The sequence below is a fragment of the Lynx canadensis genome, chromosome C1 (genome assembly GCF_007474595.2).
Source record: "Lynx canadensis isolate LIC74 chromosome C1, mLynCan4.pri.v2, whole genome shotgun sequence".
NCBI lineage: Eukaryota > Metazoa > Chordata > Mammalia > Carnivora > Felidae > Lynx > Lynx canadensis.
Genome location: NC_044310.1, coordinates 170,152,279 through 170,222,896, shown reverse-complemented (window position 1 = coordinate 170,222,896; position 70,618 = coordinate 170,152,279). Strand labels below are relative to the sequence as shown.

Below are 70,618 nucleotides of genomic sequence, written 5' to 3'. Positions count from 1 at the left end.
CCATGCCCAAATTCTAATCACCATTTCCCCTCATATACTTACCCTGATGTCTAAACCTCTGAAAAATACTTCCTTCCACCTTCTGAAATTATGGGATGTTCATCCAAGTATGACACATGTCATACTGGCTGTCTCACGCAAAAACTGCAGCTAGAATGGGCCACTCTGAGTTGCCTGCCCCCCTCACCACTGAGCTACAGACCTGTACCACCCACCCTCACTAGTGTAAGCATGGTGGGCTAGTCTCCCATGTAAGGAGGAGAACTTCATCCTTCCTCTGGATGATGCTTGGGTCAGGATGGGGCTGGAGCAGAAGGGGATTGTCCTCCAGGAGGGTTACTTGGACCCCAAATGTAGCAGTTAGTAAGATAGCTCTTTGAGTTTGCATTCAGTCTTTTTGGCTTCCAGGGCACCTCTGGACCACGAGGGTAGTTGAATCTGGACCTGGTTAAAGAACTATCTACCACATCTTTGCATAAACCATCATTTCTCCTTAACTCTAGGGCCCAGTGGCTGAATTCCTTAGAACAAACTTTCCTTTGGAAGTCTACAGTTTCCTTTTGTATTGTGGTCTTCACTGAGTCCCTTCTCTCAGTCCACCCCTATTCCAACAGGCATGTTTAGATGTGTCTGAACACCAAATGTGACAGAATTTGTGGTCTTTGACCAAAAGGCTGTTTTGCCTTTATATAAATCAGATGATGGAAATGGAACTGAGGGAAGGGTTTTCTTAGGAGTAACCAAGAACCTCACTTTTTTTTGTTGTTAAATCCAATATTTATGTATGTATGTATGTATGTATTTATTTATTTATTATTTAAATGTTTATTTTTGAGAGAGACAAAGTATGAGCAGGGAGGGGCAGAGAGAGTAGAAAGCCCAGAATCCGAAGCAGGCTCCAGAGCCCAATGCAGGGCTCGACCCCATGAACTGTGAGATCACAACCTGAGCGGAAGTCAGACACTCAACTGACTGAGCCACCCAGGTGCCCCAAGAAGCTCATTTTGAACTTCATCTCAGGTTGGGCTCTCTCCTTTACTCTTAATACCTTCAATCAAATTCAAAATGGAGCATCAAAAACTCTGTTTCTGGTCAAATTATTTGTATATGTGCTGCCGAAGTGAGCACTCTAGTCAAATTATTTATATTTTGATGGTCTGTGCCAAAAATATCTTCTCAGGGGAAATTTTGCCTTAAAAGTTATTTGTTACTTGAACAGATAAACAAAACAACAACACATAAGGCAATAAACCCAAGTGTTTATCAACAGAAGAACAAATAAACAAAATGTAGCGTATACATACAATGGAATATTATTCAGCCTTAAAAAGAAAGAAAGATTTGACACCTGCTACAGCATGGGTGGATCTTGAAGACATTATGCTAAGTGAAACAAGCCAGTCACCAAGGAATAGATATTGTAGGATTTCTCTGACGTGAGATTCCTAGAGTTGTGAAACTCATAGAAACAGAAAGTAAAATGGTGATTGCCAGGGGCTGGCAGGGAAAGGGGAATGGGGAGTAAGTGCCTAACGGGGACAGAGTTTCAGATAGGGAAGATGAAACTTTCTGGAAATGGATATGATGACTGCCATACAGCAAAATGAATGTAATCAAGGCCACAGAAATATACACAAAAATTGTTAAAATAGTAAATTTTTATTACATATATTTTACCATGATTTAAAAAAAAAGAGTAGTAAAAAATACTCTCCAGAAGTTACCATTTTTATTTTTCTGGTGTATTCCTCCAAATATTTTCCTATGCATATATGTATGTATGTATGTATATATGTATGTATACCTAGAATTGTGTTTGTATATTCAACATAAAGTATTCTATATGCAGCTTTCTTTTTTTTACTTATTCCATCTAGGACCCAATTCCAGATCAACATATAGATCTACTCTGTTCCTTTAGGTGGTGTAAAAATATACTCTTATCTTGAAATAATCTAAGTTGGCTTTTATGTTTTTTGTTTTTTTTAGAGGGAGAGGGTGCAAGTGAGCGAGGCTCAGAGAGAGAAAGAGAACCCCATGAGGGGCAGAGGGAGAGAGAGAGAAGCAGGGCTCACCTGAAGCAAAGCTCAAACTCACCCAATGCATGAACTCACAAACCATGAAATCATGACCTGAGCCGAAGTCAGATGCTTAACCGACTGAGCCACCCATGCACCCTAAATAACCTACGTTTTTTATTAGTGTCCTACTGCTGGACATTCAGATTATATTCTTCTTTTTTTTAAATCAAACAGGGATACTTGGCTGGATCTCAGGGTCATAAGTTCAAGCACCACATTGTGTGTGGAGCCTGATAAGATAAGATGATAAGATAAGATGATGAGACGAGATGAGATGAGATGAGATGAGATAAAAATGGGTGAATGCTATCTGTAAAAAAATAAATAAAAATAAAAATAAAAAACTGGGGCGCCTGGGTGGCGCAGTCGGTTAAGCGTCTGACTTCAGCCAGGTCACGATCTCGCGGTCTGTGAGTTCGAGCCCCGCGTCAGGCTCTCGGCTGATGGCTCAGAGCCTGGAGCCCGTTTCCGATTCTGTGTCTCCCTCTCTCTCTGTCCCTCCCCCGTTCATGCTCTGTCTCTCTCTGTCCCCAAAAAAATAAATAAATGTTGAAAAAAAATTAAAAAAAAAATTAAGAGCACCTGGGTGGCTCATTCAGTTAAGCTTTGACTCTTGATTTCGACTCAGGTCATGATCTCATGGCCTGTGAGATCTAGCCCCCAGTCTGGGCTCTGTGCTGACAGAGCCTGCTTTGGATTCTCTCTCTCCCTCTTTCTCTTTACCCCTCCCCTACTCTCTCTCTCTCTTTCAAAAATAAATAAACATTTTGAAAAAATTTAAAAAATTAAAAAATCAGGGGTGCCTGGGTGGCTCAGTTGGTTGAGTGTCCCTCCGACTTTGGCTCAGGTCATGATCTTGTGGTTCATGGGTTCAAGTCCCATGTCGGGCTCTGTGTTCACAGCTTGGATTCTGTGTCTCCTTCTCTCCCTGCTTGTGCTCAGGCTTTCTCTCTCTGTCTCAAAAATAAATAAACGTTAGAAAAAAGTTCTTTTAAATTAAAAAATCAAACAATACAAAAGTGAACATCTAAATATATGTCTTTGAGCACTTGGGTCAATATGTGTGCTTGACAAATTTCTGGAAAAATGGCCTGTAGCTGAAAAAATATCTGTTTTAGTAATATGCTAGATATTGTCAAATTTATCCCTAAGATGTTTGTACAAATTTACACTGTCACGTACAGTGTATAAACATCTATTCACCACTCTCCAGTAATGGATATTATCAAATTTTTAAAACTCTGTCAATTTAGTGAGTGAAAACTAACCTCTGAGTGAGGTTGAGCGTCTTTCCTTAGTTGATTTGTAAGAGCTTTTTATGCCTATTAACAAAATTAACTTTTTTGTCTATCAAATATTTGGCAAATTTTTTTAAAGTTTATCATTTGTCTTTATGCTTTTTAAGAGTTATACAAATCTTCTAGATCATCATGTAGACACAAAGGTATCCACTTTCTCAAGATGAAAAAAATTCTTCCTGTCATTTCTAGTACTTTTATGGCTTCTTTCTTTACTTTTAAATCATTGCTATATTATTTTGGTGCAATATTGAGGGCAAGAAACTTGGCTCTTTCATAAAAATAGTAGCTACTCATTAAACACTTCGTGAAGCATTGTGCTACTGCCTTCTCTTCGTCGCAATCTAAGCTGTATAGCACACAGGGAATGAGGCAGGCTCAGCAAATTCCGATGGCCTACTTGGTAACACAGCTGGCAAATGGTAGAGACAAGACTTGTGCCCTAGCAATGGTCTCAATACCGAGTCTGTTTGCAGAATGTATGACTCTAGAGGGGAGCTCTGCTTTCATACTGTGCCACTTTCTTCATTTTACATAAGATCTGAGCTCTAGAGACATTACACGAATAGAAGCAGCAATTTTAAAAGCCTGTCAGAACTCCTGAGTCCCAGCCCAGTGTAAGGCTTCTCTTCCAAAAAAACCCTTTATTCTCAGACTTTCATGGGTCAGCACAAAAGGATATGCAAGACGTTTCTCCATGATGCTGCCTGGCAATTTTACCTACAGGGACTGTGAGCCTTCCTAGGTGCTCGTTTGGCGCTGTGGGAGGCAGTGAAAGTCTGTAGGTGCAGTGGTGAGGAGCAGACCCAAGCACTCTCACAGGATTGAAATCCGGGCTCTTAACCCGGGATGGGGGGGTGGGGGCGGGGAACTTGGGGATATACTGCGGGACGTGTGTGACCTAGGCTTTGTTTTTAATGCGTGTGTATTCTTTCTCCTGGGGACATAGTTCATACCAGTCATAAGGTTTTCAGAGAAGGTGGGGAAAAAGGTGAAGAATTTTGGCACTGTACATATATAAAATATTACTTGAATGAAAGCTTGCATTGGACTGTATTTCTTCTTGAAAGATTTCTCGATAGAAATTCCTTGACTAACAAAGGCAAGAGTCTGTTATTTTACCATCAGCAGACGTGTAAACATTTAAAAAATTGTTTCCTTTTCCAGAGCTCCCTGCTCCCTTTTTCTGGAATCTTTCAAGTTTGAGGGGCAAAGTACTCCTGAAGGTCAGAGATGCTACCCAGATGGTTGTGATCCGAACACTTCAAGGGCCATGTGTTCCCTTAAACATAGAGTCCTGGCTGTGCTGTGGCCAGAAACACAGCCATCCATGTCTTCAATTAGTGCAGGGCCCTGGCTCCCATGAGGACACCGCGTCCCATTCAGCCTCAAGCGGAGACGTGATTTCCGCTAAGCGGGAGAGAGAGGAGGGATGAGATGGCAGAGCCTGACACCCGGCAAGTGAGATAACCTTTGGATTGATCTAGAATGAAGCCTTTTTTCCCTCCTAAGCTGCAAGTCTTTGAAATGCTCGCTGGTGTCTTTGGGGTGGGAAATTAGCATAACTTCCTTCTCTCACAGTCCGGTCTTCCAGCCTCCCAGTGGGGGCTCTCTTTGAAATACGAGGAGTGTGTGTGGAAAGGATTCAGGAGCAAGGCTTGCGGGCCAAGAAGAAAAGCAACCGGCCTATTTCCCATCCAAAGAGTAACCAAATACAGCTGTAACTTTAGACTGAGGTGCTTGGGAAAGTGATTTTTATTATTATTTATTATTTTGTAAGAAGCAAGTGTCCATTGCTAAGGAAAGGATACAAAACGTGGTTGAGAAAACCTAGCTTTGATGATGTAGTCTAATATATTATGTAAAATTTTAACAAGTTAGCTGATTTTTTTGTTAGGAAGAAAAACCTCACAAGTGCAAATTTTTTTAAGAGACAAAATGACTAAATATCGACTTAGAAATACAGATAGGGGATTCCCAAATACCCTGAGGGTACAAAATGCTTACAGCCTGTTCCTATTTCCTTCCGCATCAGTTACATCCAAGTCTGAGCAATTATTAAAGGAAGTTAACATTCTCTTGTGTTTTGTCTACCTGTGGGAGCTGTCACAAGATCTTAGCTGAAACAGGAAATATACAATAAATCCCCCTTTTATGACTGGAAGTGAACATATTTTATGGTGTCTGCAAGTCATGTAACTTTGTGGGGGAAACAAGTAAATTACATTGTAACTTATGGATCACTAACTAGTTTCTGCTGAATAATAACGTATTTTGTAGATTTGCCACCTCTTTGTAATTGTAGCTTGCGTCTGCATTGCAGGTAGCACGTAATCAACTGTGATACTGAAATAAAGAGAAAAGACATATTTGACATTGGGTTTGTGAAAGGTTATGTGTAATGAGATTTCCTATGAGCAAATAAGAGCAACAATGATATATTGGGTCTTATTAGATTGAATAGACAAAAGTTAGGTGACTTAAAAACTAGTAGATGTTTCAAGAATATGGTTTATTGCCTCAACATTTTTTCTTAAGGAGTCTTTAACTTATGAGTCTTTCTGTCATTTCAAGAGAAATTCGGAGAAGCTATTCTTTAATTACTGTTACTTAAAGTTAAGTTTTAAAAGAGAAAGGACACAAGACACAATCTTATTTTTTACATATTTTTATTTTTATTTTTTATTTTGAGAGAGAGACAGTGCAGGAGAGGGGCAGAGGGAGAGAGCGAATCTTAAGCAGGCTCTACACTCGCTCAGCGTGGAGCCCAGTGCAGGCTCAATCCCACGCCCCTGGGACTGTGACCTGAGCTGAAATCGAGAGTTGGACAGTCAACTGATTAGTCACCCAGGCACCCCTCAATCTTAATTTTTTAAATCCAGTTTATTTGGAAATCCTATACTGGCAATCACCATATCATGTGCATCTGAGCCTCTTCTTGCTCAAGTCAGTCTACCCACCTCAGATCCAAATGTGGTGGTGTCTCTTGATTCCTGCAGCACTTCTCCCATGGCTGACTTTGCATCTCCAGTCTACCACCTGGTCAGGAGCAGATGTAATCAAGATAAGACTCGTAAAGCTTATCCCTTGTTTGGACCCTATGGAAGGTTCCAGTTTCATGCCTTTAAAGTCTTGAGAGACCTGGGCTCTGCACATCTTCAGTGTCAGGTTTTGATATGTGATAGTTAGTGACCATGAGTCCCGCTGCAACCAAGGCCGTGTCTCTAGAAGGAAAGGCAACATTTCTTCAAACAAATGGAAGACTAATTCATCATAGAACTCATTCAATCCCAAAAGAGACTGAACTGCAAGTGGAATAACGGGATTTCAGTATCAAATACATGCAGAAAAATCTCAGAATCAACCTGCCAACAGTCCTTGCTCTGAGTGTTGTGATTGGCTACATTCATAGTGAGGCATTTTGTGAATCAGAGAATAGACTGCAAATACCAGAAACTGCTGGACTATTAGCTAAAGGATTCAGTCTTGAGTGAGACACGGTTCGCATGAATGCCAAAGGAAATGCTTCCTTGTGGCTGCATGCATTATGAGTAAATTAGGGAGGGCCTCATAAAATTGGGGGGGGGTGGGGGGAAGCACACAAACCAAATTCAAGAAAATGAAAGAATAAAAAAGAATCTCTTTCCGTGAGACTAATGCACCGGACCTTTTAACACATATACATTTCTGCTCTATGTGCTGTTCACTAGAATACACTGTAACTTAAATAATAATACAAGAATGGATTCAGTGATTGTTCCTTCCTATATTTTTTGTGCACAACATCTAGGCCTTTTGTCATGTACCAAGCTGAATCACAATCTTCCATCATTGACAAAGAACACTTCTTCTTCTTTAAGAAAATTTTTAATGTTTTATTTATTTTTGAGAGAGAGAGAGAGACCGCATGAACGGGGAAGGGGCAGAGAGACAGGGAGACACAGACTCGGAAGCAGCTCCAGGCTCTGAGCTGTCAGCACAGCTCACAGACCGTGAGATCATGACCTGAGCCAAAGTCAGACACTGAACGGGCAGAGCCACCCAGGCACCCTGACAAAGAGCATTTCTACATTTGTTTCTTTAAAGCAATCCTCCTAAAAGCCAGAATTCTGCAGAGGATATTATACCAGAAATATTTGACATAAGGTGATATTCCCTTAGTGGAGGTGACCACATTTCCTCCTTTGTTATTAAACTGGCGAGGCAGTCCTTGATGAATAAAACAAGAAAGAATTGGATGCCGAAACACATTTTCCGATTCACTGTACTACCCAGCATTAGTACTTGGTTTGACAGATTGGCTCCCTTTTTGCTTGCTATCTAAAGGTACAGTGTGGAATTAGGTTCATCTTCACTTCAAAAATCCAAAGATGTTTCCCAGATGAATTTAGAGTTCATTAAAGCAACCATTAAATGCCTTTTTGTCATATTTCATATGAGAGGTAGTTCAGTGTCCTCGAATTTGCGTGAAAAGTCAGATATACCTCAAAGGATCCTAGAAATCAAAAGGAACCAGTGCAGTTGTCCCTGGCCTGATGCCTGGGGTGATGGCTGTGACTCTGTTTCCATGTAGCCTGGCCATGTGTCACAGGAGATACAGCTCTGCCTGCAACAAAGTCCAAAGGGCATGAGACAACATGGGTAGAATTTGAACTTAAGTATAAACACATAAAGATACGCATGATAATATTTTTCTTCTAGAGTGAAGGTAGTATAGTCTCTAATTGGTCTATATATGTAGTTTTCTCATCTAATCCACTTGAATACATATTATAAAGTAATACATGTTTATTGAAGAAAACATGTATTTATTGCAGAGAATACACGTTTATTCAGGAAAAATAAAGACAAGCAATAAACACAATGTTATTAGATCACCTCAAATCCCACCTTTATGAACATTTTATCTAGGTATAAAGAGGTATCTATACAGATATCCAGATACATACATATATACATTCTAGAGTTATATGTATTCCTTTTTTAAATGTCTTTTAAAGTTCATTTATTTTTGAGAGATGCAGAGCATGAATAGGGGAGGGGCAGAGAGAGGGGGGGACACAGAATCTGAAGCAGGCTCCAGGCTCGGAGCTGTCAGCACAGACCCTGACACAGAGCTGGAACCCACCAACTGCCAGATAATGACCTGAGCCAAAGTCAGATGCTTAACCAAATAAGCCACCCAGGCACCCCCATTTTATAATATCCAGAATTTTCTTCAGTTTAGGGTTTCAAACAAATCCTAATATACAGGAGTTTAGTGCAGGGTACCTTCCCAGTACCAAGACAAAAAAGATTTTAAAGAGACATGTAAGAATAAACTAAAACAAATTCCTAGATATCGAAATATCCTTTAAAAATAATTGGGAGGTAAAGTATAAATTAATAAAAAACATAAAGATTAAGTGTTCTGACAATACTCACTGATATAAGGGAATTATTCTGATTGGAAAATGCATTTTGCTAAACACAAACTATTTCAAAAATAGCTTACAGCTTTTGCTAAGTCTGCAATATGCTAGAATTTACTGAACCTTAATTATTGTTACATTTTCAAGTAATAACCTCTGGTATTTAATAGCATCTTCACAAAATATCTGTGTGTAAATGGATCTTGCTATGTAAACTGTGTAACACCAATGTTGCACACTTCAGGATAGATTTGCTCCAGAAGTTACTGCAAAAATAGAATAATCTGCATTGGATTGATGTACTCTATCAACAAAAACATGTAAGAATGCATTATGGAAAGAAAGCACTTAATGACAGAGGTAGGCATGGTCTGGGCAGAAATAGACATCCTATGAGTCTACTGACCATGAGTGGTGCCTGCCATTTTGCATACACACTTGCCTGCATTCATTTTGTTGTCTTTCATGCTCATCTCTGCATTTCTTCTTTTACTTCCTCTTTTCTTAAAATTTTTTATTTATTTAATGTTTTTAATTACTTTGAGAGAGAGATAGAGCACAAGCAGGGGAGGGCAGAAAGAGAGGGAGACAGAATCGGAAGCAGGCTCCAGGCTCTGAGCCGTCAGCACAGAGCCCCATGTGGACCTTGACCTCATGAGCCGCGAGATCATGACCTGAGCCGAAGTCGGACGCTCAACCGACTGAGCCACCCAGGTGCCCCTATTTCCTCTTTTCTATATATTTCAATTTTTTCTTGTCTTTTTATCCTCTCCCGTAATTTATTTTAGGTTCATGGAGGTTTCCATAGCCTTGTTCAAATGGAGGAGAACAAGAGAATCTGGTTCTAATTGTAATTCCTCATATTGACTCACTTTATCTCCAGTGAAACATTGATATGTTTCTCTAATACTAAAGAGGTAAACATACAATGGAAGGGAACCTTAGTACCATTAGCCTGCAATGTTATCTTTTAGCCATATGTAGGTGGTAAAAGGAGAATACTGCCCTTGGAGTTGATGATATTAAATGGATTGGGTCAGGAGTCTGAAAGCCCTGGGTTCAAATCTAACTCTATTACTAATCAGCTCTTTGCTATTGGGCTGACCTAAAACTTACTGTGTTTTAGTGAGAATTAAATAAGAGAATGTATTTCAAGTACTTAGCATTGAGCTTAGCATACAGGAAAAAAAAACTTTTTAGATTGGCATGCAGAAAAAAAAATGTTTTAGGATGTGGAATAGACAATTGTTTGGGACTCCATTAATTAAGTTGACTCCACCAAGTGTTACTGGGGGTTACTTTGCCTCCATAAGATTAAAATACCTTTCCAGTTAGTGTGAAAAATCCAGTGCTTTCCCACCAATGACCATGAATACCTGAGAAGCATTTGGTCATGGCTGCCTATGGCCCCAGTCTCCTGCTTCTGCCAAATTATTTGTTAAGGGATTCCTCACTTTCCCATGAATTTGTCCATGTTCCATGCCACTTCGATTCTGATATGTCACTCAGAGATTTTCTTTAACTTCCATGTACACTCAAAAATTACTCATAAAAGATATATGTGTCTGCATAGAAAACCTGAGTTTCAGGGAGAGGGATTTACATTATAGACACATTAAGTTACAAATTAAATGTTGAATATTTCTGATTTTGAAAATGCCTTGGCCATTTATGAAAAGTGGGCTTTAGTTAAAATGATGGTGAATAATAATACCTAAACCACCAGGTTGTTATGAGGGTTAAATGAGATAAACCATAACAGAACACTTAAAACAATGCCTGGCAAGAAGTGGTGAGCTGCTTTTACTCTCCCTCTCACTATTACTGTTATCTGGCCTGCCATCATGTGACTTGGTCCTCCTCTGTCTTTGTCCCTTCTCTTTCTCCTGTCAACCACATTCTTGTTTGTTGTCTTGGCAGCTGCTGCCCTTGAGCTCTGGCATTCATCCAAGGTATTTATGAAAACATTTCCCAAACAGAGACAGTTCCCTTTCTAAGAATTCTGCTGCCAGCTGTTAAGATAAAACTTTTTTTTTTTGTCTTTGTTTCTTTACCCTACTAGTTACATATTTCAAGCTTATAAATTTATTTAAGAAGGCAAGTTCCAGGGGTGCCTGGGTGGCTCAGTCTGCTGAGCATCTGATTCTTGACTTCAGCTCAGGTCATGATCCTAGGGTCATTTTCAAGTCCCTAGTGGAGCCTGCTTAAGATTCTCTCCCTCTCATAGCACCTGGGTAGCTCAGTCTGTAGGGCGTCTGACTTCAGCTCAGGTCATGTTCTCGAGGTTGGTGGGTTCAAGCCCTGCGTTGGGCTCTGTGCTGAAAGCTCAGAGCCTGGAGCCTGCTTCAGATTCTGTGTCTCCCTCTGTCTCCCCCTCCTCCACTCGTGCTCTGTCTTGCTCTGTCTCTTAAAAATAAATGTTAAAAAAAAAAAGATTCTCTCCCTGTCTCTGTCTCCCTCTGCCCATCTCCCCTCACATGTTCTCTCTCTCTCTTTCTGTCAAAAAAAAAAAAAAAAAAAAAAGGCAAGTTCCAGATATATCCCAGATTCAGATCACATTCATCTTCCTGTCCTAAATGATCTATACCTACTAACTACACAGTTTACTTGTTGACCAAAGAGTGTGTTTCTTATCTTTGTTACAGGAACATATACTCCTTGATGGCAAGGCTGTGTCTAACACATTTTGGTTTGACACAGAGACTTGAATGCAGATGGATGTAATAAATAATAACTGACTGAGTGACTTTCTCCCTTTGCCCACCATCATGGTATGTGCGGTTGACAGCTTTCCTTGTCTTGTCTCCTGTATGACCTTCAGGATCAGGTGATTTCTGGCCAAGAAACAAAAGCAGAGTCATTTTCATTCCTCAATGAATTCACAGGAAAACTCATGATAAACCATGTACAGCTCCAAGAGGAGACATTGGAGAAAAACCAAGCCATGTCCATCAAGAGTCACACATCTGATGTCTCACATTGATGCTGTTATCAAGGTCACTAGTATTTTCCCCTATCAAGCTGAAAAACTGCCACTATTGGGACTATTGGGCACATTTTATTGGGAAAATAATTTTTTCCTTATACTTCTGCACTAAGAGATTGGTTCAGTAATAAATATGGAAGAATTTTCGTTTGAAAAAAATAGCTGATTAAATAAATAGACTGTACAATACATATATTTAGTGCCAAGGAAGCAAAGTATTTTTTTTTTTTTTTAAAGAATTTTAAAGAGCCAGCAATCTTGTTAAGGTAGTGTGGAAAGTTGTAATGCATTCGCTCCCTCACAGAGGGATGGGAGAGGTGATAATGGTTACACGAGAGACAACCTGTCTGCCCCAGCTGAGCCCACCGGGCAGAGGAGCATTCTGGGAACGCCTCACCACAGCTCGCTGCGTGGCTCCCAGCAACGCAAGTGCTGAAGACACCTGCTGTGGGAGCAGGTGGTGTGGAAGGTTTGCCAGTGGGGGGGGGGGGGGGGAGGGTGTGTGTGTGTGCGTGCGTGCACGAGTCCGCCTGTGTGGGTGTGCGTGTGGATGTGCTTATCTGTACCGGATATGCACTGCGCAGCCACAGGGGGCTGGACGTGTGTTGAGGAGGCGTGGTGGGGGGCGGGGCTTCTCATCCTTGTGTCTAGCTGGGCCATTGTCGACAGCTTTGGATGCATTTGGCTTCCTAAATGATCTTAGAGGTATTCCACTAGCCTCGGGCATAATACGGTTTAGGACATTTTGTATGAAAGAGGACGTTTATGTAAGTCTCAGAACTCAAAAATCAATTTTCACCATCTGCAGAACCCACGGATTTGACATCTGTTCTGCCTTTCCTGATGTGGCCTGATAACTGAGCTGGTCCTGTGTTTCACCTCTCTTGGAAGGAAGGAGGAAAATGAACGATATTTATTAGCTTAATAAGCTATAACTTGTTAGTGGCTGTGGAAGACCAACATCTCTGGGCTACGGCAAGGACAGCTTCACTCCCTGAGCCCTTAGCCCTGCCTCTGCTGAGGTCTTTGGCTCCGTTATTTACACGGGAGCTAAGACAACTGTTCCCTTTAGAACTGGCTAGAAAAAACTGTGCGAATGAGGGGCAAGTGATTGGTGTGGTGATTAGTCAAACAGAAGTAGAGTTATAAACAGTGCTAATGAAGTGGACAAAGAGAGAAGAAGGAAGGAAGGAAGGAAGGAAGGAAGGAAGGAAGGAAGGGAAGAAAAGGAAGAACAGGAAGGAAAGAAGAGAAAGCAGTGGGTTGTGTGGGAGATTCTAGCCTACTAGGGATTTATTCACTGTTAACCACAGAGGGAGTAGGGCTTGGGAATGAAGAGGGTCACTTTCTTGTTATGGCATTGATTCTCCAAGGGAAGTTGTGGAATATTATTTTCTGAAGGTCTTTAGATTTTGGAAACTTTCAGGCTTTATTTCCGAGATCTATGTTTTGTTATCTCTGACAAGACGGTGTGGTTTCTAGTCTCCTGGCTACAGCACACGAAAGATTTTCTCCCAACCCCCCTAACCACTCCCTGCTCAGGTGGTTTGGCCTAACAGAGGCAGCTGTTTGCCCTACTTGCTTCTGAAGCATTGCTAAGAGTGCTTGGATAGCTGTGGAAACAAACCTTTTAGATACAATAACATAAAAATCATTTATCCAATCTTTTTAATGTCATGGCATAAAGTGGCTAAATTCCCCCTCCCTCTGCTTGCACACATGCACACGCACATGTACGCACGCGCACACACACACATACATTTAATCCCATCCTCCTGGGAAAATTTTACCCTCTGTTACGTTTCTGGCTTATCCTTTCCAACTTGTTCCTAAGGAGACACAGTGATATATGCAGATATATGCAAGTATTTCTTGCCACAAAATGGAGTAGCTCTAGGTATATTTTTTTGCAGTTTTTTTCATTTCATACATTTTATACATCATGGATTTGTTTTCAAGTCGCAGTGTGCAAGTCTGCTTCTTTCTTTCCAGTGCTATACAGAGTCCCTTTCACATAGGTACCATCATTTATTGAATCAGGCCCCAATTTATATTGTTTCCAACTTTCTGTTATAAGCTATCCAGCAACAAATGTCTTTTTAAAAGCAAGTTTTAATTTTAGAGCATTTATCTATATTTCTATATTTTATGAATGAGTTTAGTTGTGCAAAGCTATCATTCTTGAAAGCTGATCAAGAATCATGAAGACCAAAATTCTGCATTTCCTCCTGAAAAATGTGGGATGGATTAGACAGAGTGAGATAGTGATACCAATAAGTCTGGTATATGTAATTAACTTGCTGTAGCCATATGTCTTGGTCTGCTTAGGGCTATAGAAAAGTAAGGATCTTTTATTATACTCTTATCAGTCTTAAGATCATTTGAACACAGTCCTGCTTCAAGGTAGGATAAAGAAGGAGATAATATGTAAGATTACAATCAGTGTGATATTCTAGTCTATTCTAATTTGTTGAATACTTGGAATAATCTAATTATGTAGTAGTATTCTCTAATAATGATATATTGCTTTGTACCTCAAGTCTAAGTCAGTTGGACCTGACTTCTGTAAGCCAGTGTTTCTGAGCCACTTCCCCCAGAGATTGCCCTGTTTAGAAATCTATTTAAGATAAGTTTACTTAATAAAAATTTATCCATCCACCGTGTACTAAGAACCTATTTATAAAAGAAAAATACAAAATATATATTTCACAAAATTTCTGCCCTTCAGAATCTTACTGTTGTAAGCAATCAGAAAATTTTCATATTAATGGACACATATGAAAGGTTGAATGAATAAATATAAATGACAATTCTAGAAATTTCATAGAACACCATGTGATAAAATGCTAAGTCAAGCAGTGCGTTTAATGAAGAAATGAAGAAATCGAGCCAACTTAACCTTGAAATTTCATTATTAAAATGATTTGTTTAACATTGTCAAAACTACAACTTACAAATTTATACTGTTTTTATGCATTGTCTTATTTCACCCTCAAAATTGATGTAGAGTGAGAAAGGACTGCTAGGCTCATTTTATGGATGAGGACACTGAGGGTCAGAGAAGTTCATCAACTTACACAAGGTCAAGGTATTAGTATGAGATGGAACCAGGACTAAAACCTAATAAGCCTTGCTAGAGTTTATATTCAGTGGGGTTGTTATAATGAATAACTTCTCAATGTTGCTATTCTTTTCTAGAACAATCAGTAAAGATTCTTCTTCACAGTCACTCATTCATCTACTAGGTGACTGGTTCTGTTGTAGGCACTAGAACAAAATTGTCAAATTACCATCTTCATTGAGCTTACATTCTAGACAATAAAACAAATACATATATAATATTGTTTATTACAGGGTGCTAAGAGCTATGGAGAAAAATAAAGCAGTAGAAGAGGAAGGATAAAGAGGGCCACGGGGTTGAGCATTTGCTTTTTTATTTATTTATTTTATTTATTTATTGAGCATCTGCTTTTTTATTAATTTTTTTTCCAACGTTTATTTATTTTTAGGACAGAGAGAGACAGAGCATGAACGGGGGAGGGGCAGAGAGAGAGGGAGACACAGAATCGGAAACAGGCTCCAGGCTCTGAGCCATCAGCCCAGAGCCCGACGTGGGGCTCGAACTCACGGACCGCGAGATCGTGACCTGGCTGAAGTCGGACGCTTAACCGACTGCGCCACCCAGGCGCCCCGAGCATCTGCTTTTTTAAATAGGGTTGTCAGGGAAGTCTTCATTAAGAAGGTAACATTTCAGGTTAGAGAGCTTCAGACAGAGAAATCCACAAATCAGGAATTTCCATTCCCAGCATGTTCAAGAACAGCAAGGACATATATGTGGTAGAGTGGAGTGACTATGGGTAAGAGTAGTAGGAGATTAAGTCAGAAAGGAAAGGGAAAGGCAGATCCTATAGAGTCTGGTTGGCCACTATCAAGACTTTGATGTCTGCTCTAAGTGAAAATGCAGACCATGAAAGAGTAGCATGATCTGACTTCTATTTTGAAAGTATCATTCTGACTGTGGGTGTTGAACTTAGACAGTAAGGAGCTGAGAGTGGAAGCAGGGAGATGAGTCATGAGGCTCTGTGAATAATCTAGGCCTGTATGACTGTGCTAACAGTTGAGGTGATGAAAGATGGTCAGATTCCTTATATATTTTGAAGGTAGAGCCAAAAGAAAGAATGGCCCCAAGCGTTTTGGCCTACATTAATTGGAAGAATGGAACTGCCATTAACTGAGATCAGAAAGATTGCAAGTGGGACAAGTTTTTAATTTCTTATTATTTTATTTTTTGTGAGCAGTGGAGGTGGCGAAAGATCAGAAGCACGGTTTGGGACGTGACACATTTGGAATGTTTATTAGCTATCCAAGTGGAAGTGTTGAGTAGGAAGTTGAGTAGAGTTCAGGGCCAAACCTGGGCTAAGAGTCATCATTTTCTAGATAGAACAGAAAAAGCTATGAGATTGGATGAGATCACCAAGGGAGTGAATACAGGGAAAAGAAGAGGATCAGAGACTGAGCACTGAGCGCTGAGGCTCTCCAACATTAAGAAATGAGGGAGAGGAGTATTTCAAAGATCATCTTTTAGGTGGACAATATGCCAGGACTCTCCTACACGTCCAAATAGTCTGCCACCACTACCACCACCACCATCATTGTTACTTCCATGACCACATGGCTGTTATATAATGCTGGTTATGTCACTAGACCTGCCATAATAGTGCTTTGCGGAGCAAGTTTCCATGTGACCTCTTTGCATATCCATGAAAGTGGTGAATTTGCTGAGTGGAGAAATTCCTTAGCTGACTTTTATATGACAAGGGGTACCTCTTATTCTACTACTATAGAATATTGGTCCCAAAAGTGTTTTGCTCTGGATTAACATGCCTTGATCAAAGAAGGTATGTAAGGTAATTCCAGAGAAAAAAAAGAATCTGTTCTCATTTAGGTTACAAATACTAACCACGTACTATGGGAATAGCACACTGCAAAGTATGGTGGAATGTACAAAAGTGTTATGATGTGGTGCTCAACTTTGAGGCGTCACAAATTGTTACATGCCTCTATCACAAGGGGTAGTCTGATTAAGTGATGTGGTTGTGAATAAGTCATGCATGCTTCCAGGGTTCGGGAAGAGTTCATGAAGGCCATGCTTATACAACAGCCTTCCTGGAGCAGAGAGTATATATTGAAAGACAACTCTGTTGATTTGGAAAGAGGAGTGGGTAAGGTCTATGTAAGGGGCATGAGAGACCAGGACCAAGGGAGCTTTGGGGTGGTGGTGGTTGGGGATGGGAGCATGCCCCAAACAGTGGGAGAATGTCAGGGTCTGGCCATTGTGGGCCAAGTCTCTAAAGGGTTTTGACTAAAACTTCAAAAGGTAAGTCTCAGCTCTCACCATTTACACTGGTTTAAAGAGGCATGGGCTTGGGGAAGCCTGGACATCAGAGTTCTGGGTACCTTCCCATACTGGAGATGAAGGTTGAGCAGCCCCTCCGACCTTCTGGTCCTTCCTAAATCTCAGGACATGAAGGGCACAGGGGTGACTTCCAAGGAATGCTTTCTTTATTCCCTTTGCCTCCCACAAGTGTTAGATTTAACTTCACTAGGAAAATGTGATGTGAAAAAATTTTAAAACATGATCTTTTTGTATCAAAACATTTTTAAACAACATAGTAAAGTTGCTATACTAAATGAAAATGACATGTATTCTTTTGTTCATTTTTTCATTCACTCTCTGCTCCCACAATCCACATTCATTGAACATGTATAGAAGACATTGTGCTGAGAACAGAAAATGGGTGGAAAGTAATTTTGGCCTTCTGTGGCAGTTCCTGACTATGCTCACAGCATACTATGCTATAGTTGGAATATTTTTGGTAGAAAACAATCATTAGGGTATGTACCCCATCACATGCACTCTTCATAACCTCAAACAGTGGGTTCAGTTTAATTTTGCACCTGTGTGCCTCAAAGGAGAAAGTAATGACCAAGCATTTTGTTAAAAAAGCCAAACTGTTCTTTTTCTTTCAATCACCATGTGCTCACCATGAAGGTTAACAGCCTACAGAAAAACCTAGTGCTAAAGTTATTGAGTTTTATAATTTTATTCCAATAACAAGTGATGGTTTTCACTAAGCAGGAAGGAGGCATGTGGCATTTGGTAGGATAGGTCATTTCAAGACTTCTAGTCAAAGGATTTTTATTTCATTATTAACAACATCAGATTTTCTCTGAAAGCATTCTTTTGGAAAGACCATGTTGAACCTCAGAATGTATTTTAAGTGCCTTAATTGCCATAATAAAAAAAGATAAACACTGTGCCTGTTTTCATAAATTTCAATGTTCATTTTATGTTTTTGCTGCCCAACCAAGTCTAAAGGGAAAAAATGAGCACTAGAACTTTTGGTATAGTTCATCTAAAATTTGTTTTGGTGTTTTGCTTTCTTAACAGGGCTATAGTTACCATTTAGGACTGGGCAAATGCAGCAACACTGACCTTGGCAAAAACTTTTTTTTAAGAAGTTGAAAATTTTGGAACATTTTCAAAACATTACACTAAGGAATCTTTAATTGGTAGCAGTAAGGTTGTGTTTAAGCTTAGCCATTTGATATTTTATGTTTATCTGAAAAAAACTGCCTAGTGTGTGGCTGCCAAAGAGCATTAAATGCACACAATAAGTTAAATTTGTGATTCAGTATGCCATCTTGAAACAAAATGGCAACCTGGGAGAATTTTCAAGTCAATGTAACATTTTATGGGTTTCTGAAAATATTTAATGTGAGTTATTATAGAGTCTATTTTATTTTTATTGTTTATTTATTTTAAAATGTTTTATCTTTTTTTTTTTTTTTTTTTTTTTTTTTTTGAGGTCGAGAGAGGGCCAAGTGAACAAGAGGCAGAGAGAGAGAAGCGGGGCTCACCCGAAGCAGGGCTCACATTTTACCTGAAGCAGGGCATGAGCTCATCTCAGGTGGGCCTCTAGCTCACGAACCATGAGATCATGACCTGAGCCGAAGTTAGATGCTTAATGACTGAGCCACCCATATGCCCCTAGAGTCTTCTGTTTTAGACTGGTGTACTAATCAAACTGTAATGGAAAGTCTAAGTCTAAAGCCTTTCTACTTAGTTTATTTTAAATCAAATGGATTTAAAATTTGTTGGTGGATATTCATAAATTGGAAGAGCTTAAATTAAACATTAAAAATCCTCTTTAGAATAGAATGGAACGCCTTTCTAAAGAGTTGTGTTTTGCTCATGTTTAATCCAATTTCAAAGCCTCCTGTCTTCTTATCAAGCTGTGCTGCACAGATACAGGCCATAGGCAGATCTTGGCTATAGTTGATGGCATTATCACAAGTGTAGACTATCATGGCTTTCCTAGAGGCCCTAATAATGAGACACTGAATCTAATTCTAACCTTATGGTACCTCATTTGTCAAATCAGGGCAATCTAATCAGAGTTGGAAAGAGAGAAAGATGTGTTGATAAATCTCTGATGAAACTCGCTCAGAAGGTCCTTCCCTCTCCCTGCTCCTGCAAGCTGATTCTGAACCTTAAATGGTTTCTCTGCATGTCTTAATGATCTGTTTTTTCTCTTTCCTCTTTCTCCCCTAAATTATTGTTATCAATAGAACAATTAATATGCACTTCTGATCCAGTAGAGTGATTTAAGTTACATAAATATAATTGAGTTTTCTTATAATTAAAAAGGATTAAAAAGCCCCAACAACCAGATAAGTCAAAATTCTATTGTATTCAATCTGGTTTTTTGTTTTTATTTAGTCAAATTTGTTTGTTAATATATAGATTCAATCATAAGGATGGGTAAATAGTTTCTGTTTTCTAAGTGCTTAAAATAATATTGATCTAAAAATACAATTGAGTATGTAGATATAAGTATATGTGTGTATGTATAGTGAGAGAAGGAGATAGAGGAGGGGAGAAGGAGAGGAAGGAAGGGAGAGAGAGGGGAGAGAAAGGGAGAGGGATGAAGAGGTAGAGAGAGAGAGAGATTGAACCTTTGGTTTGGTGAGGGAGTAGCGTTTGAAGGTCACAGGTGAAGTTATGCATCATTCTATGGAATATTTGCAAATGTAAATAATTTCTAGGCCATGTCTGCTCTTGAGTACACAGATACATTTTGAAGTTTTTAATTTCATTTTTCTTCTCTGTTCCTCTGTATTTTCCTCTTTATTAGTTTGAAAGTTACACTTGTAGTGGTTACCTTAGATACTTTGAAGGACAAATTTAACCCAATACAATCTAATGTTAATAATTAGGCAATCAAATAATCCTTCCAAACAATAAAGGATTTTAAAATGCCTTAGCATTGATCGCCACACCTTTTGGAATAACATACTATTGTTATCCAGTAAATAGATACCTATGTGTGGACATTCTTTAAAAAAAAAAGAAAAGAAAAGAAATTGGTACAGATCGGTTGAGGTTCAACAGATGTAATTTTTTATAAACAATTTATAAACTAGCTAATAATGGAAGTGTACAAGAATTTTTAGCCCTAAGGCATCCATATTTTGTAACCATTCCATCATGTGAGAACATATTTATGTCCTGACTCGAGTCTTGGCTCACAGGCTCCTGTGAACATACTCAGAATTCATTACTTTTATCAGTGAAGAGTTGCAAATAAAACAAACAGGAGAATCGTGGTGACAGCACATGATAAACCTGGTAGGATACATGGCAGATAATAAGCAGATTCACACAGAAGCTTCCTGGTTTTCATAGATATTGCCTCAGAAACGTATATTATTTAATGGCTTTAGCTACAGTACATATCAGGTTACTGAATAGCACTCATACCTTAAAAAGGTACAACACAATTTTGACCTTATGGAAACATACAATATGCTAAAAGCACCTTCAGTCCTAGGTTTTCTGGCGGGGGGGTGGGGGTGGGTGGGTGGTTATTTAGCACACCATCTGTTCCATCTTATATTTATGTAATGCTTAATCTCCAGGGCATTTTTGTTTATAGATAGGCGAAGAACAGGCAATATGAGAGAAAAATTGGTGGGACGGTCACGGCAAACAAGAGAAAAATGAAAATGGTAAGAATTGAAAGATTGGTAAACAGTATATCATCTGTGACTTATTTATTCTTTGTAATCCTATTTATAAATCAATTATAATATTATTTAAAAAACAATAATATTAATAAAAGTAGTACTTTGGCATCAAAACATCTCTTCGGAATTGTGTCCTTTTTGGTGGTATATCACTGAGGCACCACACAGAGGTCCCATTACTGTCCATATTACAGGGGAACTAGATTCCAGTGGCATAAAGTTGTCCCTGAGGCCAATGGAGTGAAATTAGACTTCAAGTAAATCTTGAAGGAGTCCAATAAGCAAACCCCTCCCTTATCACTTCAAATTAGGAATCCAGTTGGAAAATAAGTTACAGCAGAGAAACTAATGAATGTTATTACTAACACAGTTGATAGGGGAATGTGGCTTTAGGTGTATGGCTAACAGGGCTTGCTAATTTTTGACTCCAGGATTAATAAGAATTAAATACCCAGTCACAGGAATGCTGGACCCCCTCAGGCTTTCCCTCCAGTGGCTGAGCCCCCTGGGGCCACCTGGAGAAGAGTGGAAGAGCTTCCCAGGAGAAGGGAAAAGCCTGAAGCACTCTTTGTTCAAATTCATAGGTCAGGAAAATGGCTCCTCCGCTCAGGTTCCTCCCATGATTTTCCATCCTGGGGAGACAAGTGGACATCTCCTCCTCTCTGACAAAATATCTTCTTGTTTCCCTACTAGCATTAAGTTTGTCCCCAGCATCCTACCAACCTGTTCCTTTGCTCTTTCCTTTGCTCTCTTTCCCTTCCTGGGATGAAGGGGGTAGTTTCACACTGTACTGATCATGGTTAGCCAACAAACATTTTTTCCTGCATTTTATCCTCATAACTTAGTTCAATTATGTATCACAGTCTTGGAGATATAACATTAACAGTATACCCATTTAAGATGTGAAAATGGGAACATGTATTTTACCTATTTTGAGATCTATATATGAAATGACACAAATCGTAATGATCTATATTCAAGAAAGAAAAATTCTCTTTGTACATTGGTTGAAAACATGGAATGTGTGAGTGCCTAAGGAACATTACATTTGTTAAAACTATAGAATAAGTTTATTTATATACAGAACCTAGAAATTTGTTTTCCTAGTAGCAATAGCTAGATAGAAGCAATTGATTGGCTATCTATTTGGGTAATTTTTTCTTTTCTAAATCTGCTTGAATTCTGTTTGATGTAAAGTAGTTTCTTGGTTGCCTTGGTTCCTTTGTTATAATCTAACATGAATTGAGTGTTACAATTTTACAGTTTTCTGTTTGATTCTTCTTAAATACTTCAGGGAAAACCATAGCCGGTTGTTGACCACATTCTTCAAAGAAAAACAAGTTCTGAGCCAAAATACATAGCAGATGTAAAGCGCTGCTAAGTTCCCCACCTAATCCTTCACTAGAAATGATATTTGTAACACTAGGCAGCACACTGAGTTATTGATGCAGTGCTGAGTGACAGAGAGTTCCTTGTGGCCTGTGCAAACCTGGCAATTAGGGTCTTACAGATACTTCTGTTAACATTTTTTTACATCTAGATGAGAAAATGCAATTTCCTGCAAAGAAAAACATGTCCATGGATGATGTGGGGAAAGAAAAAGAAACAGAAAATATGGACCTATAATTTGGTAAAATGAAACATTAAATGTTACCTGCAGGACAAATAATGTACACACTTAGAGTATTATTATATGCAAAGTGACTAAATAAATACATACACCAACATGAAAATATGTGTCAGTGAAATGTAAGCAGTTTTTCAAAAGCTGTTTGTATGCATTATCAAAAATGACAAATTGATCATTTTCTATCTGCCCATTCTTTCTAAACCTCACCTCCCAGGGCCTTTGTCTTCCACGTGAAGTGTAGGACCTGTCTGAAGAAAAGAATGAAATTTGTGGCTTGGTTTGCAAGGTGGAGTCATCTAAACTCTTGGAGGAGAAAGGTATTCTTTCAACAGTAACTTAATTTTTGAGAGAACAATTTCAGGACTTTACCAACTTCTACCCAAAACATTCTTTAGATCTAGTATAACTCTCTTGCCATAACATACTGTTGTAACTTAGTCTTCCCTCAGTTAAGATACAGGGCTGACCATTTATAGTTCTTTCCATTTTGTAGAGAAAAATTTTATCAGAATGCGAGTTTTATTACAGCCTGGCTTTGCTTTGTTTATTGTGCTATTTATTCTACCTAAAACTATCTGGAACTTAGAAGGCCAACAACAAGTGTTCAATAAATGAATGGATGAATTATCTCCTCCAGGATAACAATATTCTTTAAGGTTTTTCCAGAGATTATATTCCATCACTTCCCCCCCCCCCACGCCTCAAAAAAAAGAAACATTTCATGTTTCTTCTGAATCCTGTCCAGTTTGGTTCAACTGGGCACAGATTTTTAGACCTTAATAGCTATGTTGTCATTGTGTTAATCACCATCATCATTATTGTAATAAAAAACATGAAAACATTTATATTGTTTATAACAGTATAAACGGATGTCAATGGACACCTGCCTCCAAGGCCCTCTTGAAGAACTATAAACTGTTTTCATTCAAAGCAGATTATATGCTCACAAGTTAAAATCACTTTAGTTTTGAATTTGGTGAGAAAGGAAATCTAAGAAAAGGGATGCTATTTTTTACTGTTGCAAAATATTTAAAAAATTCAAAATGTTTTTGTTTGGCAGTTACTAGTGAAAAGTCAAAATCTGAGCTTCCATCAGAAAAGGAGACAGATTTACAGAAATTCTGTACTTAGGAAATACCTGGATGGCCTTAACTGATCTTCATGTGTGTTGTTGTTTTCGTAACTTTGCCAGGCTTTTATTTTTGGCAGGACCAAGAGATGGCTAATTTTTTGTCCCTATCTCCCTTTTCACCTCAGATGGAATAATTGTGTGATGTTAACTCTATGTAAGATCTTTCCCTGATTCTCTCTCTGGGAAACTTTCCCAAGTACCACGTTGCCTGTTATAGAACACGTATCTAGGGGGAAGGGAATGGTTTCCCAGAAGACCTATGTGCAAAATCCTATCAAATCCTAAACCTCATCAGGTCAAGCAAGGAATTGGAGAGGCTCTCACTTCTCTGTCACTTTAACAATGTACATGATCAGATTGATAGCAAATACTGAGAATCAAAATAACACATTACTTATTATTAACTATAGTTCTTAAATATTTTCTATATAGCCTTAGAATCTTATTTCTTTTTTTTTTTTATTTTTTTTTTCAACGTTTTATTTTATTTTTGGGACAGAGAGAGACAGAGCATGAACGGGGGAGGGGCAGAGAGAGAGGGAGACACAGAATCGGAAACAGGCTCCAGGCTCTGAGCCATCAGCCCAGAGCCCGACGCGGGGCTCGAACTCACGGACCACGAGATCGTGACCTGGCTGAAGTCGGACGCTTAACCGACTGCGCCACCCAGGCGCCCCCTGAATCTTATTTCTTATAAGGATATAAGTAAAAACAAGTTTTTATTTAGAGATAGAAGGTATAATTCTCTCCTAGAATTATTTCAGAGACTATCCTACATCATAATGTTATAATAAGTAGTGGGTATAACCAGATGCTTTTCCTTTGGGTTCAAAACATTATTTGCCAGTGTTCAATTAATAACATATCAGTCATACACTCAGGGCGGGATTTGAAAATTATAATCTTCCTGTCTTGCCTTATTATTTCTGAGAGATTGCTCAAAGAAGACAGGCTTTACACAACGTTTCCTAAATAAAACCAATCTTGGTGTTAAGGCCTTCACTAATTATCATCAGAATGAACCAGGATATCAAGAGAATCAGTAGAATAGAATTGAGAATCCAGAATGATCCTTTACATTTATGTTCACTTGATTTTTGATAGAGATGTCAAGACAATGAAATGGGTAAGGAATAATCTTTTCTGCAAATTGTGCTGAGACAACTAGATAAGCACATGCAAAAGAATGGAGTTGGACCTCTTCCTCACACTGCACAAAAACTAGCTCAAAATGGATCATAGCTCTAAGCACAACAGCAAAAACTATAAAATTTTTAGAAGAAAGCAGAAGATTAAATCTTTGTGATTTTGGGTTACTCAAAGCCTTCTTAGATGTAACAATAGAAAGCACAAGGGGCAAAAGAAAAAAAAAATTGAACTTCATCAATATTGAAAACTTTTGTGCTTCAAAGAGAACTGTTAAGCAAATGAAAAGACAAACCATAGAATGGAAAAGATATTTGTAAATCATCTATCTGATAAGGGACTTGTGTCTAGACTATATAAAGAACTCCTACAACTCAAAACAAAACAAAACACAACAAAACAAAACAAAACAAGCAAAATCATCAAGGACAAACAACCCAATTAAAAAATGCAAAGAATCTGAAATGAGATTTCCCCAGACATGATATATAAATAGCAAATAAGCACTTGAAAAGATGCTTACTATGAATAGTCGTTAAGAAAATACACATCGAAATCACAATGAGATGTCATTTCACACTCATGAGGATTGTGATAATAAAAAAGACAGACATTTATAGTAAGTGTTGACAAAGATGTGGGGAAACTGGAACATTTTACATTGCTGGTAGGAATGCAAAATGGTATAGTGACTTGGAAAAGAGTTTGGCGGTTCCTCAAAAAGTTAAACATAAAGTTATTTATGATCCAGCAATTTAGTTCACTCCTAAGTATATACCCAATAGAAATGAAAACATAGATCCACACAAAAATGTGTGCACAAATATTACAGCAGCATTATTCATAATAGCTCAAAAGTGTAAAAAAAAAACAAAACATGCCCATCAGCTGATGGATATTTGGATTTTCCCCCCCTTTGGCTACAATATAGATGAACCTAAGAACATTATAGGAGGTGGAAGAAGCCAGTCCCAAAGAACTCATATTGCATGATTCCATTTCTATGGACGTGCATATATATGTCTAAAATAGGCAAATCTATAAATACAGAATGTAGATTAGTTGTTATCTAGGGCTGAAGGGATTAAGGGGAAATGAGAAGTGACTGCTAATGGGTATGGTTCCTTTTATGGATTCATGGTGTTACATAACTCTGTGAATGAGCTAAGAACCACTGGATTGTAGGCTTTAAAAGAGTAAAGCTTTTATATTTTATATAAATTATATCTTAACACAACTGTTATTAAAAATAGATACCTGAGGAATGTCATGCAGTTTAGTAGGTAGAGTATTTATATGAAATAAAAGCATACCAAACCGCTCCCCGTGGGTGCTGCGTCTAGGGAAGGAGCAACTTCTCACGTAGAGCCATGCAGTGCTAAGTGGAAATGTTCGGGCTTTGCAGCTGGATTGTCTGAATTGGAATCCTGCTATGACCTCTGATGAAGTCGTAAGTTCTTGGGGAAATGATTCCCTCTGTGGCTCAGCTTCCTCATTCATAAAATGGGAGTAACAATGTTCCTGTGTTATAGAGCTGTTATGATGATTGAATGAGTTAGATCGTGCCTGGCATATCGTGAATCATAATAGATGCTGTATAAGTGTTTGTTATTATGATATAGTCTACAAGATTCAAACCTCTGGTCTGATGAAATTCCAGCTTTTTCTGCTTCCAACTTAGTGAATAAATACATGAAAAAAGGAGCCCAAGTTTGAGTGAGGAAAAATAGATTTCCCAGGGACAAATTTCAGACAGATAATAACAAAACAAGATACAGAGGAAGAATAAAATAACATCTGCATTTGCCGCCTCATGATCCAGTTCTTTATGAAGGAAAAATGAAAAGGGTGAAAGAGTATTAGTCAGAGGTAGAGTTATTAGCCAGTGATGGGAAGAGTAAAGTAGATGAGGGGCATCTTGAGGGTCAGGGCATCAATTAGAAAGGATTATGGGGGTGCGCCTGGGTGGCTCAGTCGATTGAGTGTCCGACTCTTGATTCTCACTCAGGTCATGATCTCATGGTACATGGGATTGAGCCCCGTGTCAGGCTCTGTGCTGACAGCATGGAGTCTGCTTGGGATTCTCTCTCTCCCTTTCTCTCTGCCCTTCCCCGGCTCATGCTCTCTCTCTCTCTCAAAATAAATAAATAAGCAAAAAAAAAAAAAAAAAAAAAAGAGGAAGGATCATGGGGGAAAGACTGAACAAGATGATTAATGTTCTTGGGTTAGCAAGGTCAGTGGGCCAGGATTCTCACATGGGGTAAATTAGTTGATTGGTGATATAGAGATAATAAGCCTAGTCTCAAGAAAGGTTTTGTTAATACTAGGAGGATCCATGTCAAGATTTAGGCCTTTTCCAATGGCTAAATTATTTTGAAATATCTCATTTTGACCCTAGAAATCTTTCAATAGCAATTTCTGATATTCTGATGGACATTTATCCTTCAAACCTGAAGAAACAATTTTAGACTTTAAAAAAATTCATTGGGTCTAGTAATTGATATATTTGCTAATTTGGCAGATTCATGTTCTCATTATTTATATGTGCATGGAGGAGAGTGATTCATCTTCCAGGTTAAACATGAGGTATATGACTCACATTTAACAAATCTCAGATGACTGTGAACTGGCCAGGTTATTGCTTCTTACTGTTTTGCAGGATTTCTAATATTGTGGGGATTATTTTAAGGCCATTTTCTAACTTGGCCGTGATGGTCACAGTCAGTTGCTCAGTTATTCAGTCATAACTCAAGCCAAAAGCCCATGTTGGAATGACCTCTGTGCCACTTGACTTCCCTTCTATCACCATCAGAGGGGGAACTGAGGAGTAAATAAAGATTTTAAATATATAAGATGAAAGACATAGCAAAACATGCAGGTCTATTCTAGAGTAAGATGGCAAAAGGGTATTCTAGAAATCATCTGTAATTAAATCTTGTCAAAGGGAGATTTGAAAGAAATTCAGGTTCATCTGGGTTTCAACTGACATTAGACAGGGGAAGCACTACAGTCTGAGGTCCTCTTGGATGTGTCCCTTACCTCCCCTTCTGGACCCCAAGTCCATTTGGGTTGTTTGGGAGGTTTGGATGATTTTAAGGGATTGTGAAAGCTGAATACCATTATGTTTAATTGTCATACATATTGTATATAGGCGTTGGTGTTTCCAAATATAAGGAAAACACACTTCCAACAGAGAAGGATGGTGTAAGTGGAAAGAATATTGAACTGAGCCTGTTAACTGCCATTAACTGACTTCATGGCTTTACCTAAGTTATTTTTCTGAGGTTTTTTTTTTTCCCCCAAATAAGATAGGGAAGTCTAGGAGCTTAGGGGGGGAGGAACAGGTGGGTAGGCTAAATTGTTGAGGTTCATTCCATTACTAAGATACTGTGGTTGCTTCTGGAACTTCTTTGAAGTGGATCTATTGTTCTTTTGTAGCAGTGGGGGTGGAGTGTTGCTATTTTCCTTTAGGAAAGTACATTAGGGTCAGAGAGTAGCTGATTGTATTGTCAACTCTCACTGGAGCTCTGAGGTTGACCTTTGAGTAACTAGTAGACAAATCTAGTCCTGTCTTCCTCCCTAGCCTCCCTTCAGAGTATAATTTAGATATTAGGCTGCTTTATTGAAATTATGTTTCTAAGTTCCTCGTAAGAAAAGATAGGCAGGAGATTAAAAAATGAAAGCTTTTTTTTTTCAATATATGAAGTTTATTGTCAAATTGGTTTCCATAAAAATGAAAGCTTTATAGCATGCAAAGTTTACTAAGGCAAATCAAGGCTTCATATCTAGTTCAAAAGAGTGATTCTCAAAGTGTTGTCCCTGGACAGCAGTATCAGCATCACATGGGAACATATGAGAAATGCAAATTTTCAGGCCCTACCCCCAGAGGACCCACCATACCAGAAATTCTGGATGAGGCCCACACAATCTGTGTTTTCAATAGTCCTGCAGGGGATTTTGCTTCAGGTCACAGTTTGAGAGTCACTGCCTTAATGTTGATGTACCTAACAGGTGGGAAGCTTTTCTGGATTGTTTGGAGACTGGACAGGTAATATCTTCTTAAAGTGGAACTTGAGGAATTTCTAGGTGCACAGAACAGCTTGAATGAGGCCATGAAGCAGGAAGGTCTCCCCATTCGAAGCATAAGGATTTGCATTCTATTCCTGGGTGGCAGGGGGTGGGGGGGGGGTGGCGGGCACAGTCAGTGTCTGATAAGCATTGTGGACAGGGTTCAGGCTAAGACCTAGGTCCACAGAAAGCCGTGGTCTTTCCCATTCCCAAATCCTTTCTGCTTAGGAAAAAGTGTGATTGTTGGAGTTGGGGAAGGAGCATGGATTCAAGTCCCATCTCTGACTGGCCCTTATCTAGCTGTGAGAACTTTGGGTAAGTCCTTCTTTCCTCTGAGCCTCAGTTTCTTCATCTTTGGAATTAATACCTCTTGTAAAGTATCGTATGGTGTATATGCCTCACAGATAGTAGGCACTCAATAAACACTAGTTCTCTTGCTCCCTGGGTACCTAGGGCTGATCTCCAGTTGGTACAGAATGGGACTGGCCTCAGTCATTCTGACTGATGGATGCCCATGCTGTACTAGTTGTTAATTATTGCACACATCAGCCCTGCTTGTAGAAACGTAAGCACGTTTTTTTGGGTGCCTGGGTGGCTGAGTCAGTTGAGTGGTTGACTCTTGATTTCAGCTCAGGTCATGATCCCAGGGTTGTGGGATTGAGCCCACGTTGAGCGTGGAGCCTGCTTAAGATTCTCTCTGTCTGTCTCTCCCTCTTCCCCTCTCCCCTGCTTGTGTGTGATGTCAAAAACACAAAACAAAACAAAACGATGTAACCACATTTTCTTAAAGGACAGATGTAGATTGTCTTACAAGCACAAACCTGGGGTAAGTGTAAAGTGTATTTACCAGATGAAAAAGCATATTAATACTTAAATTGTTGACAAAATACATCACAAATTATTTTTTTTTTTTTTTGAAATTGGTCAAATTTAAATTTTGGAAAGAAGGCTATTTCACAGTGAAAGATCTTTTATTTCTTTTTTTTTTCCTGTCCATATTTATTTTTATTTAAAACAATTTTAATGCCAGTATAGTTAACATACAATGTTATATCAGTTTCAGGTGTACAATATAATGATTCAACAATTCTATACAGGAAGATCTTTCCTTGAAATCACCACTGGAACCCTTGTCAGGAAGTTAGATGAAATGCCAATGCCATCATGCATTCTAAGAAGACTGGCCATGGCTAGGTCTGGGGGTACTTCCAAGCAGCTGTTGAGCCCAGAATTGACTCACAGTCCCAAATAGGTGCTGGAGATGGGTGCTATGCTGCCTCTCAGAGAGTCACGTGCCACATGGTTACTCTGAAGTGCCCTCACCCCCTTGAAAGGCCCGAGATGTGTGTTGGGGAGCCTTTCAAGGTCCTGAAATGTAGGGTTCATAAGATATTTTTCAGTGGGGTATTGGTACACTAATAGTTTGCATTTGCCACCTTCATAACTTTCTCAAACATAAAACCCACTGTAAAAACCTGTGATTTTCATCCTTAGTTCTAGAGAGTGAGTTTTAAAAGATCCCTGTTGCTCTGCCCATCAAAATTTCCTTTAAAAGCTTCAATTCTACAGCCACTTATGTGTTCCATGCAGATTATTTACCTTAATGCCTTTTCAACAGATGTGGAGAGATATCTAAAACAGGCTGCTATCACACAGCCCTGGTGCACTTTTACATTAGGATCAGGGTCCTAATGGATCAGGGTCAGTTCAATGCTTGTTAAATTAAACCTTAAAATAACATAAGAGAAACAAATTACCTACGACCCCGTTTCCTCTGAGGAATCAGGTTTCAACCTTCCCTTAATTTCTGTAAATGTGGGCCTTTTGGAAGGCACTCACTTTTAGGGGCATGGCTCATCTACTAGTGGAGACTGTATTCCTTATCTAATTTGTGTTTCCTTCATGATCACATAGCTTGGTTTTCAGACTTCACTCTATTTATTCCAACTGTATTTTATTTCTCTTTTCTTAATTTTTTTTTTTACATTTTGTTTATTTTTGAGAGATAGACAGAGACAGAGCATGGGTGGGGAGGGGCAGGGAGAGGGAGACGCAGAATCTGAAGCAGGCTCCAGGCTCTGAACTGTCAGCAGAGAGCCCCACGTGGGGCTCAGACTCACGAACCCATGAGATCATGACCTAAGCCAAAGTTGGACGCTTAACCAACTGAGCCACCCAGGCGCCCTTGTATTTTATTTCTCTTTAAGGCATTTATTTATTATATGTTTTTAGACATTTATGTTTTAATATTTAAAATATTGCATTCCAAATTCCATCAGCTCACATTTCTCAAATGCTTATTTCAAAAGACATAGAGGATGAATTCTCTTCTTGAAGAAAATCATACATACTATTTAGGAAGGCAGGGCACGCCCAGATGAAATAACAAAAGAAAAATATTTTAAAGCAATAAATTGACAGGTGCTAAAGAATAATTTGCACAAATGAACAAAGTTCAAGAGGAACTAACTAGAAAAATGAACAAAACCAGGCAGTGTATTCAAAAAGACATGTGGGAGGCAGTGAAATTTATTTTGGGTGTTGATAAAGACAAGTTTGGATTAGAGACTAAAATTATGAGGGGACATGTTAGACAAAGTGGATAATTAACTTCTGTGAAGGGGAAGGAAAGTAAGCTTTTATTTCAGACAGTTGTGGAACCATAAAAACAATTAGCTTGTTTCCTCTTATACTGAAAGACTTATGGCAAACAGGGAAACACATATAGCAAACAATCTGTTGCATCTATGGTTCACTTCCTTCTTCTAATTTATTGAAAATTCCACCTACATTTTAAAATATGGATTCCCCCAAATGTTCTAATATTGACTGTTTCAAATTTTGTTTTTTCCCCCCAAATTTTACTTGCTATAGCATCTTTCATCTAATTCATTTATACAATTTTGGCTTTGTTTTCTTACATTACATGAAATAATTGCAGACCAGGCAAAGTTTGTACTAACTAAATGACTCCCTATCTACCATCTGTTGTGTTTTCTCCTAAGTGGAACAAACTTGCTTCTGAAGAAATTTACTGTAGTCACAAACTGCTCTTTATGGTCATTTTAGAGATAAAATTTCATAAACTCAAGTGAGCACTGATGTTTTGTAAGTGCCATCAGGTCAGTGATGGGGAATGGACACCCACAACTCCCTGTGTGCTCTAAAGCGGGGGCATCATTTTTCTGCTTCTTGTTGACTCTGAGAAATGTCTGGATTAAAGCAGTGAAATATTTCAATGATGCAGGGCAAAGGTGACTTCCTGTTTTGTTTTAAGGTTTCTTTCTCTTCTCAATGAAAGCTGTGTTTTCTGACATTCTACAATCCTTTTGCTGGGTTAAAGGGCAGGGTGCAGGGCCTCAATAGGTCATTCCATTTACAATATGCCCTGAGAAGGCAGAGGGGGAGAGGAAGGAAAAGATGTGGCTCATTAGTGACAGAGAAGACCAGGAGGGGATCTGGTTTCTATTTTCTTCTCTAGATTGAGCTAATTTGGATGGGAAGGGTTTTATTGTTATCATCATCATGATTATTATTACCTGTGTGGTGTAATTTTCCTACACATTTCTTTCAAGTGTTAGGTGAAATCCTTGGTGACAAGAGTTGAATAATAAATGCCATTTTATTTTAGTGAGTAAAATCACAAAACAAAACAAAACAAAAACCAGATACTTCAAAGCAGGTAGTTTTTCACTCTTCACCTTAAGAAGCAAAACTCCAAAGTTCTAATTCTGCAGGGCAAAGAAAAAAATGCTTTTTAAAAAACCTGTTTCTTGCTTCTGGTGGCCTACTTGTATTATGTACAGATTTCTTTCCTTTTTATGAAAGGCTGCCCCCCCTCCCCCGCCCACCACTTTGTTATTCATAATGCAGACTTCTGTAGTCCTGAACTCTGGGTTGCTAAACCTTCACCACTGCATGCAGGGGGCTGTGTCTTCTGTGACTTGGACATTTAAAGTGACATTGCTGAAGTCCTTCCTCCTGAAGTCTGACTTTGTGCAGAGCTGGTGATGCGCAGAGGTAAAGCGGTAGTTTGCCTGAAGAGCTGTCTCCAGGGAGTGAGGGTGCTTGGGTGGGCTCCCAAGTGGGGAACTTGGTACTCCTCCGTCAGGGATTGGGGTGGGCTTTCAGCGAGGGTCTGGGGGCTTTTCTTTGGAGCCAGCGTGGGGATGGGAAAGAGGTGCACGTCTCAAGTCAGCGCTGTGTTGCGTTACGGCATCCTGGCTGCTTCTCGAGGCTTCCCTCCCCTCTGCCTCCAACCGGCAGACCTTGTCTTTCCCCCCACCCCCACCTCCGCTCCCATCCCAGGAAGAGGAGCTGGCATTGGAGGGCTGGGACTGCACCGAGGGGTTGGCGGTGGGGGGTGGGGGCGGGGCTGCCTCTCTGGCCCGGAGGTGGGAAAGTGGAGCGCAGCGGGTCCGAGGCACAGACCTCTCGCGTCGAGGCTCCTCCGGCTGGTCCTTCCTGCCTGCGGCGGTCGCTGCTGCAGCAGCGTCAACTCCCACCAAGAACTGGATCTTTTTGCTCAGCCTACAAGAACTGAAACTCTTACAGCACCCTCCTCCCCCATTAGGAGTCTTTTCCCTCTGGTTTCCCCTCCCCCGCCCCAGCCCCTCCTTCCCCCGTTGGAGAATTTCATGCTTCTGTTAGCACCTTTTCATAATCCAGGGGACGTGACAGTCCAGAGCTCCAACTGCCTCAGCTGAATTCTACTTTTGATTTTATTTCTCCCTCGCTTCCTCTTGTTTTCCTCTAATCTGATTCATCTGCGAATCTGACGCTTCTGCCAGAGGGAGCGAGGAATAAATAGATGCTGCTGCCCCAGAAGGCTTAGACGTCGGGAAAGAACAGCCAGAGAGGCAGGGGCGGCGGCGGCCGGAGGTCGGCGGAGCTCGTGGGACCCCATTGGGGGAATTTGATCCAAGGAAAGAAACTGAGATCGTCGGGGGAGGAGAAGCTCCCAGATCATTGTGTCCACTTCCAGGGGGGAAGAGGGGACCGCGAAGCGGGCCTGTCGGCGTCCTCGGCACTGCTGAACCCTGCCCCGTCCTGCCGGCATCATGGTCTGCGGCGGTCCAGGAGGGATGCTGCTGCTGCGGGCCGGGCTGCTCGCCCTGGCTGCGCTCTGTCCGCTCTGGGTGCCCGGAGCACGAGCTGCAGCCTGCGAGCCCGTGCGCATCCCCCTGTGCAAGTCCCTGCCCTGGAACATGACCAAGATGCCCAACCACCTGCACCACAGCACCCAGGCTAACGCCATCCTGGCCATTGAGCAGTTCGAAGGTCTGCTGGGCACCCAGTGCAGCCCGGATCTGCTCTTCTTCCTCTGTGCCATGTATGCGCCCATCTGCACCATTGACTTCCAGCACGAGCCCATCAAGCCCTGCAAGTCTGTGTGCGAGCGGGCCCGGCAGGGCTGCGAGCCCATCCTCATCAAGTACCGCCACTCGTGGCCCGAGAGTCTGGCCTGCGAGGAGCTGCCTGTTTATGACCGTGGCGTGTGCATCTCTCCCGAGGCCATCGTTACCGCGGACGGAGCGGGTGAGTCCGGCTCTGGCCCAGCCTCCGTCCCGACCTCTAGCTACCCCACTTCTCGGAGTTTTTGTTACTCGCCTTTTACTCTCTAATTCTGCCTTTTTTTTTTTTTTCCCCCTTGGGGTCGCTTCTCTTCATCACTCCTCTCTGGAGCACCACTTCTTTCTTCTCTCTTCCAGACTGATGCACTCCATTCCGATAGGCTATCCGTCTTTCTAAAACTTGCAGTTCATTCCACTCCCCGTCACACTTGTTCTCAACGGTGACCCTGCGCTTTCCATGTCTAAGTAACCACATCTTGCATAGTGATGCTCTTTTTTTTTTTACTTTCTTAATTTGTTTACAGTCACTGAACTTTCTTGCCGGATTCTCTTGCATTCTGAATCACGCATTTTCCGTATTTTTCCTGTTGTAGCTGCTTGTCAAGATTGGTGAAAACAGAAAAACTGAAGCACCATTTTCTTCTAATCATTAAAAATGCCTAGATAATTTCAGTAATCTTACTCCAACCCACAGATGTTAGTGATATGTGTTTGCTCAAAGTCCAATTTGAGCAATTACCTTCACCTTAAATTTCTTCGTCCTTTCAATGAGATAAATTGTTCTTCCATTCCAGACTGAAACAGCTGTGAAACATTGCTATGCACTGCTAATTAGCTTCTGTGACTTGCTCCCAGCCACAGAGCTGGCGAAGTGAATTGCTGGGCTCTTTTCACATTCCCACATGCCTTCAAGTCCTTTTGTAAGTGACATATGGATGAAAGGAGTTATATTTAAGGTGTGCTATCATCATATGCTCACGTAATGTTACTTTTAATCTCACCTCTTGCCCTACTGTTTGTTATGCCCTGCAAATATGTCTTTAATACCTTATTTCATGCCCTTTGTGCTGTGTGTGCACCAACCACACATTCATTTTCATCTTTCCCTACTGTAAAGCTTGATTGTAGTTCTGCATTTAATGGAATCAACCACAAGTTGTTTTCTCACTAGTATTTGGTCTAATTAGGACAGTCATAACTCTGAAGACCCCAGCTAAACCTGGTTCATTATGGTTCATTTAATTCTCACTTAATAGCACTCCTACCAATTACCCCTCGACTCAAATTTCACCCTTCATAGAATTTCATATTTGTTATGGTCTGTTCTCTTTCATACCTTCCCCAGATGAACTCTGTTATTAAATGTGCTGACTCGATTGCCTCCTCTGTTCATTTCCTGGGCGTCAGATTTTTCCTCCTGCCACTTGACCTGCTCAGCCTAAGCTCATGCCTATAGTCCATCTCTAGGTAACAGTTCTTGGCTGTCAGAGAATTGGTTTGGAAAAATTGTTTTCTGTGCACATTGACATGCTTACCATAAAATGAGTGGAGAGGCAGGGAGTACAAATAGCTGTAAAACCAAAACTGAACAGGAAGATTCCAGAAGCTTTTCCATGGTCCCCTCACTTAATCACTCTTTGAATATACCTATTAAGTCGTCTTGGTTTTAATCAAGAACGAATAACTGGCTGTATAATGTAAGCAGAAAGAAATGTATTTCTTCTTAATCTTTGGGCTCAAAGAACACTCTTGAGTCACAGTCTGTGCAGCTTCTGGAAGAGCTTGGTCAGTTGCTGCCCTGGTTTGCCAGACACTTAGAATCTGTTAAATACTGGTGCTTTGCTCAGGCCAATGACCTGGAATGAGGTGGCTATGGTTCACTCTGAAATGCTTTCCTCCCGTTAAAGGAAAAGACTTGCTCTGAAACCTCTCTTCGAGATGGACCTCAAATGAGAGAGGTTTGGCAAGATGAACAGCTTTCAAACGCTGTGGTCAATATGGATGGGAAGCAGCTTCCTTAAGTGTCCCTGAATTACCTATCGTTGGGGACCAAATGCAGAACAACTGCCTCATTGAAGCTCTCAAATAGGACATGCATGGAAACAATTTGTCACTAAGTGGGACATGATTTCTGAGCTGCTTTCAAAGGCCATAATAGCTGCTTTGTTGACAGCATCCTTGCTGGAAAAATAGGTAGGGGTAGGCGGCAGTAGGAGCCATATTTTCGTGATGGTCTCCCTTTTCCCTCCCTTTACCACAACCTTCAGTGTGAGTCCTTGGCCCTGGTGGCAGGTGGGAGCTTCAGGGGAGGTGGGGATGGGGAATGGAGAGGTGGATTCTAACCCGAAGGATCCCCTGGCTTCCAAGGCCAGCTTGCTGAAAATTTCATTCCCTATCCTGGGTCAAACTGTTGGACACCTGGAATTACTTAGTAACTACCATATGTGGCCAGTTTAATTTACGATGCAATATACTGCTTGGTTCAGGGGGATAGGATAGTCCGTGAAGCAGCTTTTTTTCTTCCTCTAGGTATAAACAGAATCACTTATGTTTTATGACTAGAATCCAGCCGAATACAAAAATGAGGTCTCCCTGAATAAAAGAGGCCACCCTTCACATTCCTTCAATGCCAAGAGGATTTGCAAGTCCTACCATTTTCACATGGGTCTCTTCCCTCCTAGCACAGTAGGATTCCACAAACAAGTTTAGGCCCATTTACGTGCTGAAATGGGGCAGTGCTTCCAACTACTTTTTGCTTTTGAAATACTAGGGGCCAGCATATGTTAAAAAAAAAAAAAATCCTATCCTGACCCTTACCAACAAATTCACATTAAATGTATTCTTTTTCCACATTGTATATTTACTATGGAGTTGTGGCTTCATGCACAACTGCTTTATCGGAGGATTCATTTCTGTCAGTTAAGACCTCTAGTCCTGTCTTCAGTATTGTATGGCGAGTAAAGAGTGTGGGTAGGAGCCCGGCAGGCCAGGTGTTGAATCTGGACTCTGCTTCCTATCAAGTGTTATTGCAGGGAAATTATATAACCTCTCTGGTTTAAAGTTTTCTGATCTGTATCATGGCAACAGCACTGCCTACATCCCACAGGCATGGTGAAGATGAAGTTAAAGATCATGGTACCTGGGACATCGTCCCTAACAGATTGGTGCTGCTGCTATTGCTTTTTCGCCATGGTTATCATTGTGGTATCAAAATGATGTTTTCTTTTTTTTTGAAACGGTAGGCTGGTCAATGCAGATACAGCCTAGAATTTTTATCACTTCAGCTCTGGAAAACAAGCTCCACACGGGGACCCAACTGGACAAGCAGATCTTACTTCTGAACACACAAGCTTAATATTTCATTTTACACAAATTAACCTGGACCTCAGGATCAAGAACAAATCCCTTTGGGAGCAACAGGAAGACAGAATGAGTCTGATGGATGTCTGTTAATTATAAATAGTTGATCTTGGATGTGTAGAGATCAAGAATTTAAGAAAACTTATGTATGATATTTCCCAGCTATTTATTCAGTACCCAGGGTTCACCATGCCAAGGGTTTTATAATCAATCCTCAGTCATTGCTGGTTTCTGCGGTAGTGTTAGCTCGTCACCTCAGTTCTTGCTCAACACATTTCGCCAGGCCCTCTCTTGCTGCCTGGACCATGCCAGCTTTCACATGCGTGTACTGCTGTTTAGTCATATCTCTGCTCTCTGAGAAACAGGCAGCCTTTTCTTCAGCCCTGCTCTACAAATATTTGAGGGGCCAAATACCAAGAAGGAAAAATTATTTAGTGCGATAGGAGGAAAATGGAATGGAAAGAAGAAATGGAAATTTTAGATTAAGACTGGAGAGAACACAGTTTTAAAGATTTTTAAAAAATTTTTTATTTAGAGAGAGACAGCATGAGCAGGGAAGGGGCAGAGAGAGAGAGAGAGAAAGAGTCCCAGGCAGGCTCCATGCTGCCAGCTGCGGAGCCTAACATGAGGCTTGAACTCACGAACTGTGAGATTGTGACCTGAGATGAAACCAAGATTCAGACGCTTAACCGCCTGAGCCACCCAGACACCCCTAAAGATGCTTCATTACATAAAATACTGAAAGGCATTCTGGGTGGGGTAGGGAAGAGACTATCTCAGAGAGTTACGGTATTTCATCGCAGCTAACCTAATTATTTCTGGTAATAAAATCTTATGTAGCCCCCAAATCTTAATGATTCATTTTTTAAAATTTCATTCCTATCAGACTTCCAAATAGTTGTTGCTATAAATAGCAAAACTGACTTAAGTTCTATTTGGCCTTTCTCTTTCTGCTAGGTGTATAGAAAGAAGAGACATACAGTTTTGAATAATTAAGAATTGGTTATATTTCTGCAATTGCACAGTTTTAGAGCTCTAGACCCTTAGTTGGTATTCCACCTTTGCCATTAATGTTAGACCTTGAGCAAGTCATTCAAGATTGACATTGTGAATAGAGAAGAATAAGAGAACTATTCATGTGAAGTGATCGATGAATGGCAAAGCACAATGTAAGTGTTTAATAACAATGTGATCGAGGAAAGGACATGTCCTCTCAGGGATTGTTAGCAGCAACCAGAATAAGAACTAATAACACTAGCATGTTTCATCTGCTGTTTTAAGTGTGTTATGCATTTCAATTTACTGTAATAACTACCTGGTGGGTACTATTCCCATTTTGAAGAAAAGGAAGCTGAGGCATATAAGTGACTTGTGCAAGGTCATAAAGCTATTAAGAGAGAGAAGATTCAAACCAGAAATCATTCTCCAATACACTTGCTGTCTTAAGAAGAAAGAGGTGATTCATAACTTTTGAGAGCATCTGTGTCTTTTGACTGTCAGATTGCAGTTAATGGATCAAGTTTTGTCCATTGTATTTCGAAAGCTCACTTATATATAGCTTAAGAGAATAAAAGACAGCTCTGGACAGGGATTCCAAGAGATAAGAGATAACTACTTCACTACACTTTTGAGATAAGAGTACATTCCAGATTCTCACATCTAATCCTGAGCCCTTCAATCTCATCATGCCACAAAGCGAACTCCTCCTTTCCTTCCCCTCATCTGCCTATTCTTTTTGAGTATTTTTTTATATGGTTACGAGGCACCAGCATACCCATGCTCCAGGCCTGGGAGTCATCCTTGATTCTACCCTATTCTTTACAGCCCCCCTCCCCCCCCACCCCCACATTTAATGGGTATTAAGTGTTATGGATCTACTCTGAATCCAGTTTCCTTCCCTCCTTCTCTGATGCTGCTCTCTTAGTTTGGGTCTCCACATGTGTCACATGGATTATGGCCACGGGGTAATAATCAGCTTGCTTACTTCCAGTATTGTCCCTCCACATTCCAACAGGGTGATCTTTCTGAAATGTCAGTCTGTTGTTTAAAATCCTTTGGTGGGGGCGCCTGGGTGGCGCAGTCGGTTAAGCGTCCGACTTCAGCCAGGTCACGATCTCGCGGTCTGTGAGTTCGAGCCCCGCGTCAGGCTCTGGGCTGATGGCTCAGAGCCTGGAGCCTGTTTCCGATTCTGTGTCTTCCTCTCTCTCTGCCCCTCCCCCGTTCATGCTCTGTCTCTCTCTGTCCCAAAAATAAATAAACGTTGGAAAAAAAAAATTAAAAAAAAATAAATAAATAAAATCCTTTGGTGTCTGTCTCTAGCCTTTGTGACTTCATCCCTTCCTACCTCTCTAGCTTCATTTCTCTCTGCTCACAACTTTCTCTATTTTAGCCACACTGGAAGACTTGCAGGTCCCTTGGTGAGTACTGCAATTTCTTTCCATATTTCTTACACACGTGATTTTCTATGTGGAACGCACCCCCCACCCAACCCTCCCCAGCTCCTTTAGGACTCTTCTTCTGGAAACTTCTATGACCCCTACTAGAAATTCTTGGGGCATACAACCTAATAATGCCTGCTATTTTAACTTAGGATGATATTGTTGGAATTCCTAAGTTTAACTTTATGAAAACAATTTTTTTGGATTATTTATGACCAGATAACTTTTTTCTCTTTAATTCTACCAAATGACTTCTAAGCATTTTTAAAAATGAAGAAACATTTTTCTGTAAGAATGAGAGTAGTGAAACCACTTTCCTAGATTCAACTATATCAAAGGGTTGTTTTTTTTCCAAGAGATTTTTTTCATTTTTATTTCGACATTTCGACACTAAACAATTATTTTACATGTGGTATATAATTTGTTCATTTACAGAAAGATCATTTTGGTATAGGTCATATATGTATTATGATTATTGGAATTATTCAGAAATAAAACCATTGATTGGCATGTTACTTTAACACTTGGATACATTTATCATGAATAAAGTCTTTGCATAGAATAAAAGTCATTAAATTAACAGTATATGACTAAGTCAAACCTAATGTTTTAGAATCAAGTATTTGTTGCCTGCCTATTTGATGGTCACTGTCTTTCCTTGTACAGAGCTTTTAAAATACCAGACAATGATTACTAAGCCTGAGAATGTAATTGATTAATAGTAATTTTGAGTACTATTGTCCTAACATGGTATTAACCACTCCTTTTAAAATTTATTCATGATATATCCTATGAAGAAAAAGGACAGAAGAAGAATGTTATTTTCTGTTAGGATAAACAGATATTGAAGTTATTTAACATAACATATTAATACAAATCTAAAACTTATATAAAAGTACTGAGTTGAAGTAGCAATAAGAATGGATAGCTAAGTTCAGCAAGTCTCAGCAGGGTGTTTTGCTGAGGCACTCTTATTCACTAGAGGCAGCTTTTTTATTCTTTTTCCTTTTTAAAAAATATTTATTTTTGAGAGGTGGGTTGGGAGGGACAGAGAGAGAGAGAGAGAGAGACAGAGACAGAGAGAGAATCCCAAGCAGGCTCTGCACTGTCAGTGCAAAGCCTGACACAGGGCTCAAACTCACAAACTGTGAGATCATGACCTGAGCCTAAATCAAGAGTCAGACCTTAACTGACTGAGCCACCCAGGTTCCCCTAGAGGCTGCTTTCTTAACTAGAACACCGAAGAACTTTATAATATAAATTACTATTTATCATTCATCATTACCATTTTCTTGGATTATGGGATCATGAAAAGAGTCCTTGACAATTTCCAATTATTACCACGTCTGTTAATTGCACTGGTCCCTGCATCGTATGCTTTCTTTCTGCTGAAGAACTGTTTACAGGTAACAAAGGGCATGAGAATGTTTTCTGAATGTTTTCTTTAGGCACCAAGAATTTAAATATATGCTAGTAATGGGTGATACATCTATTTATTGAAGAGATGTGTTGGCTTCTTTTAGTCATCAAGACCCAAGTGTTGGGTGAATGCCTAATATGTGCATGGACTTCATGGTGTCAGAAATTGCGTGAGACTCAAAAACTTACTAAATCCTGAAATTTTATGCACAATTCAGGAGAACTCAAAAGAGCATATCCTCTTTCAGTCACACAAAATAGATCTTGTCCTTATTTGACCTATAAGTAATAGAGTGCCAAGCTCATGGCACTAATAAGAATCCACTTCCTTGAGACATGACTGAATTAGATTTAATTAAATTGATGACTGAATTAGATTTTTATATGGGAATTCTCAAAATAATAATGAATGAATTATGATTCTTTATTTTATCACTTTCAGATTTTCCTATGGATTCTAGTAATGGAAACTGTAGAGGGGCCAGTGGTGAGTACATCACTATCTTCCTAGTTTTCATTTGTAGTCAAATTAGTCTTTGTAACCTAGATACTCAAGTCTTATCTGGGGACATCTGTACACTATGTTTTTGTTTTTAATATTTACTATTATTGAGAGGGAGGAAAAGAGTGGGGGGGGGCAGAGAGAGAGGGAGAGAGGGGGATAGAAGATCTGAAGCGGGCTCTGTGCTGACAGCAGAGAGCCCGATGTGGGGCTGGAACTCATGAATTGTGAGATCATGACCTCAGCTGAAGTTGGACACTTAACTGACTGAACCACCCAGGCACCACCCTGTACCCTAAATTTTAACCTTAAACGTGGAGACCTGGGTGGCTCAGTTGGTTAAACGTCCATCCAGCTCTTGATTTCAGCTCACAGTTTGTGAGATTGAGCCCCACATTGGGCTCTGCACTTACAGCGTGGAGCCTACTTGGAATTTTCTCCCTTCCTCTCTCTGCTCCTCCCCACTTGCCTGTGAGTGCTCTCACTCTCTCTCTCTCACAAATAAATAAAATAAAACATTTAAAAAGTAAACTTAATAATTTATATTTTATTTTAAAAATGAACATATAATAAAATTGACCTTTTGGCCACTAAAAATTGTGTGGATTTTATGAGTTCTATGAATTTTAATGCATATATAGACTTGTGTAAACACTACCACAGTCGAGACACAGAACAGTTGTATCACCTCAAAAGAAACTTCCTCATACTATCTCTTTGTAATTACAAGCTTCTCCCACCCTTAACCACTGGTGATCACTGATCTATTCTCCACTATAGCTTTGTAGTTTTGAGATGATCATATAAATGGAATGGTAGAGTATGTAACCTTTTGAGATTGGCTTATTTCTTTTTTTTTTTTTTTTAATTTTTTTTTTTCAATGTTTATTTATTTTTGGGACAGAGAGAGACAGAGCATGAACGGGGGAGGGGCAGAGAGAGAGGGAGACACAGAATCGGAAACAGGCTCCAGGCTCCGAGCCATCAGCCCAGAGCCTGACGCGGGGCTCGAACCCACGGACCGCGAGATCGTGACCTGGCTGAAGTCGGACGCTTAACCGACTGCGCCACCCAGGCGCCCCGAGATTGGCTTATTTCACTTATCATAATGCCTTTGAGATTCATCCAAGTTGTTACTGCATGTAGCAATCGTTGATTCATTTTAATTCCCAAATATTTTATTACTTGAGTCCATTACCATTTGTTTATCCATTCGTGCCTTGAAGGATAATTGGGCTGTTTCAAGTTTTTGTAAGTCATGGGTAGATCTACTATAAACATTTGTGTACAAGTTTTTGTATAAACATAAGTTTTCATTTCTCTAGGGTAAATATCTGGGAATAAAATTACTGGGGTTAGATAGTAAGGGTATGTTTAACTTTGTAAAAAAAAAAGCTGCCGAACTGTTTCCAAAAATGGCTGTTCAATTTTGCACTAGTGGTGTGTAAGTGTTCCCCTTGTTGTGCATCCTCTCTGAAATGTGGTTTTTTCAGTTTTTTATTTTTTAAATCTTAGCCGTTTTAATAGGTGTGTAGTGATAGCACATACCTATTCCAGAAGTGATATATTCTGAATATAAAGAACCATCTTTTGGTTTCATTGATTTTTTTCTCTATTTATTTGCAACTTTATTGATTTCTGCTCCTCAGTATTTCCTTCCTTTGCTTATTTAAGATTTACTTTGCTGTCTGTTTTTCCCGTAAGGTAGAAGCTTAGGTTATGATTTGAGACCTTTATTCTTGTCTAGTATAGTAATTTGATGCTAAGAATGGCTTTATTTGCATCTCACAAAGTTTGATAGGTTTTATTTTAATATTCTTTACTTTAAAATAGTTTATAATTTCCCTTGAGGCTACATATTTGACTTATGAATTATTTAGGATTGTGCTGTTAAATTTGCTGCCGTTTGGAGATTTTTCTCTTTGCTTTATGTTATTCTGATTCTACTATAGAGAATACACTTTGTATAATTTTGATTCTTTTAAATTTGTTAGGGTTTATTCTATGACCCAGGATATGATTTGATGAATGTTTTGTTTACACTTGGTGAAAAAAATATACATATATATTCTGCAATTGTTGGGAGGAATGTCCTTTAAATGTCAATTAGATTAGTTAATACTGTTGTTTAGTACTTTTATAGTCTTGCCTGTTTTCTGTCTACTAGATCTATTGATCATTGTGAGATGAATAAATCTCCAAATATCATAGATGTTTCTATTTCTCTTTCAGTTCTGTTTTTTTCATGTACAGGTATTCTGAAACTGTTATTTGGTGCATTCACAGTATTTTTGTAATTTTTGTTTATTTATTTTGAGAGAGAACAAGAGAGAGAGAGCAGGGGAAGGACAGAGAGAAAGGGAGAGAGATATTCCCAAGCAGGCTCTGCACTGACAGTGCAGACATGGAGCTTGAACTCATGAACCATGAGGTCATGACTTGAGCTGAAATCAAGAGTTGGACACTGGGGGCTCCTGGGTGGCTCAGTTGGTTGGGCTTCTGACTTTGGCTCAGGTCATGATCTCATGAGTTCGAGCCCCGCGTCGGGCTCTGTGCTGAGAGCTCAGAGCCTGGAGCCTGTTTCATATTTTGTGTCTCCCTCTCTCTCTGACCTTCCCCCATTCATGCTCTGTCTCTCTCTGTCTCAAAAATGAATAAATGTTAAAAAAAATTTTTTTAAAAGAGTTGGACACTCAATTGACTTAGCCACCCAACCGCCCCCACAATTAGTGTTTTTATGTCTTATTGGAGAATTGACCCTTCATAATGTAATGTCGCTCTTTATCTCTGGTAGTTTTCTCTGCTTTAAAATCTATTTTCTTTGATATTAATATAGCTACTTCAATTTTCCTTTTTATCAGTATTTACAAGGTGTATCTTTACCCTTTTACTTTTTTTTTTTTTTTTAATTTTTTTTTTTCAACGTTTATTTATTTTTGGGACAGAGAGAGACAGAGCATGAACGGGGGAGGGGCAGAGAGAGAGGGAGACACAGAATCGGAAACAGGCTCCAGGCTCTGAGCAGTCAGCCCAGAGCCCGACGCGGGGCTCGAACTCACGGACCGCGAGATCGTGACCTGGCTGAAGTCGGACGCTCAACCGACTGCGCCACCCAGGCGCCCCATACCCTTTTACTTTTAACATACCTACATTATTATGTTCTAAACAAATTTCTTGTAGACCTAGTATAATTGGGTCATTTTTTTGTTGGAATTGGTTTTTTTGTTCTTTTAACCAATCTTTGTCTTTTGATTGGTGCATTGAGATATTTACATCTAATGTGGTTATTGTTATGTTTTTATTTAGATCTACCATTTTATTATTTGTTTCTGTTTGTTCCCTCTCTTTTTCATTCCTGTGTTCTATATCCTGATTCATGTTGGATTATTTGAATCTCTCTTCCTCATGCACACATGTGTATGTATCTCTCTGTGTTATACATTTCTCTTGTGAATATATATATATATATAATGACAGTATATGTAGTTGTATTTTTTCTTTAAGCCATTAAAAATGTTTTAAACAACTTAGGGGGAGAATAGGGGTGCCTAGGTGGCTCAGTTGGTTGAGCGTCCAGCTCTGGATTTCGGCTCAGGTCATGATTGATCCCACGGTCATGGGATCAAGCCCTGTGTTGAGCTCCACACTGGGTGTGGAGCCTGCTTAAGATTCTCTCTCTCTCTCCCCCCACTCTGCCCCTTTCCCCCACTCATGTCCTTGTTCTCTCTCTCTCTCTCTCAAAATAAAAAAAAAAAGAGAATAGCCTACTGTGTTTACATAGATGTTTCTATTTCTATTGTTTTTTCCTGATTTCCAGTATTCCTTCTACCTGAAGAACTTCCTTCAACATTTCTTTTAAAGCAGTTCTGGTGGCAATAAATTCTCTCAGTTTTCCTTTATCTGAAAATGTCTAGATTTCACCTTCATTCCTGAAGGGTATTTTCATTGGATATAGAATTCCTGGTTGGCAGTTCATTCAGTGTTTAAAAAAGTTATTCCACTTACTTCTGTGTTTCTCAAGGGAAATTGGTAGTCATTCAAATCACTGTTACCCTGTATATAATGTGTCAGTTTTCTCTGGTTGCTTTCAAGGCTTTTTTCTTGGTGTTTAGTTTTTAGCAGTTGGATTGTGCTATGCCTGGACATTGATTTCTTTGGTTTTAACCTGTTTAGGGTTAATGGAGTTTCTTGAGTCTATAAATTTTTGGCTTTTGTCAAATTTGGGAAGGTTTCAGCAACTATTTCTTCCAAGATTTATTTTTACAGCACATTCTCTTCTATTTCCAAATCTATGATGATGTGAATCTTAGAGCTTTTGTTATTGTCCCACAGGTCCCCAAAGATCTGCTCATTTCCCTCTCAATCTTTATAATTTCTCCTGGTCTGTCTTCAAGTTCGGTGACTTGATCATCACTATTCTTCTACTGAGCCCATCTAGTGAATTTTTTATTCCAGTTACTGCAATTTTCAAAGTTCAAAATTTCCACTTGGTTCTTCATTATATCTTGTATTTCTTTGTTGAGACTTTCTATCCTTCCATTCATTTCAAGGGTGTTCACTATTACTTTTTGGAGAATTTTTGTAAGAACTGCCTTGAGATTATTGTTGGATAATTTTAACATTTGTGTCACCTGATTGTTTTTCCATACAAATTGAGATTTTTCTGGTTCTTCATATGCAGAGTAATTTTTTAATTGCATCCTGGTCATTTTGATTATTTATGTTCTAAGACTTTGGTTCTCATTTAAAGTTCTATAGAGAATGTTGATTTATATTTTTTTAATGTTTGTTTATTTTTTGAGAGAACAGTCAGTGGAGGGGCTGGGAGAGTTTTAGGCTCTACACTGTCAGTGCAGAGCCCAAAGTGGGCCTGATCCCACAAACTGTGAGATCATGACCTGAGTTGAAATGAGAATTGGACACAGCCGACTGAGCCACCCAGGTGCCCTGATAATGTTGATGTTTTTATTTTAGCACATTGGGTTTAAGCAGCAAATTCTGACTTGTCTTCTGTAGGTTGTGATTTCAGTATCTGTTCCACTGTCAGTCTTTGAAGTGCCTTTCAGATCTATCCCATGTGCATCCTACCCAGGGGCCAGTGTGAGATCAGGGCAATGATCTATCCCACAGTTTAGTTTTCAAAGTCTACAGTATACTGTTCAGTGTCCGATTCATACATACCCAAAGGTGAATCTACCAGCTCATAAACAATTTCATGGAATTTTTTCTAAGTTCCTCTCTGTCTGTGGTCTTCTCAGCACTTTTTAGTTCCCTTGGGGCTCCTCTTTGGTCCTTTGGCCAGAAATCTGGAGCTTTATTTATCCCACTCTGTGATGTACTTCCTGTGACTGACTCCACATCTGAGGCCAGATGGTGGAGGACAAAGCAATGGGGCTTTGCCCCAATCTCTTGACATTACACGTCCAATGAGAAAGGAACGTTCTCCAATGTCACCAGTTTAGACTCCTGAGGGCCTCCCTTGGTGCAGCTGTTGTCAGCACTGCCCCAGGATTGCTTGAATGATGGGATACCAGAGAATGGAGTAGTAGAAGACCCTTTTCTCACTTCTTGAGTCAGAAGTAGAGGGATTCTCCTAAAGAACTCCATCTGTATCATGCCCACTTATAGGCTATGGGCTGTGTTGCAACTAGGCTGGAGGATACTAGAGCGGGGGAAGTTAATGAACAGTTTGAGAATATCAGTCTTCTTCCCCAATCTTTCTATTATTTACTTTTAGAATCCTTAAGTAGTTGCTTCATGCATTCTGTAGCTGTGTTCAGTGGGAAAGACATGGTAGAATCTAGTTACTTCATCTTATCATAAAATAAGCTTTCAAATGAAGTATGCTATATGTTCAAAAACACAAATCATAAGCATGCAGCTCAGTGACTTGTAACAAAGTAAACACTGTTGTGAAACCATCACACAGATCAAGACTTATACTATTAGCAGCATTCCAGAAGTCTCCTTGTGCCTCTTCCAAATTATTACTTCCACCTTTCTTTCCCAAGGTAACTGCTAGCAGAAATTCCAATACCATACATTAATTTTGTCTAATTTTGATCTTTTATGAATATGTATGTATATATATATGTATATATATATACATATATATATATATACACACACACATATATACACACATATATGTGTGTGTGTATAGTGTATGGCTTTCTTTGCTACTTATTATGCTGTGCATACCAGTACTTCTGAATTTTCGTTGCTGTGTAGAATTCTATCATATGAATATACCACAGTTTATCCTAATGTTCCTGGATATTTGGGTTGTTTCTAGTTTTTGTTTCTGTGACTAATGCTACATTTGCTCTTACAAGAACATTTTAACTGCAATTAGTTATAAATACCTTTTCGATTTCACTTTCCTCTAGTAGTTTGCACTGCTTTGGGTCTGTGTGTCCTGCTTTGTAAGGTGTCTTATATGTGGAAGTGGAACATTTATTTTACTGAGTCATAAATAACTTTGAAACATCAGTTTTCATTAGATTGTGACAGTTTTCACTGTTGATTTCCATTGAATCTTGTCAAAGTGACAAGTGTCTGACCAGAGGCAATGTCTGCCAAATGTGCCCAACAAACAACTTTTAAAAAACATAAGTGAGTGAAAATGATTTATTTAGAATTCTTTCATTACCTTCTTGATACAATTGAGAATGTTTTGCAGTGTCATAAAATCAGCTGGAAATTATTGATGTCCAGCAATGTTTCTGTTTTAATGATCACGTCTACTGTTGAATTTGATCAAAACAAACCACAAAGCTCATTTGTATAGTACAACAGGTAAGTCAAAAGTTTTAGTCAAGTGCATACATGTGGTATCAGTCTGTGCAGAGGTTATGGTTATAATAATATAGCACTTAGGGTGTAAATGAAAGATATGACATCAAAAACGCTATAAATAATATACAAAAATAGTTCAATGTGTAAAAAAAAAAAAAAATGACCTAGAATGAATGTAGTATTCCTGGGCTTCGTGTGTACTGTTCCTCTTTTATAAATGTTTTCCTGTTTCCTGGTATAATGGGAATGATGAAAACAAACAAGCAAAACCAAGCTTATTCTGCTTGTGGAAAGATGCACTGACCTATTCACATGTTCTATAAGGAAAATACAAATTATTCATAGTCAAAATTTTATGCTTTGGAAAAATGTAGCTGCTGAGGTTGGTAAAGGAGAATATAGAGAAGATACAAAAACATTGTAACCCACATAACCCAGCTTTCAAAAGTGTCAAGCTGTTTCTGCCTGGAATTTAGAAAAGAAATTCTTTCACTCTAGTTAATTTATCCTTTGCCTGGAAGCTTAACAATTTTTTTTTTTTTTTTACTTGAGATAATGACTTTGTCTGAACAGCTTCCAGTTTGTGAGTGTGCTCTACTATTGTAAACCCACTGTCCTAATAAGGAGAACATCATGTCTATTTCCCAAAACATGGCATATGGGGAAAAACAATTTTAGTTTTATTCCACCAAGTCATTTGGTCTGTCAAATCAACCAGAAAATTGAGGCAGGTATTCAAATGATACAATGAAAAGATCTTTTTTTTATTATTAAAATGATTCTGAAAAAGAATTCTCCCAGTTTTCTACTTTGTGGTGGTGACCGATTTGTGAGTTTTTTTTTTTTTTGAAGTGTTTTTTTTTTTTAAGAGAGAGTGAGCTCGCACGTGAGCAGGGGAGGGGCAGAGGAAGAGGGAGAGAGAGAATCCCAAGGAGGCTTCATGCTCAGTGTGGAGCCCGAAGCTGGGCTGGCTGTCATGACTGTGAGATCATGACCTGAGCCGAAATCAAGAGTCAGATGCTTAACCGACTGAGCCACCCAGGCGTACCTTATGAGTTTTTATTTTTGAAAAACAAAAATTTTTCCAGAGAGCAGGTATAGTTGGTAAATTCTGACACTAATGAATTACAAGAGCATAACCCAGTTACTTCTCTGGTTTGTTTCTGATTATAAAGTCAGACTGTATTGACCTTGGAGTTCCCGTGTGACATATTTTTGAATTAGGGAAACATTAGCGGTATCCCCTAGTGTAAGCTGGGTACCCTACACAGGTTTGACTAATGTCTCTCTGCCCCTATTTCTGAGGTGCTTCAGAGAAACTCTTAAGTTTGAGTGGCTGCTGCTGAGTAACTAGAGATTTCTGACTGCCTGCACCTGCCAGGCCTGCCCCAGAGGGGGCGCCCTCTTTGCGGGATGGCCTGTGCCTGACTGGGGTGGTAGAGATTCATTCTCTCTCTTTCTCCAAACTTCTTTCCTCCCCTTGACTTCCTCCTAATTTGGGGAATTTAGTTTTTTGCTTTGGTGCAAATGTTTACTGACTCTAGCAGCTGAATTAACTTGGGGCAACTTCTGCCATTTATTGAAAAAAAAATTAGGATAGATAAAAAGAATATTTACAATTCTATAGTTCCTTACAAGTATATGCTTTTTTTTTTCGTTATTTCGCGGTATTTGACACTTTGACCCATTTTTATTCCTAAGCATTTTCCTCCTTGAACTGTTACCCAAGTCATGCTAGTTCTTCCCCTGTCCCCTAACCATGGGCATTCCCTGAGACTTTGTGCTTGGCCTCTACTGCTCTGTCCTTATAACGGTGTCTTCCCTTTGGAGTATATCCAGCAACTAGGCTTAATTATCACTCTTGTGACTCCAGTTCTTATCCCTGTCACAGGTACAGCACCATATTTCTCCTTCAATAAACACTTCTACCTAGGTCGCCTATTTGTACTTCAATTACAACCTAGTTAATAATTAAAGCTGTCTTTTTATTACAGATTTCCTTCTTGTAACTTTTTTAGTATGTGGCACCATTGTTTTCCCAGGTCCCCAGCATTGAAACTTCATAGTCAGTTTATTGGTTCATCCACCCCACCGTTCATTAGAAATGTAATGGCCAGGGGCGCCTGGTTGGCTCAGTCGGTTAAGAGTCTGACTCTTGATTTTGACTCAGGTCATGATCTCTTGGTTTGTGAGACTGAGCTCCACGTCGGGCTCTGTGCTCTCTCTCTCTGCCCCTCCCCACTCTTTCAAAATAAACAAATACACTTAAAAAAAAAAAAAAAAAAGAAGTGTAATGGCCACCTCCTTGTACCAGGCATATGCCTGCCCAGGACATGGGGTGAGGGGAGTGAGCAGGGACTGCACCTTCCTTTTCTGTCACCTCTTTTCTATGTGCTTGGGAGGGGTAAATGATGTTCTAAAAGACTATGGAGCCCACTTTATGTTTTTGTTAATTGACCTCTTTATAGTACTTCACTGAACATAACACTTCAGATCTCATGGGAGAAAATGGGCAAATCTCATGGACTATATTTCGTATATCCTGAATGACTCTTGGATCCATAAATGTTGTGAAGGAAAGTTTATTTAAAAATTTCCAAAGACATAAATCCTAAAGGAATAAACTAAATTTCCTTTTCTTATTAATACAGTGTTAGCCCTCTCAATCTTAAACAGTTCCCTTTTATAAAGCACAAATTACTATGAATAGGGACCTTTATTACAATTTTGAGGTTTGTTTTTTTAAGCTAAACCGAGCAAATGTTATTTTTGCTTTTTAAAGCCTTATTATATTACCTAGGTTCACCAATCAACTGCATTGCATTTTCCACATACTGCTCTTATCCAAAATAAAATCTAATATATTCTTTGCCTTATGCATATGATTGGGAAATAAATATTATTTTAAACATGTAATGAACAGCTGCTAAGTCATGGCACACTTCAGTTTATGGAAATATAAAAGGAAGGTCTCATGAATTTTTATGTTAATGGTACTTCATTGATGTATAATTTACTTACAGTAAAATGCATAATTAAGTGTATGCCACACTGAATTTTGACAAATGTATATACCTATGTAGCTATCCCCCAGCTCAAAATAAAGAATATTTCCATCATCTCTAAGAATTCCCTTGTGCCCAGTCACCCACCTCACTGTGAGGCAAGCACAGGTGTTATTTTTATTACCATAGATTAGTGTCTGTTCTTCACATCCATGTAAATGGAATCATATAGTACATACTCTTTTGTGACTGGCTACTTTTGTTTTTGCATAATGTTTTTGATATTTATCCATTTCTGTGCATCATTTCATTCTTTTTTTGTGGAATAGTGTACCCTTGTGTGAGCATAATACCAATGTGATTTCTAAATTCTATTTTTTTTAAACCCGCCCAACCAAATGTAATATATATAAAAGTTTCTATCTCTAGGGAAAAATTCAGCACATTTTCATCTTTAAGCTTAAACTTTTAAGTATAAACTTTAAACTTTAATCTTTAAATCAACTTGCAGATGATTTTTTGTTAGAAAATTGTCTCTTATTTTATCTGCTGCTCTTGAATTTGCATAAAATACCTTAAGATCTTTTTGGTGTGTTTATATATTACTATTGCTAAGAGCTAACAGTCGGTGAATGATTACTAAGTAATAGTCTCTGTGTCAAATTCCTTAAGTGAATTATTCTTTAAATTCTTAACAATAACCCTGTGAGGTAGGCAGTATTAATTTAGAAATAGGTTTTGCCCGAGGTAACTTTCTCAAGGTCATACCACTAGGAAGAAATGGAGCTGGGATTTAAATCCAAGTGCCCTTAATCGTGTTGTCATATTCTCTTGCATTCTAATACTTATTAGAATGGTCACATATGTGACCATTTGATGTGTCAAATGTGTATTTGATGTGTATTATCTCATTTAATTCTCCTGGTAACTCTAAAAGATATGTTTAAAAATCACCTTAGGGCATACTTATGGGCACATCTTAAAAATATAGATCTGGATCTCTGTAAAGAAGTTATAGTTAAGAATATAGATTTTCAAATAGTAAAAATTTATTTTTTACGTTTGTTTTAAAATTTGTGGTTTGCTCCTATGTTTCTTAAAATGGAGAGAACGGGACAAGTGGGCTTCAAGGGTCAAATGCCAAGATCTAAAACATATAATACATTTGGTACAAATTAAAATCATTTAAATTTTAAACTGATTAGAATGAGCCAATCTTGAAAGAATTACAATGGAAACTGCAATGCAAATAGAATTATATTTTCTTTCATCCCCATGTACATTTTGACAATAAATCCTGCACACAGACCTAAGACGTCTTTTCCTAGAAAAAGCAGAAAGATACTAATTCCTAGATAGTGGTATTCCAAAGTCATTGGACATGAAAGGTTATAGTGGTTTTGGAATCTGGCAAGAGAAGTTAGTTACAGTCTTATGGCTCTGGATGAGACCCAATGGTAGTCAATTTCAAATAAAGGTCACGGTTAGAGAGTTGTATAACACTTAAGCATTAACTTGAACAGATTGCATTAAGTAGGGAAGGTCCACTGAGAATCACATTTCACAATTGTATCAGGTACTTGGAATTCCTTAGACTTTATAAAACCATCTGACTCTTTAAAAATACTATCATAATTATGTGTTTTCAGTGAGCCTATTTTTATGAATAAAAATTGGAATAAAGAAGGATGTGATTACTTTCCTCCCTGAACTATGTTAATAAGATGCCTTCTTGTTGAGACCACGAGGCTGTTTGTGGCTTGGGCACTGCAGTGCACTGGGAGACATCTCTGAATTGCAAACCAGATTCTGTGGAGCTTAGGGGTGTTAATTTTGCAAACTAATATTTGTATGAGAGTGATAAACTCATGTTTGTACTAGTATAATAAACAGTCGTCAGTTTCATTAGCAGAGAAGTAGGAAATCGTTGATGCTAGGAGAGAGTGCCAGAGAGAACCAAGCAAGAACTTGAGGGAGAGCTGTCAAAGATGGTTTCCTGATGGAGGCCCGTAGATGCTTGTGAGATGTAGGATGATGTGCTGTTCTGCAATTCGTGATGTTACATTCAGTTCTAGACATTGAGGCAAGTGAATTGTTAATATAAAAACTTACCCACATTTGAAGAATTCTTTGTCACTTACTTTGTTGCAGCCAGCTCCTTTAACTTTTTCATATATTTTTTTTCCCCCGGATAAAAACACGAAGGCAGTTCCTTTACAACCTTTTCTTCTCAGTGGTGGAATGTAAGCTAATCAATATCTAATGGTTTTTGTGCAAAGCTCAGTAAATAATAGATTTTATTTTACCACTGTAGAAACCAAAATTTAAAAACCTTATGCAATTGGAAGCTGAGAAAGGAAGACTCCTAGCAAAATTATTAGCAAATTAAAGTAAAGAAATGATAATGGTATTACTGCCTCTGTAAAAGTCTGGGAAATCAACTGTTGATAGTTAAAAAAAAAAAAAAAAAAAAGCTGTTGCTATCTTACTTAGGGTGGCAGGTGCAAAAAACATAATTAATAATGCAAGCAGTATATCCCTCTATGGTTTCTTTGTAATTTCCCAGTTCTTGGGGCTTTGGGGGATATATATGTAGATGTGAGTAACTGAACTTGAGAAGAAGAATAATTCTCCAAATTTTTTGATCTAAGATATATTTTTCATGAATACACTTAGGTATGAATATGTTTGGTTTGAGCTAGCATAAATAGGTGAAAGGAAGTTCTTCCATATTTGAGCCTTGTAGATATAAATTTCCATGTCTCTTTATTATTTTATTGAGCTACTAGTTACTTCAATTAGGCAGATAATTGTTTATAGCGAAAGGGATTGGAAGCATGGCAAGGGTCACATATATGGTATGGTATTGCCACCTCTGAGGCTAGCAGATGTAAGTGCACTGTAGATGAATCAAATATAGTCCCACCAAGAATGTAACTGCTTCGCTATTAGCTATTAGGAAATGGTCTACCTATGTGCATGTAGTTGTGTATATATAGTTATGTAAATACCTACTTGAAATTTTCCTAAATCACTTTATAATTAAATTTTTAAAAAATCTCTGGGAATGTTATAGAATCCATTTGTCTATGCTTCAAGCAAAATTATATGGTAACAACATCATTGAATCATATTAGATTCAATGCTGTGATATTTGGTATAGTTTTGCCAAGAATTTTTATTAGAGTATGAGCAAATTTCTAAAGAATTCCAAATATGTAGATAATTTATTTACATGTATTACGTTTGAAAAATACCTATTTTTAAATGATAGAAAAAGTACAAATCCCTTTCTGTATATGGGTGAGGATAGTTTGTAAATCAAAGACTGTATCAGTTACTTCTTCAGAAATAGTCTCATCTTAAGAATCTCTCCCTCATGAACTCTTCATAGGAATGTAAATTGGTACAGCCACTGTGAAAAATAGTATGGGGGCTTCTCAAAAAATTAAAAATAAAAGGGTGCCTGTCTGGCTCAGTCAGGGTAGCATGCAACTCCTGATCTCAGGAGTGAGATCTCAATGTGAGTTCAAGCCTCACACTGGATGTAGCACTTACTTGAAAAAAGTTAAAAATAGAAACACCAGATGACCCAACATTTCCATTACTGGGTATTTACCCAAAGAAAACAAATACACTAATTTTTATAGATATATACACCCCTTTGTTTATTGCATATTTGAAAAGTATGGAACTTCTCATTTCAAATTATGTACTTAGTAAATTTCTTCCAGTAAGTATAAAAATATCATTGAGTTAAATAGCAGTTATTCTGCCTATACATGGGGCTCATGGCCTCTCTTAAGAACTTCACTGAGTTCACTGGGTTGTAATAATACATGCTTATCTCATTGAGTTGCTTTTATTTTTTTTTTAATTTTTTTTAACGTTTATTTATTTTTGAGACAGAGACAGAGCATGAACGAGGGAGGGTCAGAGAGAGAGGGAGACACAGAATCTGAAACAGGCTCCAGGCTCTGAGCAGTCAGCACAGAGCCCGACGCGGGGCTCGAACTCACGGACTGCGAGATCGTGACCTGAGCCAAAGTCAGACGCTTAACCGACTGAGCCACCCAGGCGCCCCTTGAGTTGCTTTTAGATGCAGGAAATAGTATTTGGAAAAGTGCTATGTAATGTGTAAAGCATATATGAATGCAGTTGGTACCCCACAGGGGTAAACCAGTTGCCTGAGCATAAGCAGGAAATTGCCTTTCAGTAGGCATTGGTTCTGTTTCCATAGGCATTAAATGCCTTTTTTGGGGGATTCAGGGGTCATGATCTCTTCTTGCATGGTAGTGAACAGGGTTTCCTTAGGATTCGGGTGGTTTGTTGAAGAGTAGGAGCTTATGAGCATACTCACATTAAATAAGAGGCTAGGTAAACAGAATAAACATGAATGTAGTTCCAGGAGAAAGAGATCAAACACATAGAATTACTAAGAGCCTCCTCGCCACCAAATTTGGATCTACCTTACCAAAAATGTGAATGAACAAAAGAAAGCTCATGTTGAATTTTTGCTGACAGCTGAAATGTTGTATTTTTTCAGAACGCTGCAAGTGTAAGCCTATTAGAGCTACACAGAAGACCTATTTCCGAAACAATTACAACTATGGTAAGGATAACTGCTGTGCTAAGAAAGTAGTGTGTGTGTGTGTGTGTGTGTGTGTGTGTGTGTGTGTGTGTGTGTGTGTGTGAGAGAGAGAGAGAGAGAGAGAGAGAGAGAGAGGGAGGGAGGGAAGGAGGGAGAGAGAGAGAGAGAGAGAGAGAGAGAGAGAGAATTAGAGCAGTTTAAGAATAAGGCTTAAAACCAAACAAAGACAACTTTTAAGCACATAGTCCCCTGTCCCAAACAACTGAAATGTCTGATGGGCAAAATTCTTAACCAATGCTTGATTTTGAATCATACTGGGCAGCATTGCCGGCATCTAGAACCATGTAATTAAGTAAGTACACAGAGCTGCATTTCAAACTAGATTGCTCTCTGAGAGGCTGAGGAGGATTTGAGCTTGAATGTTTGGGGCTGCATGGGTTTTCAGGTTTGCTTCCAAGTCAGCTTCACTGGGGTGAACAGAGGAGCACTTTGATGCATAAGGGATGGATGGTTAACAGAGGACAACTTGGTTTCTCCAATCAGTCTGTCTCATGGAACACATTGACAGAGCTGGAAAGTAACACAGAAGTTGTTGGTATTCAATTAAGGAAATGTTTTGTTGTCTAGCTTGACCTAGAAATGTGACATTTTGATAAAATATTAATCTAAGAGCCACCCATCTAAATGTAGCCAACAGACTTAAATGGAGGAAAAAGCCTCCTGTCTTTGTACCAGGTACTGTGCAAAGTGACTTCTATACACTATCTTTCATAGTTTCCTCAACTGCCCCATGAGATGTATTATTATCCTAATTTTATCAGTGATTATTGAATGTAAGTTGTCCTTTCTTAAATTATTTAGAATGTACTTTTGGGTACTGGCATGCTTCAGAGTCACAAATATCAATTACTCTTATATTTAGACAACTCAGAATTTTCCAGTTGATACAACAAGGGACAAAAAACATTTGCTGTAATCCATGGGCATTTTATTGTGATTTTTTTCCTGGGCATCTATAAGATTAATAAAGGTCATGTGACTATATCTCTGAAGATGATTGTTGATGTGGAGTCAATGAATAAACATGACAATTAAATACATTTTTAGGGGCACCTGGGTGGCTCAGTTGGTTGAGCGTCTACTTTGGCTCAGGTCATGGTCTCACAGCTCATGGGTTTGAGCCCCGTGTCAGGCTCTGTGCTGACAGCTTGGAGCCTGGAGCCTGCTTTGGATTCTATGTCTCCCTCTCTCTCTGCCCCTAACCCACTCACATTCTGTCTCTGTCTCTCTCAAAAATAAACATTAAAATGTTTTTTAAATACATTTTTAAAGGAAACTTTATTAAAATGAGAATTTTATTATCAAATTTACAGGCCTTATTTTAGAGGACATAGAACATATATAGCAAATTTATTTCTGTACTGTTGGGAGTAGGAAGGAGAGAAATTGGTAAGACTCTGTAAGAGTAATCTTTGATATCTATGAAAATATCATGTATTAGAAAGTATAAAATAGAAAATTCTCAGGTAAATCTCTTTGAAATAAATGTACTCATTTTACAAGTTTTTCTTCAATGGAATAAATTTTTATTTTTTGCTTACTACTCATCTTAAGAGGAATCTAATTTCTCTTAGCCAACGGTGGCTTGCAAGGTTGAAAGGTTGTTTTTCTGAGAAGTCACATGCCCGGCTGCTAATTGGAGGATCCATTCTTCTAAAACCCAATGTGAAAAATCACAGGGAAATGGAGGTCTTGATTTTTAGGAGATTAGGTTTTCAAGATTGAAAAATGTTTTATGGACTTTTAAGTATAGTTATAGTAAAAAAAAATCATAATAAAAATGTTATTTCAAGGGAATTTTGTTTACTTAGTATTTATTTTACTTTTCTTATTGATTTTTACTTTATCTTACTTTCTTAGTGCTTCAATGGTTGATGCTGCTGTTTTGATTAAAAGTTAAAAAACTAGTGCTTACAAGTCATGGAAAGAGAAGATTTTTGACACAGTAGCTGAGGGAATAGTATAACGTAAAATGGAATACAGATCACATTTAATGGGAGAGAGATCATTTCTTTTTCATGGCCAAACAATAACCAGGTTGCCCAAAGTTGAAGGATTTCATGTGTCTGCAGCTTAATGTGGAACATCTTTGGGGGAAGTGAGGCACTCAAATGATTAAATAGAAGGAAGAATGCTGAAAAGAAAATGCAATTTAATTTCTAAAATCTGTTGATTTTTGTCATAAGTATCTGCCTGTGTCTAATGAGAAAACAAAGTTGGGGCGGGAGTAAATGATAATTCAGATGACCTGTGCTTCATTCAGATTAATTCAGTAAAAGCTCTTGAGCTTTAACAAAGTTACTTGAATAATAAAGTAAGTCTTGTAGAGAGATATTTGTTTTGGAGTGGGTACATGTGCTAAAAATTTCTAATGAAAATAGTAGACACACTAGGTAAATAAATCATTAGTTTGAGAACATTTGCACAGTTTGCTAATCTCTAAGAGTTGATGGATGCTATGAAGCACATTTACATAAACCAGGACACAAAAAAATGCCTGCTAGCTGGGCTTGTCAATTTATCATCTGATTCCCCCAAATGACATTTCAAAAAAGGGCAATCTTACTTTTTGTTAAAATACAGACTAGAGAGAACACTAATAAGGGATTTCTTAACTCACAAGTTTCACCAAGCAGGGACAGCTGGGTAGTTATGTTTGTTTGCTGTAAGTTCTCATACTTTTCTCCAGAAACTGAAATACCTGAGAAGCAAAAATGAGATCTTGTCCTGAAGTTTTTAGAATTTGCAATTTAATTTCTATCATACATATACTGTACTGGTGGGATGTTATTGAATGTTTCCATATAGACTTGGGGCATTGATGAGGGGAATGGTTTATTAGCTAGCTTTATGTTTTCATGGATCACTTTTTTCCATTCCTGTGTAGTCCAAAAGACCCTAAAATACATGGGAAGGAACTCAGATGAAAGTGGTTTGCAGATCTGTTCCTAAGAGGCTTTCAAAAAGTGGATTAATTTGGATATATTGTGTCTTCTTCCATATAACATCCCTAGATATTAAACTAGAGCAGCCGGGGAGCCTGGTCAAAAGCCATTGGCTTCTTACTAATTGATGTTTTTACTTCTTTGTAGGCTTTTCAAACTCCTCTTTCAAAAAAAAAAAAAAAAAAGGATAACTCATTTATCAGAAGGAGGAATCTAAAAAATTTGGCTCTTCCAAAGGACAGAATACCCAGATTAGACACAGAACTGTGCTTTCTAGATTCTGAGACAAATACTTTGACTTTGCAGCGAAATTGGTTATTTTTAAGGCAGTTCATCTTTATGTTGAGGAGTGAAGCTGGCTCTTGTGAGATAAATTGGGTGCCAGCATTTCCACTGAGAGAGGTAGATTAATGCAATGGACACATTAGACCATTGTCTGTACCACATGAGAGGAAGAAATGTTGGAGTGTCTGACTTCAAAGCAGATGGAGGAAACAAAGTCAAGTGGTAGCAGTTTTTATTCAAAAAGAAAGTGTAGTATAGTCACAGGAAAATATAAAAGATAATTTGCTCTGAAATGAAGAAAGGAGCTGATGTCTAAAGAGTCACTAAGGTAAGGAGGTGGAAAGATGGTGGAAACAGTTGGGGGACACTGTAGAACAGGACTTGAAAGCACTGAAGACCCCAACTCTTTAGAAAATCTATGAATCTGATAGAATACTGACAAGTAAACAAAGCATATTCAAGTACTAGGTCTTTACATATAGTGAAATTAATATAAACTTCTGTTGGTAGCAATCGAAACTACATGCATGCACACATTCCAAATAAAATTTTGGAGGAAAATCACATCAGATTCACTCAACCTTTGATTATCTAAATGGATTTTTCACTATGAAGTACATGCACACATGTACACACACATATACATGTGTATATATGTATACACAAATATATATGTACATACAAATTGGAAGGGGATCAGGGCTGAACATTAAAGGGGGCAGGTGTGTTGTGTAGTGTGTCATTCACTAATGTCTAAGGCAAACATCTGATTGACTTTTCTTCTCCATTCATTGAGCAGGAAGTGGATATGAATTGACTAGAAAGAAGTCTACCTGTCTTTTTTGAATGGGGCATCTATCATGTATCATATTACCATATCGACTTTATTTTCTTTTATCCAGTCATTCGGGCTAAAGTTAAAGAAGTAAAGACCAAGTGCCATGATGTGACTGTAGTAGTTGAGGTGAAGGAGATTCTAAAAGCTTCTCTGGTAAACATTCCAAGGGAAAACGTTAACCTTTACACCAGCTCTGGCTGCCTGTGTCCTCCACTTAATGTTAATGAGGAGTATATCATCATGGGCTATGAAGATGAGGAACGCTCCAGGTAATTCATTCCCTAAAGGTTCAGAATAATTGCTATACCTATCATCTCTTTATTTCATTTCTCTAGACGTCTTACTCTGGAGTTCTTACCTGGGGATCTAACTCCTAGGGGATTACAGATAGGTTGTATTTGGGTCCCTCAATATCATTTACTGGATAGAAAAGTATATGTGTGCAATTTGTGGGTGTGCATTTTTCTGGGGAGAAGGATCATAACATCATTTCTTCTTAAAGGAGTCTATGACTCACAAATTATTAAGAATTTCTATTCTAAAATCTGGCTGTCCTATTGTAGAATAAACAGTAAATCTTTCTTGGCAACGATTCCTTGTATTTTTCAGTAATATCTTTTAATTTTTCAAAAATGGTTGCTTCTTTAAAAAATACAGATTACTGTTGGTGGAAGGTTCTATTGCTGAGAAATGGAAGGATCGACTTGGTAAAAAAGTTAAGGTAAGCCTATATTTTATGTTCAAAGTGATACATTAAGTAGAAAACCAGACATTTGTCATTTAAACAAAATAGCTGCCCTTAACAGCATGAGAAATATTAAAACCTGAGCTGTGTGTGTGTGTGTGTGTGTGTGTGTGTGTGTGTATCTCAAATTCTAATGACTGAGTTTGTCTTTAATGTCAATTTCATTTAAGGAGTGAATTCTCTATAAGTGTATCAGAGATTTAACTACAGTTGCCTAACTTCTCACAATGAGAAGTCTGGCTATAGTCAGTCCAGTCCTGGTTGGGTAGCTCCACATTATCATTAGGGCTCCAGCTCCTTCTAGCTTGCTGTTCTGCCATTTTTAAGGGCATTGCTTCCATGCTCATGTTCACCAGGAGGTCTCAAGATGGCTTCCCACCTCCAGTATCACACCTACATTTCAGGGAGAAAAAAAAAGAGGTAAAAAGAAGTTTCCAAGCTCCCCATCTAGCAATTTTTACTTAGGTCTTAGTCTCATATCCATCTCTAGCTGCAAGAGAGGATGGCAAATGCAGTTTTTTAGCTGGGCATAAATTGCAGTTCTGGGAGTCAAGAGGGGAGAACAAAGGATGGGTAGGAAACTACCAATGTTGTCCCAATTCGTAGACACCAGTTCTTCTGTACAAAATGCAGCCATGTTCATCTGTGTATAAGACATCTGACCAAATTAGGTCCTTAGAGCAGTAATGTAGCTTTGTTTTTAAACCACTGATTCTTAGATTCTGTAAGTGATACATTTAAAAAATCACAATAGGGGCACCTGGGTGGCTCAGTCAGTTGAGTGTCTGACTCTGGATTTCGGCTCAGGTCATGATCTCATGGTTCATGAGGTTAAGCCCCACATTGGGCTTTGTGCTTACAGCACAGAGCCTGCTTGGGATTCTTTCTCTCTGTGCCCATCCCCAGCTCATGCTGTCTCTCTCCAAATAAATAAATAAACTTAAAAAAAATTTTAAAAATCACGGTATATAACCTTATTATAGAAGGTTAGAAGGTTTCATTTCTTTTCTTCTTACTATATACTAAGCTAATCTGTTCCAAAGAAAGGAATGTATGCGCATATTGGCAAAGAATTGAAAAGGGTGTGTGTGTGTGTGTGTGTGTGTGTGTGTGTGTGTGTGTGTGTGTGTTGTGGGCAGGGAGGGAAAAGAAAGAGTGGGAATTGTACCAAACATAATACATCCTCTAACTTCTGTGAGTTTGAAGGCTTGGGAAACATTTACAGGGTAAGTTAAACACCCCTGAGCAGTTTATCTTATACATCTGGCACTTGACACAGCAGACACATTTGAGTTGAAGTGACCTACAGAAATGTAAAGGGCATTATTTTGCAGGGAGAAACTACCCTTCAGTAAGTTCTTTTTTTCCCTGGTATATTTGTCAAAAGTGAGATGTATTTCAAGTTCAGACTTGTGGGAATTCTCCATTTGTATCTATTTTCAGTTACTTTGGTGTTTATTAAAAAGTGGCTCTTCTTCAGTAAGTTGGAATCTCTTACTGTTCTTTTAATTTGGTTTTCTGCTTGCTAATGCAGAACAGGAATTTGTCCTAAATTCCTGTACCAGTTGGAAGAGCTTTCAACATCCCTGCTGCAAAGCATGTAACGAGGCTTGCTTGCTGCTTCTCTTTTGGTACCAAAACAATTACCATCATGTAAAGACCCAGGACACATGGCTTGTTTATCCTATTTCTTAGGCAAACATTTTCCATTGCTTTCTACAGGGGACTCATAGAATTGTTGTGAAATTCTTTATATCTCAGTCTGGATGTAAACATGCTAAAGGGAAGAATTAAATCAATAATGTGAACTTTTTTTTTTAAATTAATTTATTTATTTTGAGAGAGCGAGCGCAAGCAGGGGGAGTCTGGGAGAGAAGATCTGAAGCAGGCTCTGTGCAGACAGCAGTGGGCCTGATGTGGGGCTCAAACTCATGAACCGTGAGATCATGACCTGAGCTGAAGTCAGACATTTAACTGACTGACCCACCCAGGAATCCCAACAATTTTTAATTGATATTGCAGATACTCATGGCTAAATATCTTGGGTAGGAAAATCTCTTTTGGCTAGAATTATTGAGATCCTTAGTTTAGTTTTCCTGTCAATTTGAGGATGTAAAAAAGAGTTTTATGGATTTTCCCTTTTCAGCTGATTTTTTTTTTCTTCTTTTTGCTCAGTGAATAGAATAAGAATGAGATAAAGACCTTCTTTTGGTTTTGCCATACAGATGGTTGTCTACCTAAGTCTCTGTTAGAGCAGGTTGTTCAAATCAAAATATTTGGTCTGCCTTGGGCAGCTGAGAATCAGACTGTTTTTTAATATGAAAAACAATAAGATTGTAAAGTATGCTAAAATGAAGAATTACTTTTAGTAATTGAAAAATGATAATTATATGCTAAGCCCTTCAGATATTTTTCATTTGTTAATCTTCAGAACAGTCTTATAAGTATATTCTATTATTAATTCCAATGTGCTAATGATTAAAATGAGGTTTAATAAGTTCAAGAAACTTTGCACGGTAACTGATAGAATTTGGGCTTGGGCCATCTGACATTAGCTCCTTGCTGCTCAAAGTGTGGTCTTGGGGCCAGCAACATTGGCATCACCTGGGAGCTTGCTACATAGGAAGATCATGGGCCCCAGCCCAGACCTATTGGATGAGAATCTGCAATATTAATATCTCCAGGTGATTTCTGTATTCATTGAAATTTGAGAAGTAGTGCTGTGGTCCTTATTCACTACCTTTAACACCAATAATATAACTTCCTTTTATTATATTACATGTAAATACTATTGGTAGTGTTACTATGAAATATTAGTGAACTTGACTGTGGTCATTAGAAATATTGGTAATGTCGGCTTTGTAAAACAGAATGAGTGCAGGACCTTATCTGTTGTGATTGTCGCACTTGGTAGATATTACTTGGAAATATGTTTTTAAGAGATCTCATTTCCCCCCCAAATTTCTATTTTTTTCACTGCTTAAATCACATATGTTTTAAAAAGCTATGTTCTGATGTATTGTAGAAGAAGAAGATGAAGAATAGCCCTTCAAATTCTCTGTGTAAATCTTCCATTGGTGATCCCCTGTGTAGTGCCAGACTTGTGTATGTTAGTTCCGGAAATACCTGCAGATTTTGATAGATATTTTTGTCACCATTTGATGTGGAAATTTTAAGTTTAAGGTCTGATATGAAAACATAACTGATATATTATAGGTGGCCAATTTGGTGCTTTTTATGATCAGAGAATTATGTTCACGTAGCATCAATTTTGTTATCCTGGGATATGAATTTTCTACTTTTGGAAAAGGATTTTGAGTTCTGACTTTGAGGTCTTACTTAGTTGTTAGAATAATAGAAATGATGACCCTGGTGATACATGCACGTGAGCATTTTCTGTTTTGAATTTCACAGCGCTGGGATATGAAGCTCCGCCATCTTGGACTCAATAAAAGCGATTCAAGCCATAGTGATTCCACTCAGAGTCAGAAGTCTGGCAAGAGCTCCAATCCCCGGCAAGCACGCAACTAAATCTTGAAATGCAGAAAGAACACCAGTGGACTTCCTATTAAGACTTGCATTGCTGGACTAGCAAAGGAAAATTGCACTATTGCACGTCATATTCTATTTTTTACCACAAAAATCATGTGGTAACTGATATTACTTCTATTTTCTCTTTCATTTTCTGTTTTTCTCTTCCCTCTTTCTTTTTTCTTTATTGTGTTCTGAGTGCAGCTCCTTAAATATATGTATTCTGTTTCACTAATCCTGGGAAAACTATTCTCTGCAATAATAATAAATTAAACATGTTGATACCAGGGCCTTTTTGCTGGAGTAAATGTTAATATGCTGTTCTGCACCCAGATTGGGAATGCAATATTGGATGCAAAGAGAGATTTCTGGTATACACAGAGAGCTAGATATGCTGTGAAACTTAGTCTGCTCATCTAATTACAGCCTCATTTTCACATGCCTTTTGGGCATTCTCCTCATGCTTAAAAGTTCTGAATGTTTATAAAGGTAAAATGGCAGTTTGAAATCAAATGCCACACAGGCAAAGCAATCAAGCACCAGGAACCATTTATGAGGAAACGACACACAAGATAAATTATTTGCAAGATTGGCAGGAAGCAAAATAAATAGTGCTAGGAGCTGGGGAAGGAACATTTTGCCTGATTGAGAAGCACAACTGAAACCAGTAGCTGTTGGGGTGTTAACAGTAGCATTTTTCTTTTGACAATACATTTGGTTTGTTTGTGAATATATTAATCAGCATTAGGGAAGTGAATTGTAACTAGACATCTGCTGTTATCAGCGTACCTCTGTTAAGTTTGCTTCCCTTTAAATAAACCCATTGGTGTAAGTTTTTTTTTTTTTTCATCTTTTAAAATAAATCTTGACTTGATGTGTTGACCAGGAAAAGAAAGTATGTATGCATGTGCACCAGGGTATTATTTTTGGAAGATACATAGCTCTATAAAATGCTGTAGTTTGCAGCATGGTAAAATGTGCAAGGGTGTGCCTGTGTGTGTGTGCGTGAGCGTGTGTATGTGTTTGTGCACTCACACCCAAGCTGGACTGAATTACAGGCCTGTACTTGATCATTTGGATTTGTGCTGTTTAATGCTCAGTAAAATATGCCTAATAAAAGGAATTACGGTTGTCAGGAGAGAGATTATTCTTTTTTGTTTTAATATTTTTATTTATTTTTGAAAGAGCACGCAGGCAAGGGAGGGACAGAGAGGAAGGCAGAGCATCCAAAGCAGGCTCTGTCCTGACAGCAGAGAGCCCAACACAGGGCTCAAACTCATGAACCGTGAGGTCACGACCTGAGCTGAAGTCCAATGCTTCGCTTAATTAACTGAGCCACCCAGGTGCCCCAGGAGAGAGGTTATGCTGACTTTTGAACCAAATGCACAATCTTGCTACCCAAGCTGCAGTGTGCCCAGGGACCTTGGGGAATAACTGATGCTTTTCCTTCCTTCCTCTAGCAAGTTCTTCATAGCTCGTGCCAATCACTTGGATGTCTCATTTCCTTCAATTTATGTGTTCGATATTAGTAGAACAGATTTCCAAGATATGGTACACTGAAAATAAAACATTTATGAAGCAAAATGGTGCTGTGCTTCCTTCTACACGGACAATCGTGTGGGAATGAAATTCAGTCTAGAACAAACATTTCCACAAATGGTAAATAATAATTCCTCTAAATTCTCTCTTTTGAAAGTAAGTGACCATCTCAACCTTCTGGCTGATGTCCAAGCCCCTACAGTTTCTGGAATCCCACAAGAAAGAGTTCCAACCTTGCCTCCATGAAGACCGCATGCTCTTTTGAGCTGCTGTATGGTTGCTATCGATAATTTGGCCACCCGCTTTATTCTCAGATGGCTGGGGCAGGTGCATATCGTTCTAGATGCTACTGTTACAGCCTTAAAGAGGTAAGTTTGGGTGTCACAGGACAGGAGTGAAGTGCCGCAAGGGAAGAACTACACCTTGGGATCTCTCGTCCTGATGTTGATGCCCCAGCTGAGCTTCAAGGATTGAAGAGTGGAAAGTACAATTCTGCCTTGTCCCGTGTTTCTCAGGCATCTTTCATGTTCACTATGGGAAGAAGGGCAAGAATGGACTGCAGGAGATTTAAAAGAATTGATTTCTCAAATCCACACAATGTCATCGCTTATTCCAAAGCACAGTAAGAGGAATTTTAAGTGATGAAATATTTTGATGTACAACCGAAGCCACAGATGTATCCAAGCCCCTGAAGTATTTTTTTCCGGGCGGGGGGCAGTGGTGGCCGTAAGTTAGCTCCTGCGTAGAATGACACAATTTATGCACAGTACATACACAACTATAAACAAAAGAGGACTAGATTTTGGGATTCAGCTGTGTTCTTTACCACCTTCCCTTTAGTGATCTGCACTGGCAATGGTTGATTTTGTTTATCTGTGTGAGGCTCTGTCAGTTAAAGTTTCTAATGGTATGAGGTCCATGAATAAAGTACTTTTGGCATTCAGTTTGATAGTTGCAATGTCTTCATTAATTATGTGCAAGCCTCTTTTGGGAGATAACATGATTTTTATGGTGGTCATGTTTCTAATCAGACTGCATGCAAAATCATTTCTACTCTGCAATTGCCATAATACAAATGCATCTTATTAGTGCCTCTCTACAGGCTTTTCTGACAGGTACTCACTTTGAAAGCCACTAAAATTTTAATCTATATGCATCCTTGTCAGTGACCTTGAGATCTATAAAATTCACTTAAAATTTCTTTGAAAACTTTTGTTCACCTTCAGGATTTTAATTTCCCCAGCCAAGTAACAGGAACAAATGTTAGGTGCGTGCTGAATAGCAAAAATTAAAATAACAGCAAACTTGGAGTCTCTTTGCAGATATGTGAGTATTTTACTGTGTCACATACAGAGTGTAATCTGACTCGGTGCCATATGTTGCACTGAGCATTGGGGGTGGGGTGGGACAGATCCATGGGTCTCCACATCTGTTATGTATTAAGAAGGCAAATACAAAAATTACAATCACTGTGAGTAAATAGCACTACTTATTGCCTTCTGCAAGAAATTACTTGCTATTATTTTTTCAGCAAGTAAAATGACAAATAAGTATTTCAAGATTGGTATTTATTTAGACTGTGAATTTTATTACTTAGTATGAGCATTCAAGAAGATGGTAAAAATGAGATAAAGCAGAGATTTCTAATACTGTTAGTGAAATCTGATAGAATTTTTGAATATGGTTCCCAGCTGTATTAATAAAAAATGGTATAGTTGTACCTTTTGATAGTTATCTCTCTGGGTAATAATATCTAACAGTGGCTAGAGCTCTATACAAAATACGTGCATGTGTATAACCTCATATAACCCTTGGAAGTCTGTGAAGTAGGTATTTCTATATTATGGATGAAAAAATCAAGTTATGGAAGGAGCGGAGCTGGGCCTCAGACTCTCTTTATTTCCTAAATTATATGTTTTCAACCATTGCAAATACTGAGAAAGATCAACGCATCCTGACATTATGAAAAAGCATAGTGTCAGGCACGGAGTGGACTACTAAAATTTTTTCTTAAACTGAGGTCTACCGACTGAATGCCAGAAAGCATATGTAATATAGTTCCAATCTGATCCCAAGTACTGTCATTTTTGCTCTTCAGTTTTCCTTGCCTATAAAATTAAAATTTCATGAGATGATTCTTGTAGAGGATGAGCAGGTAAGTGAATAAAGTGATTCTTTTAGCATTAATAGTTTCTTTTGTTTTGGCATTACTAAAGTTACATGATTCTCAGGAGGCAAAAAAAAGGTATTTTCCCTCTAAGTGTCCGTTTTCCCTTGAATTTGGAGAGAAGTATGGCGTTGAAAGTACTTAACAAGGTCAGGAAGAAAGTTGAAATTGAAGGTTGATGGTTACTACAAATAAAACCAGGTTGGCTGCTTTCCACTGAGAACTCTCTTTTCTCATTCTTAGATCTTCCCTTAATCCCTCCTGCCACCAGCATCCTCCACAGCTGAGAAAGAAAATGATTCTACATGACCTAATTCCTCTTGCTTTTCTTTCATTAAATATTTTTATTAAGACGGGGATTCAACACGTTGAAAGACACCTAAAGCTGGGGTTTCTTTGGGTAAAGTGTAACCATTATTTGTTGTTTCTACTTTGAATGGCGGGTGTTGAGAAGTCAAGGAACTACGAAGAAGGGAAGGGCATGCTCAAGGAAGTATGCCCGTCCAGAAAGGGAAGGATGTGTGGGCTGAGAAGGCTAAATCAGAAGTGAAAGGAAATGCAGAACAGAACTGCCCACTAATCTCCAGGCTGTGAAGGGGAACAGCATGTCTTAGTAGCATGGTAGTGCTGGGGCTGCCCTTCCAAACAGCCAGCACTCCCTCCACCCACACTTAACATCATGAAATGGGATTGAGTGGGATTGCAGGGTTGGGTCTTAGGAAAACTTGAGGCAACAGCAAGGGTAGGTCAAGGTGATACTTGAAGCTTAGGATAGCTTGGGATGGTAAACAGTCTGTGAAACAGAGAACCAAGTATTTCTTGTCTATACTGGATGGCAAATAACGCTAATCAAGTTGATCTCGTTCCCTCTAATTTTATCTCTACATTATTTTGGTGACTCTGGGGGAATCAGGGCTTCTCAGAGATAGGATCCCTGCACTAGTATTAAGAACAGAATTTGAGGTAAATAGTTATGACAACTGGACAAAAGAATAGATGAATATAAACAAAATGCCTACTGAAAAACTCTTTCCCTGGGACTTATAACTCCAAGTGAGGTATCAAAGCTTTAAAAAGAACCACGAAGCTCCGAAATCTACCCACAAAGGCTGCGTTGTCCTGTCTGTGCACATTTATCTCTTTGCCTCTTGTTCCTTCTCACCTATTCTGCTTCTTTTCATATTGTTCTGCTCATTAAATCAAATACAGTCCTGTAGGAAGTATTCAGAATTGCTAGAAAATCAAGCATGGAGCAAATGGAAGAAAGTGACGTTCTTTAAAGCCTCTGGTTAATATCCATGAAGCTCATCTGAATTTCTTTCAAATCACTAGTTCAGGCAGTCTTGTCTTTAGCTTCTCCTGTGTACCCAATACCAACAGCTCGAAACCACAGCTTCCACACTCCCTCCTTAGAAACATTCAATCATCAAAATGGTCCCCTTATCACACCTTGAAAAGATCTTTGGAGTTAGGGCACCTGGGTTCAGATTCTTTCTTTGAAACTTTCTGACTGTTTAGCCTGCTCTCCAAGTTTTAAGATCAGGTGAGTTGAGCTGGGCAGAGCCTGTTGAGCACTGCCTGGAGCATGGTAGGGGCTTAATAAATATCAGAATTATTTGACCTTTTACTTTGGAATTTTCTCTGTAAGGTGCACAGTTCTCAAATAGGGCTCTAGTGAGTGCTTACCCAGTCAAAAGAAGAAAAGGCCGCTTCCAAGAGATCCTACATCCTGCTCTGTTCTCCCTCTGTCATCTTTAAGATGACAAACCCAACAAAAATCTCCTTCCTGCATTCTCAGGTTGAAGACTGAAATCTTTTTTCTTTTCTTCCTCTTCCTTAGCAAATGTGCTTAGACAGTAGCATGGTCAGGAGACCAGATGAATACTCATTCCATAAAAAAAAAAAAAAGATTCTGAAAAAACTACATAATTCTACAAATACTATTATCACTGGTAAAATTTTGTTTTTTTCTTGGGTGCCTGGGTGTCTCAGTTAAGCGTATGACTTTGGCTGAGGTCATGATCTTGCTGTTTGTGGGTTTGAGCCCCGAGTCGGGCTCTGTGCTGACAGCTCAGAACGCGGGGCCTGCTTCAGATTCTGTCTTCCTTTCTCTCTGCCTCTCCCACACTCATGCGATCTCTCTCTCTCTCTCAAAAATAAATAAACATTAGAAAAAAATTTTTAAAAATTTGTTTTCTT

General features: G+C 38.8%; 1 protein-coding gene across 1 annotated transcript; it reads left to right on the top strand.

Annotated features, from left to right (window-relative positions):
- The first annotated feature begins 33,224 nt into the window (after nucleotides 1-33,224).
- FRZB (frizzled related protein) lies at nucleotides 33,225-65,545 on the top strand. Its single transcript, XM_030327040.1, has 6 exons — nucleotides 33,225-34,380; nucleotides 41,856-41,900; nucleotides 56,265-56,330; nucleotides 60,502-60,706; nucleotides 61,095-61,158; nucleotides 64,597-65,545. The coding sequence occupies exons 1-6, from the start codon at nucleotides 33,903-33,905 to the stop codon at nucleotides 64,711-64,713; spliced, it is 975 nt and encodes a 324-aa protein (XP_030182900.1). The 5' UTR covers nucleotides 33,225-33,902; the 3' UTR covers nucleotides 64,714-65,545.
- Nucleotides 65,546-70,618: the final 5,073 nt, after the last annotated feature.

Coding starts and splice junctions, on each gene's coding strand:
- FRZB (XM_030327040.1), top strand. CDS start 33,903: ATGGTCTGCGGCGGTCCAGGAGGGATGCTGCTGCTGCGGGCCGGGCTG. Junction 34,381..41,855: donor CGTTACCGCGGACGGAGCGG/GTGAGTCCGGCT, acceptor TATCACTTTCAG/ATTTTCCTATGGATTCTAGT. Junction 61,159..64,596: donor GACTTGGTAAAAAAGTTAAG/GTAAGCCTATAT, acceptor TGAATTTCACAG/CGCTGGGATATGAAGCTCCG.